At 35.0% G+C, this 72089-nt stretch overlaps 3 protein-coding genes across 9 annotated transcripts in view; 1 reads left to right on the top strand and 2 right to left on the bottom strand.

Annotated features, from left to right (window-relative positions):
- Nucleotides 1–756: 756 nt before the first annotated feature.
- Nucleotides 757–31819, bottom strand: LOC121374871. Of its 2 annotated transcripts, XM_041501981.1 has the most exons (5): nucleotides 30485–31819; nucleotides 17693–17927; nucleotides 11012–11182; nucleotides 9526–9541; nucleotides 5240–5663 (listed from the first exon to the last, which is right to left on the bottom strand). In XM_041501981.1, exons 1-5 carry the CDS (start codon nucleotides 31805–31807, stop codon nucleotides 5372–5374), a joined length of 2037 nt encoding a protein of 678 aa, XP_041357915.1. In that variant the 5' UTR covers nucleotides 31808–31819; the 3' UTR covers nucleotides 5240–5371. The 2 variants fall into 2 exon arrangements, with proteins under 2 accessions (XP_041357914.1, XP_041357915.1); XM_041501980.1 differs by lacking the exon at nucleotides 9526–9541 and having other exon boundaries at nucleotides 757–5663.
- Nucleotides 31820–36866: 5047 nt separating this feature from the next.
- On the top strand, nucleotides 36867–47105 carry LOC121375162 (homeobox-containing protein 1-like). 4 transcript variants are annotated; one of them, XM_041502437.1, is made up of 7 exons: nucleotides 36867–37001; nucleotides 40827–41269; nucleotides 41593–41642; nucleotides 42219–42551; nucleotides 43802–44020; nucleotides 45481–45579; nucleotides 46451–47105. In XM_041502437.1, the coding sequence occupies exons 2-7, from the start codon at nucleotides 40833–40835 to the stop codon at nucleotides 46858–46860; spliced, it is 1548 nt and encodes a 515-aa protein (XP_041358371.1). In that variant the 5' UTR covers nucleotides 36867–37001; nucleotides 40827–40832; the 3' UTR covers nucleotides 46861–47105. The 4 variants fall into 4 exon arrangements, with proteins under 4 accessions (XP_041358371.1, XP_041358372.1, XP_041358369.1 ...); XM_041502438.1 differs by having other exon boundaries at nucleotides 36955–37096; XM_041502435.1 differs by lacking the exon at nucleotides 36867–37001 and having other exon boundaries at nucleotides 40603–41269.
- Nucleotides 47106–49677: 2572 nt separating this feature from the next.
- Nucleotides 49678–72089, bottom strand: part of LOC121374205 (structural maintenance of chromosomes protein 6-like) — a 59849-nt gene continuing 37437 nt past the window's right edge. The window contains exons 24-27 of one of the 3 annotated variants that reach the window (XM_041501192.1): nucleotides 61785–61943; nucleotides 51840–51992; nucleotides 51051–51148; nucleotides 49678–50797 (exon numbers count right to left, since the gene is read on the bottom strand). In XM_041501192.1, the coding sequence (XP_041357126.1) occupies nucleotides 50683–50797; nucleotides 51051–51148; nucleotides 51840–51992; nucleotides 61785–61943 (525 nt within the window). In that variant the 3' untranslated portion in view covers nucleotides 49678–50682. Of the gene's footprint in view, nucleotides 50798–51050; nucleotides 51149–51839; nucleotides 51993–61784; nucleotides 61944–63933; nucleotides 64108–72089 lie in introns of all 3 variants that reach the window. The other 2 variants (XM_041501191.1, XM_041501193.1) reach the window with 2 other exon arrangements.

The raw sequence follows: 72089 nt of genomic DNA on the forward strand, positions 1-72089 counted from the left end.
CCTGTGATGGCAGCAGGTAACCATGTTCTTGTTGCTTTACCCCAAGGAGTAGCCTGTGATGGCAGGAGGTAACCATGTTCTTGTTGCTTTACCCCAAGGAGTAGCCTGTGATGGCAGCAGGTAACCATGATCTTGTTGCTTTACCCCAAGGAGTAGCCTGTGATGGCAGCAGGTGACCATGTTCTTGTTGCTTTACCCCAAGGAGTAGCCTATGATGGCAGCAGGTAACCATGTTAGACCCCAAATAGTTATGATTTAAATTGTTCACATGTTGTTAAACAGACATACCTTCCTGGCCATTTTCATTATTATTCATATTAATACTACTCCTGGCATTTCTAAGGCAGGCCTGCTAGATCACCATACATACTTTAATAATGGAGCACTCACTCAGGGTTTGGAGTTGGTATCTGGATTAAAAATCCCATGCCTCGACTGGGATCCGAACCCAGTACCTACCAGCCTGTAGACCGATGGCCTACCACGACGCCGGTTTGACATTGAGAGGAAGGGATCAATAGTGTAACATGTTTATTAACCACTATTTATTTTTCACACGCATCCACAACCTCCACCCCACACAGACACAGACACAGACAGACACACACACACACACACATGAAAATATCACAGTATAAACCAGTGATTAATAAACTGGGAAAAAAATTTGATGCTGGGAAAGGAGAGGGACTCAATAGTGTGTTTGGTTTCAACTGCGATTCTTATTATTAACAGTAATTAAAACCAAAACTTCACTTGAAAATGACACTTTATTTACGTAATGATTGCAGCAATAATAAAGTAAAATATGTCATACATAAAAAAGAACATAAATATATCACATAAGTGAGGTATTGAAAGATATGTGGTATTTTTATTTTGTACAATCTTAGCAGTGTGAACCATATACATCATAATATCGGATTCCTGGAAACCAAGCAGTATGGACATCTAAAACTACAATGCACATATAGGCCTACCTACTTTGATACTGAAATAAATACCAACAATTTGCACAGAATTGTATATTATACCTTTTTATGACTTAAGTTTTATTCAATTAGAAGTATCTATTGCTTTTTCTTTTGAAATCACCATTTTAAAGATCTGTTTATGAAATATTGTTCACTAATAAACCAAATTATCAACTACTTTATAAAGGTCACATCATTCACAATTTTAAGTTGAAGGTAATCACAAATGCTATATATATATATATATATATATATATATATATATATATATATATATATATATATACATGTATATATATCCATATTCAAATATGTTTACAATGGCCACCCTAGGGACCTATAAAAGTGAACTTTATGAGAAGATGGCATTTTAACAATGTAAGTGTTTTTTATAGTAACATTAACTAGTAGTACTAATACATGTTTTACCATGTAATGCCACACAATATTGCAGAGAAGACAAAACCAGTTTTATACAGTTTAGTACATTATGTAGCCTGATCTAAATGACTACATGTACCTTTTATTTAGCAGCTGACTAAAAATCTCATTTAATATTCTCCTAAAGTTTCAAACATATTATTCTTACAAAAAATGACCTTGGAAAAAATCTCAAAAACTTTGCAAGGTTTTGAAAGCAGGAGTACTAAAGTCCAGAATTCCAAAAAACTCAAATGGTCTCTTATCCCTACTGTGTACTGAATAATTTGTTGGAGATTATTTTTTGTCACCCCCTTAGATGGCTATTTAATACCTTTGGGATTCACTTTATGTGGATATTTATATGAAGTTAAAAATACCTTTTCTTTTTGAGTATTTTTTTTGGTGTAAATTTTGTGTAAAAATAAAAAAGGTTTTGACAATTCTATTGAAAATACTAACACAAATAGCATGTGTAATAAGATGAAAAACACACATGCCTTTAAAAAAGAAAACTAAAACAATAATTTACAAAATTTGGTAACTAGCTGTAACACAACATAATTATGCATTAAGAGAGGATGAAACTACAATTCAGGAACTGTTCTGAATAATTAGACACTCTTACAACATAAAATAATCTGATTTGCTTTACCTAGATATTGTTTCACAAAATATTTTTGGAAATTTATACCGGGTACATGTATTTGAATGTATTTATATATTTTCTTTATTAAAATATTATTATCTGCAACTTTAAAACTACATCATAAAATAATAATTATATTAAACAAAATAACTAAAGTCCACTTTATAAAGATATTTTTAGAGCGATGTGCGATTAAAGTACATTTTAATATTAACAGTGAACTGCAAGATATTCATCAAGTAATTAAGTAGGTTGTTCATAACCTACTGTACAATAAAGAATGTCATTAAGTTGGATTTATAATAGTACATAAATTTTAAGTATATATATCTAATATACATGTATATATATGAGAACATATGTTGTAGTACACTGTAGGTTGTTAATTTGTATATAAATAATAATATTGATGCAAAAAGAAACAAATTCTAAAATCGAACAAATTTCATTCATATGACTTCACTGATTAATAAAGAATGCTTCTAAATACAAACTAGTAAACAGAAACTATGAATGGTCAGGTTTTTATTTCATTATGTCTAAGTATCCATGCTTGTGTTATTAATTCAAGTAATACCAAAGATAACTTAACAGTAAATATTTGGAAAATGTCATGTACAAATGGTATGAACATCTATATTGTATTTTGGTTATGCATAAAATATTAAAAATAGTGGTTTTCAATGATGTCCATTGCAAAATGTAATGATGTAACATACTAACATTCTAAAGCAAACTGCAAGAACTGTGAAGTGGATGTAACATGTCGTAACTGTGTACATAAAACTGTTACTGAATGTGTGTTTCATACAATTTTAATTATTCTACATACGATATAGAAAATACTAAATAAGTTCCCTTGAGAGACCAGTTATATTACAAATATGTTTTCAATTAAAAAAGAGTGATGGATACCCAAGTTGTAATATAAATGGTCCTTTACAGGAACGAGTATAGTATTCTATTCATTACAAAGCACATTGAACACAAATCTGATGATTACTTCCAACATAACTGAAAGTGGCATGGGAATGCAGAGATTAGACCAGGGAAGATTACATCTCTTACTGAAATGCTGTCATTTAGCAAAATGACATCATGTTGTGGTCACACGATTTCAGTATTTATCAATGAAGCCACATATTTCTCAATGAATCCACAAATAAAAGTGTTTTTTTTCAGTTTATGAATTGAAAGGACTATGTGCACACTTTTTTAATAAAACCCTAACATAGTAACAAGAGTCATACAGATTGACACCATTAATCAGCTGATTTGAAGTCATAACCTCTCCCTGAAGGTGTACTTAACATTATTGTACAGTGAAACACCCTAAACTGGACACCAAGTAAAATGGAGTATCTGGTTTAGAGAGGTTCTCTTTTGCACTGATATTTGAAAGGGGACTGTGAAAAACATCTGGTGTTGACAAAATTGTGGTTAATTGAGGGTCCAGTTTTGAGAGGTTTCACTGGATATCTCTTTCATCATGGTTTAATAAACTACTGTACTAATCTATGCTGATCAAAATCCATATTTAGGAAATACACTGAAAAGTATTTATAAATTGAAGAACACACTAATCAATGAGTGGGTAGCCTATTAGTAATAACAAGTTTTCGATCTTGCAATATTACTGGTATTTTACTGGTATATTAATTAATTTTTGCCAAGAAAAACTCCAATTTCATATTTCATCACATCACATTTTATAAGGCTGATATCACGTTTCAGATCTCATTTTGTTAGCACAATATCACATTTTATAAGGCTGATATCACGTTTCATTCAGATCTCATTTTGTTAGCACAATATCACATTTTATAAGGCTGATATCACATTTTATCTTGTTTTCATTTCATCAGAATGACATCACATATTCTGGTTGGATGATATGATACTTTGTTACTATAATATATTTTATCATGGTGGTGCTACATTATAATAATATTTCACTTTGTCTCGTTATTGTCTTATGTCAAGATGAGGTAACAGTTTGTGAACATATCATGTTTTTCAGGATTTTATCACATGTTGTCATAATATTATTTGGTCATGTCATATTTTGATATGATTATACGATTTTGTCATAATAGTATACTTTGTCATGGCAATATCAGTTTGTCGTGATTGTCAGTTTTCTATTCATAATAATGTTTTATTAGGATGGTTTTATTTATTTTAATTTATATTAGGTTTATTTCATTTTGGAATGATAATATATCATTTTGTGATATCCTATCATTATATAATTTTATTTTGTCTTGATATTATATTTAATATATTCAGAATGACAGAAAAACTTGGGAGCACAAGATATGATTTTATCATACCCAAATCTCTATAAAAACTGATGCACATCCAAACTTATATTTAAAAAGGTTACCCAAGTGACCTACGAAAATTGACCTTTATGAGTCGGGGAATTTAATAAAAGGGTAAAAATATGTATTATTAACATGAGGTACATAATGTACATTCATATGTATTATAACATAAAAATTAATAATACATAAAATCTTCACATGAGACATGTTTGAATAAAATAAGAGACAAACAAGAAGGCAGTGGCACAGAGAATACACATTATACTGACAGATCACAGAATGAGCTTTGACAAGTAAATGTTTAATTTATATACACCAGATATAAATGTTTAATTTATATACACCATATATAAATGTTTAATTTATATACACCAGATATATACACCATACATACTTAATTATATCTCATTTACTGGACTACACATGCCAGAAAAAAAGCAAGGCTTAGAAATTAATTAGTACATGGTTAGATTCTTTATCTATCTAGACTTTCTGTAAATCATTCCTCCCTTTACACATGGTTAAATGTTTCTTTCATCTAAACTTTCCATGAGTCGCAGTTCCACAAGCAAAGGATTAAATGGTTTTTTATGGCTACACATTTCCCCAAGGCACTGCTCCATATGCACACACTGAATATGCATTTTTCACTATACTTGCTTTTAGAATATTAATTTTTTGTATATACATGATTAAATGCATGTATCCAAAAATACTTTTTCTTAGTCCTCAACTCCATCTGATTATGAATATACTGTTTCTCGAGCATCACTTGTCCCTAGTCAATGCTGAATCTGGGAGTCACAATCCGCTTGACTTTTTCAAGCAAAATATGCATGTTCTGCTTATAGAGCCTCTCGTTGCTGAGATCCACGTAGCTCTGTCGCGTGAGGATTCGCCGGACCTGACTTGGGGCACTCTCAATTGGCACGAATCTCAGCAGCAGAGGGATGATAGGTTTGTTCAGAGCATCTGCCAGTGTCAGGTCCTTGACACAGTTGTCACTTTGGAGGTACTTGGGAGTGATGCAGCACAAGACGACCGCCGATAACTTCATGTGTCGCTGTATCTGGCCTTGAAGAGTTTCGGAACCGTTGTCGAGATTGCTGAACGTTCCGCTGGAACGGGTAGATCGGGAGCTGTGACCGCGGGGAGCTTGACTCATGGAAATATCGGCCCAGCATACCAAGCCGGTGGCTTCTAGGACTAGTCGGATTTCCTCCACTTTGGACTGCATGTCCCACTGATAGCTGATGAATACTTGTGGGTCTTCTTCCGACGTCTCCAGTCCGCCTTAAATAATTAACAAGTCAAAATATAGAAGTTAGAGTTAAATGGTTCACTGTAAAAGTTATGAGAGTATGGTTCACAAATGGATGGATTTAACGAACAACGACTATTAAATGATAATAAAGGTTTTTATATACTCCTAGAGAATGTTTAAAAAAAAAAAAAAATGGCATATTTACTGTCTGGTTAAAGGTCATCTGAACAAATACATTTTGTATTTTTGAATTTTTTTCACCAATGTTAGATTCTACCCATTCCAGACTTGCAACCAAGGTACACTCCACCTCAACCATGACACTATACTAACAGTGGCAAGAGCATGAAGTGCAATGTTTTAGAAGTACGGGTAGCAAGTTTCTTCTTTAATATTCTAAAACAATTACAAAATATTTGACACCTGAAAAATGCCAAGTAAACAATGTTCTGAGGTGCCATCAAAGAATTTCTTTTATTTGCTGCTAATAACACAATGTTCAATGCAAAATAGACTTCAGATAAGCACAAAAGTATTTACCGGTAGCCGTTTTATTTCCCAATAATATACCGTATTTACTATTTCATCTGTGAAACTATGTAACATCAACAAAAACAAATACAAAAGAAATAAAACAAAGTCAATCTTTAAATGTTTTTATAATATAGCAAACTAATTAATATTGTTTAAAAACACTTAGTCATAACTTAATGACTAAAATGCATCTATTTGTGTTTAGTTTTAAACAAAACTATATAATGAAAAGCAAATACATATAAAAATGTAACACTATGGTAGAGCAAAATATATTTTGCTGGCAAATTCCACGCAAGCAACATATATTCTATCTGTTGACAAAGAAAAAGACATTTTAAAAATGAATCAAATGATAACAAAATGTTTAATTTATACAAGAATTCCCTACCCCAACAAACAAAACAAAACAATTTGTTAATAACCATCAACACAATAATGATAAGACGTGTTGGTAAAAAATACATGTATAAGCATTTTCTAACCCACCTGTGTCATCCATGTATGAAAATGTGAGCAGAAACAATTAAATAGTTTTGATAAGAATATGGAATAAATTAAAAAAATTAATAACTATACTTATATCACTGATAATCAAAGTTCCCAGTATTAGACTGCTTTAATAATATACAAGTCTGTATAGAGCACTATTATTTGCATTATAAGAAGGTGAAGTATTTAGCCTTGGCATAGCATCTGGCCCTAAGGTACAAAAACATTTAAATCTGTAACTTTACAACTACTACATTAAAAACCATGGTATGTGCTGTCCAGTCTTGGCACTAATTAAAAAATAATATCTTATGTAGTGTTATGTTTGGACTCTGGACTAAGTGTCACAAAATTTACAGTCAATGACTGAGCAATATGTGTTCAATAAAAGTTCAATTAATTTCTAAGGATTTTTAAATGCCACTTAATGCTACACTGAAATTTAAATGCTTAAAATGTACGTCAAATAGAAGGATTTAAAATAACACAATAATATCTTTATACTGTTGTACAGTACAAAATGTTAAATTAGAAATAAAAATGTAGAAATGTTAAATTAATATGGTGAACATGCTTATTAAGGGTGCACCAGTAAAATGGATGGATATAAAATCATCTTTCTTTTACATCTCATTAATGGAATGTACTGCATGCAAGCTGAAACCAGATTTTCTGCTTGTTTACTGACAGCATACAAACAGTAACATGCAAAGCAGGTATTTCTTATTTGTAAATATTATTATATATTCTAATATAGTGAAACAAAGGTACATGCACATGCATACGGTATTTGACATATACAACTCTTGGTGGCAACATGCATATTTATATTAAGCAGACAGAATTATCTTGGATTAACAACTTACGAGTGCACAAACAGCTCCAGTACATGAAACTTAAAATTGCCTTTTTTTTCCACCATGATTTGTTTTTCAAAGCTAAGATGATCCACTATAATATAAATCTATAAATCACCAAGTTGTGTACTAGAGCTATACTCCAAACCACATATTCCAGTTCTGTGAGACTTAATAACAATATGGGGCAGGGCGTAGCTCAGTGGTAAAGTGCCTGTTTGATGCATGGTTGGTTTGGGATGGATGCCCGTCGATAGGCCCATTAGACTATTTCTCATTCCAGCTAGTGTACAGTACCACGACTGGTATACCAAAGGCTGTGATATGTGCTATCCTGTCTGTGAGATGGTGCATATAAAATATTCCTTGCTACTAATAGAAAAATGTAGCAGGTTTCCTCTCTAAGACTATATGTTAAAATTACCAAATGCTTGACATCCAATAGCCAATGATTAATTAAGCAATGTGCTCCAGTGGTGTCATTAAACAAAACAAACTTTTTTAATAGCAATATGTGCTGGAGATATAATTAAACAAATATTCCTTTCATTTCCACCACCAAAGTTACTTCAGTTCTACCTCTTCACATGAACTGCTCACCAATGACCAGTAGTTAGTATGACATTAGTATGACATGGTCAGTTTAAAAATTACAGGTATGTGGCATAATTTCATTTACATTATTATATTCAAATAACATTAAATACTCTTCTGTTATTCTGTTTCAATGGAACACTCCATCTTAATACATTTGGGATATTAGTATGATTTCTTTCTTCCAGTGAACAAAAAATTAAATCATATATATATTTTTGACAAAGCAGCACTTTTTGACCAGATTAGTAGAGAGAGAGAGTACCCTTTTAACATGCCACTAAAGTTTGGGCATGTCCATCCCGGACCCGACCTCTGGATAGCCAGTGGTCTGGTCCAGGACAAAATAAAGATGGACATTTTTGAATTATTAAACCAAAATTGGAAATGGGACTTCAACACTATAAAAATTATTTTAGAAAGTGCAGGCCAAAAATAATTTTATTTAAATTTTTTTTTAAAATACTAATTTTTAAATATTATTTATTTTTGACGCTAATAATTTCAGTCAGACAATTCAAAAATAAATAAATATAATAATATTTGATAAAAATTTTTTTTTAGCCCTAGGGAGGTAAAGTGGGAGGTTAGTAGAAGCATTGATAATAAAATACTGACACCAAATATACTCACTAACCATTTTATATTATATTAAAAGACATAGTAACTACAACTTTAATAATAACATTCACCATTTCAGTATGAAAAATCCCAGAAACCAATATAGGAAGCAACCTAATTAATACCTAATTAAAAACAAAGTAATTAATTATTTTTAAATTTTATAACTTTTACTATTTTTGCATGCATTAATTTTTTTTCTTGTACTTGTGTATACTTGTATTTATTTACAAATTAATAATAAAACTATATAAATTCATTTATACAGTAATGTATACTATCACAGTGCTGTTATTAGTTTTTGGGTTGATATTTATTAAAATTATATTGAAGAATATGAGTGAATAATGAATAGAATTCCTAGATGACCAAAGTAGATTTTTTTTACAAATAATAAAACTGATTTCATTCCAGTGGTTTTTAATGAAAGGTATGGAGTTCATGAGAAAGGATCCTACAGTTTCTAAGAGGCCTGGATTTCAAAAGGACAACACAAATGGAAGACATCTAATACATTGAAATCACACTAGTTTTATTTAGAATTTCTAACAGTACACAAGCTATATTATTTGGCTATTCCTTCTACAAACATAATTTATCTATTAACATTGTAATGAATGTTATTTTATCAAATGAAGTTGCAACCAATAAATTGAAAGAAAAATGCATTTACCTAGATTACATTACAACAAAATTACAAAAAGCTTTAATATGACAGGAAATTTTAAAATGAGATTTTATTAAACAGAAACTGAAATAAACAAAAATCTTAATAACTTTCATTACCTCCTACCTTTGTGTTTTAATGTCTGAAATAAAGAAATAAACTTAAAATATATGACATTATGTTAGTAATTTTATGGACAAGTTAGAGTGTACATTGTGTGTCTTGTGATAATACCATAAAATTAGTTTCACTCAAATCCACTCAGTTATTAAGCTTCAAAAAAGCATACATTGTCTGATGTGTTAAACATTATATCAGTATAACATTACTTTAAAAGCTACAATTCAGCCACAAAAAGATACTATCTATGCAAAGAAAAAAAAAAAGGTAAGAAGAATTTTATTAAGTCTAAATGTAAACTTAGTAGATCAAAATGAATAACTGTAAAATTTAGGTTAGACACTAAGAAATGTAACAAAACACCTAAATTAAGCTACTTTGATAAAACACCCAATAAATGTAAAGTTTAAATTAAACATAACATAAATTTTAGATTAAAAACTAGGTACATGTAACTTATAAAACTTAATTACTTTTAAACAAAAGTAGTCTAATACAAGAGAACAAAATAAAAACAATGATAATTATGATACTGAAAATATTACTAGTATGTACAATATGTATACTATTAACATTCCTATATTGTATATTATACTGAACTGATGAAATTCAAAACTGAAACTACATCACTTTACTACAGGTTTCTGTAATGTGAATGTACCGTACTATATATTTACATTTTCATGAACCTGTTCCAATACTGTACAGTGTACTAAACTGAAAAAAAATGTATTAAACATTACATATAGATTTTCCTTTCTAGGCTGAATATATAGCTCTAGATTGCTTTAGCAAACAAATAACAATAACAAGCTTGAAATCAATTAATTAATTATTATTACATGTAATCAGGACTATATAACTTTATTAATTACATATTTTATACAACACCACCACCACCATTAGTAAATTTAACTACTGTAATCAACAAGAAAAGCTTGGTCAGCTTGCTGCCCTGTTTGTGGATATTTTAATTCTGATGACTCACAATCAATGATATATTACCAAATATACATTGCTGTAAATATAATGATTAAGTTATATGCAGAGTTACTCCCCCCCCAAAAAAACCCAAACAAAAACAAACCCCCCCCCAAAAAAAAAAAAAAAACCCAACCTGGTGATGAAAAAAAAAGGAATGAGCACCATATTTAGGTTTTTTTCTTTTTCTATAAATCATATTTTTTTGAGTGAAAATGTTTAACAAACAAACAATGTAGTTTAAAACAACAAAATAAATGTCAGTATGTGCAGTAAACATAATTTTTAACACACCAGAAAATCTCATCAAAAGTTTATTAAATTCAGAAATCCAAACTGCAAAAAGTGTTAAAAACTTTGCCTGCCATTATCAGTGCTTGTCTATGGCACAATTTAGTTACTTTTTAAGTATAAGTTTTATTAGTAATTTTAAATATATTTCAGTTAAAAAATATCACTTGCTGAATGTAAGATTAAAACACAATGACCACTGTGTTACGTATATACATACTTCGAGTGGTAGCCAGCAGTTCCAGTGGTTTCAGGCCGTCAGCCATCTTGTTTAAGTAGGCCTGCTCCAGAACGACACCTGGAACACGGCGGAGCGGTTTGATGTGGTGTTCCAGGACATCAAGACTTTCGGTGTACATCTTTGTCTCAAAATCTATGGCTGGACAATCTCCTACAACAGTATCACAACATGTCTCAAAATTTATATCTGGACAATCTCTTACAACAGTATCACAACGTGACAATATCCTACAACAGTATCACAACATGTCTCAAAATCTATATCTGGACAATCTCCTACAACAGTATCACATTGTGACAATCTCCTACAACAGTATCACAACGTCTCAAAATCTATATCTAGACAATCTCCTACAACAGTATCACAACGTCTCAAAATCTATAGCTGGACAATCTCCTACAACAGTATCACAACACGTCTCAAAATCTATAACTGCACAATCTCCTACAACAGTATCACAATGTTTCAAAATCTATAGCTGCATAATCTCCTACAACAGTATCACAACGTCTCAAAATCTTTATCTGGACAATCTCCTACAACAGTATCACAACATTGTGACAATCTCCTACAACAGTATCACAACATGTCTCAAAATCTATATCTGAACAATCTCCTACACCAGTATCACAACACATCTCAAAATCTATAGCTGGACAATCTCCTACAACAGTATCACAACACGTCTCAAAACCTATAACTGCACAATCTCCTATAACAGTATCACAACGTTTCAAAATCTATAGCTGCATAACAGTATCACAACATTGTGACAATCTCCTACAACAGTATCACAACTTCTCAAAATCTATATCTATACAATCTCCTACAACAGTATAACAACACGTCTCAAAATCTATAGATGCATAATCTCCTACAACAGTATAACAACGTCTCAAAATCTATATCTAGACAATTTCCTACAACAGTATCACAACGTTTCAAAATCTATAACTGCACAATCTCCTACAACAGTATCACAACACGTCTCAAAATCTATAGCTGCATAATCTCCTACAACAGTATCACAACACGTCTCAAAATCTATATCTAGACAATCTCCTATAACAGTATCACATTGTGACAATCTCCTACAACAGTATCACAACACATCTGAAAATCTATAGCTGGACAATCTCTAACAACAGTATCACAACACATCTGAAAATCTGTAGCTGGACAATCTCCTACAACAGTATCACAACACATCTGAAAATCTACAGCTGGACAATCTCCTACAACAGTATCACAACACATCTGAAAATCTATAGCTGGACAATCTCCTACAACAGTATCACAACACGTCTCAAAACCTATAACTGCACAATCTCCTATAACAGTATCACAACGTTTCAAAATCTATAGCTGCATAACAGTATCACAACATTGTGACAATCTCCTACAACAGTATCACAACTTCTCAAAATCTATATCTAGACAATCTCCTACAACAGTATAACAACACGTCTCAAAATCTATAGATGCATAATCTCCTACAACAGTATAACAACGTCTCAAAATCTATATCTAGACAATTTCCTACAACAGTATCACAACGTTTCAAAATCTATAACTGCACAATCTCCTACAACAGTATCACAACACGTCTCAAAATCTATAGCTGCATAATCTCCTACAACAGTATCACAACACGTCTCAAAATCTATATCTAGACAATCTCCTATAACAGTATCACATTGTGACAATCTCCTACAACAGTATCACAACACATCTGAAAATCTATAGCTGGACAATCTCTAACAACAGTATCACAACACATCTGAAAATCTACAGCTGGACAATCTCCTACAACAGTATCACAACACATCTGAAAATCTATAGCTGGACAATCTCCTACAACAGTATCACAACACGTCTCAAAATCTATAACTGCACAATCTCCTATAACAGTATCACAACATTTCAAAATCTATAGCTGCATAATCTCCTACAACAGTATCACAACATTGTGACAATCTCCTACAACAGTATCACAACACGTCTCAAAATCTATAGCTGCATAATCTCCTACAACAGTATCACAACGTCTCAAAATCTATATCTAGACAATCTCCTACAACAGTATCACAACACGTCTCAAAATCTATAGCTGCACAATCTCGTACAACAGTATCACAACGTCTCAAAATCTATATCTAGACAATCTCTTACAACAGTATCACAACGTCTCAAAATCTATAACTGCATAATCTCCTACAACAGTATCACAACACGTCTCAGAATCTATAGCTGCATAATCTCCTACAACAGCATCACAACGTCTCAAAATCTATATCTAGACAATCTCTTACAACAGTATCACAACGTCTCAGAATCTATAACTGCATAATCTCCTACAACAGTATCACAACACGTCTCAAAATCTATAGCTGCATAATCTCCTACAACAGTATCACAATATTGTGACAATCTCCTACAACAGTATCACAACACGTCTCAAAATCTATATCTAGACAATCTCCTACAACAGTATCACAACATGTCTCAAAATCTATAGCTGCACAATCTCCTACAACAGTAACACAACATGTCTCAAAATCTATAGCTGCACAATCTCCTACAACAGTATCACAACATGTCTCAAAGTCTATAGCTGCACAATCTCCTACAACAGTATCACAACATCGTGACAATCTCCTACAATAGTATCACAACATGTCTCAAAATCTATAGCTGGACAATCTCCTACAACAGTAACACAACATGTCTCAAAATCTATAGCTGCACAATCTCCTACAACAGTATCACAACATCGTGACAATCTCCTACAATAGTATCACAACATGTCTCAAAATCTATAGCTGGACAATCTCCTACAACAGTAACACAACATGTCTCAAATCTATAGCTGGACAATCTCCTACAACAGTAACACAACATGTCTCAAAATCTATAGCTGCACAATCTCCTACAACAGTATCACAACATGTCTCAACATTATCACAACATGTTTCAAAGTCTATAGCTGCACAATCTCCTACAACAGTATCACAACATGTCTCAAAGTCTATAGCTGCACAATCTCCTACAACAGTATCACAACATGTCTCAAAGTCTATAGCTGCACAATCTCCTACAACAGTATCACAACATCGTGACAATCTCCTACAATAGTATCACAACATGTCTCAAAATCTATAGCTGGACAATCTCCTACAACAGTAACACAACATGTCTCAAATCTATAGCTGGACAATCTCCTACAACAGTAACACAACATGTCTCAAAATCTATAGCTGCACAATCTCCTACAACAGTATCACAACATGTCTCAACATTATCACAACATGTTTCAAAGTCTATAGCTGCACAATCTCCTACAACAGTATCACAACATGTCTCAAAGTCTATAGCTGCACAATCTCCTACAACAGTATCACAACATCGTGACAATCTCCTACAATAGTATCACAACATGTCTCAAGATCTATAGCTGGACAATCTCCTACAACAGTAACACAACATGTCTCAAAATCTATAGCTGCACAATCTCCTACAACAGTATCACAACATGTCTCAACATTATCACAACATGTTTCAAAGTCTATAGCTGCACAATCTCCTACAACAGTATCACAACATGTCTCAAAGTCTATAGCTGCACAATCTCCTACAACAGTATCACAACATCGTGACAATCTCCTACAATAGTATCACAACACGTCTCAAAATCTATAGCTGCATAATCTCCTACAACAGTATCACAACGTCTCAAAATCTATATCTAGACAATCTCCTACAACAGTATCACAACAGTATCACAACACGTCTCAAAATCTATAGCTGCACAATCTCGTACAACAGTATCACAACGTCTCAAAATCTATATCTAGACAATCTCTTACAACAGTATCACAACGTCTCAAAATCTATAACTGCATAATCTCCTACAACAGTATCACAACACGTCTCAGAATCTATAGCTGCATAATCTCCTACAACAGCATCACAACGTCTCAAAATCTATATCTAGACAATCTCTTACAACAGTATCACAACGTCTCAAAATCTATAACTGCATAATCTCCTACAACAGTATCACAACACGTCTCAGAATCTATAGCTGCATAATCTCCTACAACAGCATCACAACGTCTCAAAATCTATATCTAGACAATCTCTTACAACAGTATCACAACGTCTCAGAATCTATAACTGCATAATCTCCTACAACAGTATCACAACACGTCTCAAAATCTATAGCTGCATAATCTCCTACAACAGTATCACAATATTGTGACAATCTCCTACAACAGTATCACAACACGTCTCAAAATCTATATCTAGACAATCTCCTACAACAGTATCACAACATGTCTCAAAATCTATAGCTGCACAATCTCCTACAACAGTAACACAACATGTCTCAAAATCTATAGCTGCACAATCTCCTACAACAGTATCACAACATGTCTCAACATTATCACAACATATTTCAAAGTCTATAGCTGCACAATCTCCTACAACAGTATCACAACATGTCTCAAAGTCTATAGCTGCACAATCTCCTACAACAGTATCACAACATCGTGACAATCTCCTACAATAGTATCACAACATGTCTCAAAATCTATAGCTGGACAATCTCCTACAACAGTAACACAACATGTCTCAAAATCTATAGCTGCACAATCTCCTACAACAGTATCACAACATGTCTCAACATTATCACAACATGTTTCAAAGTCTATAGCTGCACAATCTCCTACAACAGTATCACAACATGTCTCAAAGTCTATAGCTGCACAATCTCCTACAACAGTATCACAACATCGTGACAATCTCCTACAATAGTATCACAACATGTCTCAAAATCTATAGCTGGACAATCTCCTACAACAGTAACACAACATGTCTCAAAATCTATAGCTGCACAATCTCCTACAACAGTATCACAACATGTCTCAACATTATCACAACATGTTTCAAAGTCTATAGCTGCACAATCTCCTACAACAGTATCACAACATGTCTCAAAGTCTATAGCTGCACAATCTCCTACAACAGTATCACAACATCGTGACAATCTCCTACAATAGTATCACAACATGTCTCAAAATCTATAGCTGGACAATCTCCTACACCAGTATCACAACACGTCTCAAAATCTATATCTAGACAATCTCCTACAACAGTAACACAACATCGTGACAATCTCCTACAATAGTATCACAACATGGTTACAGACATAGATTCTAGGGGTTGGTGCTGAGGATACACAACCAAATAATTTCAAAGTATCCCAAAATTCAGTGTTGCCGTCTCAATTTATTTCTTATCAGTGGGAGAAATGTATGATCTTGGTTAGCTGGGTAAGATTGCCATATATAATGCTTGTCAGTGTACTTTAGTATAAAGAAGCTGTTCGTTTTCAAAGTTGCACCTCCTCCATAGAAAAAGTCAGCATTCTAGATCAATTAAATCTTTTACAACTGTACATATTATTTCTGAAATGAATGTCTAAGAAAATAAAATATTAGTATTCACAAATGTGTATAAAGCTTTGGTCCCAGAATTATATTTTGTAAACAAAAGAATTGTTGTTTACTTTGTTTCATTTGATATAAAGCAGTTAAAGAGCTGTCAGTTTTGAAGTATATCTTGACATAATTATATATTTAATATCTACTGACAAAGATTAATGCCAGTTGGTAAAGCTAATAGCCTATCCTGCTTATAAAAACCTATGAGTGTTGGTAAAGATTGATGGTAATTACATACACAACTATGATGTTTCCTTTGTCAAGTTCTAAATCCTGTGTCCACATAGTTCATCAGGAACAAACAAATCCTGATCTAAATTAAGAGCCATAACCAACAGTATTTGAATGCAGAAGAAGAAGAAGAAGAAGAAGAAGAAGAAGAAGAAGAAGAAGAAGAAAGAAAGAAAGAAATGTTTTATTTAACGACGCACTCAACACATTTTATTTACGGTTATATGGCATCAGACATATGGTTAAGGACCACACAGATTTTGAGAGGAAACCCGCTGTCACCACTATATGGGCTACTCTTCCGATTAGCAGCAAGGGATCTTTTATTTGCGCTTTCCACAGGCAGAATAGCACAAACCATGGCCTTTGTTGAACCAGTAATGGATCACTGGTCGGTGCAAGTGGTTTACACCTACCCATTGAGCCTTGCGGAGCACTCACTCAGGGTTTGGAGTCGGTATCTGAATTAAAAATCCCATGCCTCGACTGGGATCCGAACCCAGTACCTACCAGCCTGTAGACCGATGGCCTACCACGACGCCACCGAGGCCGGTCTAAGAAGAAAAAGAAAATCCTCAAATGTGCAATAATTCATGAAATATTAAATTCTAATCAAATATTTAAAGAAAATACTGACTATTTATTTGAGTGAAATAATAAAAAAAATCTTATTTAATGAAAAACTAACGTTTTAAAGCTTAAATGCATCAATTTAACAATTATCAACATAAGTTAATATCAACTTTCTGGCTGTTACTAGCTTGAAAGTAATTCATGTAACCCACCCCTCCATTAACAGTCATTTAAAATCTTATTCTACACCACTGCATTTAATATAAGAACTAAAAACACCATCAAAACTGAGTTTTTATATTAGTTAACACAAAGAACTAAACCTTAACAAGAATATTAAACCAATAATTACCTAAAACAGCTTTCAGTGACACTCTGAGACTAGTCCAAATATTTTTAAACATGGCTGTCACTAGTTTCTTGCCCAGCCAATCGGCGAAGAGGACCTCGTGGAAGACGAAGGGTGATACCGCTGCTGCCTCTGTGAAGATGACGATCACGTGGGTGGCAGACGCAACCTGTGGACCATTGATCTGCAGAAACTCTTCCTTCGACCGACCCAGTTTCTGAGCATCGTGGTGGATAACCTAAATAAAAACATCCAAATAAATATCTACACACCAATATTCTCTGAGCATCATGGTGGATAACCTGAACAAAAACATCACACAATATTCTCTGAGCATCATGGTGGATAACCTGAACGAAAACATCACAATAAATATCTACACACCAATATTCTCTGAGCATCATGGTGGATAACCTGAACGAAAACATCACAATAAATATCTACACACCAATATTCTCTGAGCATCATGGTGGATAACCTGAACGAAAACATCACAATAAATATCTACACACCAATATTCTCTGAGCATCATGGTGGATAACCTGAATGGAAACATCTGCAAATGAGTTGCTGTAGGTCAAATGAACATTATGCTTGTCAGTTGTAGTTTATTTATAGGAAGGAGCAGAAGGAATATGCCCTGAAATTGCCTCTATTTTAGCACAATCACTCAGTGTAGCATGAAATAATACAAAAGTTTGATAAACCAGTCAATACTTGTAAATCTATTTCACACTCTGACTAACTCATCAAAAATATTAACTACATAAGTAGTATACCAGTAACCTACCTGAAACAATATATAGTCAGTGCTTCTTGATTATGGTAGTCCCATCCCATGGCTAGTAATATTCAATGTTGGGCTAGTAAATAACTACTATTGCCATGCCTGACGGCTAGTAAATTATTTTTTTCACGTTGCAGTTAAGTCTATTTTGTAAATATGAATATCCTCCCCAACACCCCCCACCCCACCCCCCAATGTCAGTTTTTTTAAGCTCTATCGCCTTCTTTGGGTAACACATCTAATTATTGCTAAAATTGTATTAACTTAAAAGTAAAATTGGACTAGTGAAGTTTTAATCGTGGCTAGTAAATTTTTTAAATTACTGATCCCATGGCTAGAGGATTTTATAAAATGTTTAGAAGCCCTGATATAGTATAACCTTCCTCAAACAATAACACCCTATATCTTTCCCTGATAGAAGGGGGCCTATTACACTCTTATCTCAATGACCTATGTACTACCCCATAATATATACTGCAACCTATTATTATTTAACATACACAATAGATGTATGCACTTTCTAAGCAAGACTGTTATAATACATGCAAAGTACTGGTATATATGAAAAAGAAAAATATTCAGGCATACGGTATGATTAAAAACATAAAATTCTACAACATTCTGCAAACATTATGGTTGCTAGCATAAACATTTGTTCTTTAATGAAAGTAGCACTATGAACATTAAATCTAAGGTTAAGCATAATACTGGTATGTATGGTTTTCAAGGATTAATATGATGCATGTGATATATTAGTTTAACAGTATTACATTTTTAATGTCACCAATAGAGATTTATTTTTTGTTACACAACCATCAGGTAGAGCCTGTTCACTGTATTGTATAACAAAGATTGTAATGTACAAATGTATGCCATCACTGGATTATATTTACATTGAAAGGTAGGGCAATATGGAAACAGAACACAAAACCCTGGTTAATCTGGAAATTAGGTGCACTGACACTTGTTTGACCCTGATTGTTATTCAGTATAAAGTCTCATGCTATATTGGTATTAAGTACAGTCAAACCTTCTAAAGTGGACACCTGTATCAGACCTTGACATGAAAAAAAAGAAAGAAGAGGAATGTTTTATTGCTTCCCTAACTTTGATTATGAAATGCCATTTGAAATACATGTTATTACCATGCTGAGCACTGATATTTAATCATTTTCTAAAAATAAATTTACATGCTAAAGGGAGCTAAAAATGACTCTCTTTGAAATGGTCTTAGGGGAGTGATGGTGAGCAAGTGCTAGCACACCTCAGGGCATAAAATTATAATTTTTCAGACAACAAATATGTCATTCATGTGGTTTTAGTGTTTACACAAACGATTTTCTTTAGTAGTTCAGAACTTGAGATATAAATGAAAAGGTTAATGGGCAACAATAATTAAACAATGATTTAAGATAAGTGATTTTCATAGCTTTTCTCCATCAAAAATATACCTTTTGTGTGCTAGGACTAACTTGAAAGTTGCCAGGTGAAAATAAAAATTAAGTTTGTTCGTTCTAATCCAACCGACATTGTTTTGTGTTTTTAAAAATATTTCACCAATTTTAATTTAAGCTTAAACTAGTATAATATTGATCTGTAGATGATATCTGTCAAACATTTTAAACCCTCGATATAATTTAACAAAACTTTAATAAATGTCAGTTTTGATTCGTTGGAAATTAGAAATTCAATGCTATTCATAACAATGGAGAAAAAGCTGATTAGAACATTACCATCATGCACATATGACATACATCTAGGTCAGGGATTTCCAACTGTACAGCAGTTTTCCAAAACACTGATGACGGCCAACAGACATCTGTTTGGATTTTCTGACAAGCGATTACAGCTTTTGCACACACAATCTGTCATTTATGCTGATGTTCATTTTGCATAACTGACAGACAAACAACAAAATCATTCGTGCCAAATTTTATGCACTGTCACCTTAAATGACAAGGTCTACAGTATTAACCAGCCAATTGTCTCATGTTAGCCAGTTTGAAGTTGTACCAAATCATCTAATACATGATATATTAACCTGGATTAAGCTGTCACCTACCTATAAAGAGATTACATTTTGATACTTTGAATCCCGATTCTTTAAGTGGCCACTTATTACAGGTTTCACTGTATTATGTAATCATTGGTTTAGTGGGGTTCTACAGCTTCTACACAATTAGACCATACAGATCATTATTTCTTTCAAAAGCATAATGATGGTGATCCTTCTAGGATTTATTTTCATGCTTAATATCAGCTGGGGTTTAAGGATGCTTTCCGATATATGTATTCCAAGGACCACTGCAACATTTTCTAGGGGTGGGTATGCAACTTTATAACAAAAGTATTAAAAAGTAACCACAGTATTCCAAAGTACACTAGCATGCATTATACACAGGCAATCTTACCTGGAAACACCAATCAAGATCTCACCCACTAAAAGGAAATAAATTCATTATATTTATCTGATAAAACACTGGAAATAAATTCATTATATTTATCTGTTAAGTAACAGATTTTTTTATGTTACATCAAAGTTCAGGGAAGGGTACACAAACCCAGCACCCCCTTTAGACATGCAGTTGCATTGAGCTCTTTTATTTTAGCAGCTAAACGTCTGAAGTTATTCATTCTTTATCTCTGTTGGTGGGCCCAATGGGCTATTTCTTGTTCCAGCCAGTGCACCATGACTGGCATATCAAAGGCTGTGGTATGTACTACCATGTTTGTGGGATGGTGCATATAAAAGATCCCTTACTGCTAATCGAAAAGAGTAGCCCATGAAGTGGTGACAGCGGGTTTCCTCTCCCAATATCTGTGTGGTCCATAACCATATGTCTGATGCCATATTATAACAGTAAATAAAATGTGTTGAGTGTGTCGTTAAATAAAACATTTCCTTCCTTCCTTCCTTCTTTATCATAATAACAGCACAAAGATCTTTGTCAATACTGGTGCACTGATTGAAAGACAAAAAATCTCACAATGGATTAACACTGTAACATAAGTGTTTTCAGTATTATAATTTACATTTGTTAGCTGACATAGTCTAAATTACAAGGAGCTTGTGACTTGCTGTATGCTGAATCTACTTTATAGTTTGTCAGCAATATACTAGTATGAGACACTTGGGCACAAGAAGAAGAACATTTTAAAATACTGTAGTACACATTGCAATTGCTAAGTTAACAGAACACATAACTTAATCTTCCTGACACAAATGAGTGAGTAGGTCAGACAACGAATGTAAACTTGTTTCAGTATTGACTGTGTAAAATACTTCTACACTGGAAGTGAGAACATCTTTCTTTTACAGATTGGGCCAGGACAGTATAAACTATGTTGCAACTACATGTACACAAATACAACAAAAAATTATAATTAGACAACTGACATGAAACTGTATAACATTTATGGCATACATTAAATTGACAAAGTTTTGCCAAATTACTTTAATCAAAATGGAACAAAATAAAAAGTAACTAAACATGCATTTAAACTTTAAAAAAAAAGTTATTTGTAATCTGAATGAATAAATAGGCCTATATGAATGAATGTTTAATGACATCCTAGCACAATAAAAATACATCGGCTATTGGGTTTGAAGCTTGTAATCTGAAGTGGAATGACTATAAAGTCCAATACTCTGAAAAACAACTGATTCTCAATATTTAAAATAAGCCATTCTGCAATGGCTTGTACACAACTAAAAAAAACCCAAACAACTACCATGAAATGATGTAACACTTATGCCCAGCATTACACATTGTCGCCAAATTCATACTGTCTTAGTCAAACAAAATTTAAAAAAAGAGAGAGAGAGAGAGAGAGAGAGAGAGAGAGAGAGAGAGAGAGAGAGAGAGAGAGAGAGAGAGAGAGAGAGAGAGACAGAGAGACAGAGAGAGAGAAGAGAATTTGTTAAACATACTAATTCTCACATTAACTTAATAAATAACTAAAAGTATTATGAAATATAGCTATCAGATTTAATTTCAGTGTGCATTTGCAAATCTGACAAAGAACCCTTAGAACAATTTAGCTTGAGAAACCCAACAGATTGCACCAGACTAATACTTTTCAGACTCAGATGGATTACAGATCATTTGTACAAAAATCTATTCAACAAATTTGCTTTGGAAATGAACTTATGTTTACATCATCAAACTTTAATAATCACTGGCAATTAGGTGTCAAATATATGGTAAATTTGACAGGTGGTCTATTTGCTGCAATAATACCGGCAAAGTGTTCTGCTCAGTGCAAAACCATAGTTTTTATGTCTAATACTGTTTATCTCACCTATAAAAGACAACAATGTCATTTATTACCATACAGAAAACTGGCTGGAATAGGAAATCCTACTGATTTGGATATCATTAATATTTCTCATGCTGAAACATACAGAGGATTAATGACGGTTATTATGGTCTCTTTTTGTGGCTCAAACTCAAATACTCTTAGTTATACAATATCTACTTCATACTTGAATGCAGCTGTTAGTTAATGACTGTTGAAAAGCTGTCTACTTTATTCTCAGGAGCATATAATTGATTTGTGCAGCCATGGAATTCTAGAAAATGTTTTATACATGAAGGTCTGCAGACCTTTCAACCCTCGCTCTCCCAGAACCAATCTCTCTTAATGTCTATATCATTCTCTCCAGACTTCCCTTCCCTTTTTCATTTTAAAAATAATGCAAAACAGCAAACTGTATTTCTAAACTGCACTTTAATTGCAATGAACAGTGTTTTACAAACACTTACACAATTTACTCTCTTTTGCAAAATCAATCACAGTTTTTACAGGTTTTTGACATAATGCATGAACTGTTTATGGAAATTATACCAATAATAAATCTAAACTATTTTATAATACATAATGTACATTAGTTATCTTACAACTGTATCACCATAAATCTATGACTTGTTCTTGTCAAATGACACTAAGCATGTTATAAAGCATACCAAAAGTGTATGTCAAATAGTTACACAAGTCAAAAGGTGAAAACTCTTGTGGAAATATGAATTTAATCACTTTGCTCGGTAAACTAAAGTGCCCTACAAAAGCTGTAAGATATGCTTTGCCAATTGTGGGAAATGAATATAAAAGATCAGTTGCTGCTATTCAGTAAGTGTAGTTCATGTGACAGCAGCAGATTTGCAATCTCGGTATTTAAAAAAGTCACAATTTAACAATGTTACACACTATATCCATGGTTTAAAATATTCTATCATTAAAGATTTGGCTTTGTTTTTAATACTTTCCAAAAAGTTAAATACAGTCATACTTGTCCAAAATTAAAACTTCTGTTAAGAAACCACCTGTCTATTATCTCTGCCATTAAGAATTGTTTTAATTAAATCTTGTTAATGTTGTTGTTTTGGGTTTTTGGAGGGTTTTTTTTTTTTGGGGGGGGGGGGTTGTGGGGGTTTTTTTTGGGGGGGGAGGGGGGGGGGGTCATTTATACAAAAATATTCCAGATAGCTTAACTTATAATTAATTTTCTCATTCTGTTTGTAGCAGATAAAAAACATTATTTGAAATACCTACGGCTATTTTACAAATGTCAAACTTCTCACAAGTTTTGACTTCTGTTTCATATATATTTCATATAATATATATTTATTTTATACTTTCTTTATTCCTGAATTTTTTTTCTTAAAATGAGGTTGTTCAGATAACTTCTGATACCCATAAAATGTTTTATTAAGCTAAGACAGTGACTAATTCAACACTGTTTTACATTAAACATTTTCAGGTAAGAAATTTATTTTCAAAATGGGGTGAAGTAAAATTTTATGTTATATTTAGAGGACACTGGAAATACTGGACATCTAGCCATTTTTTTTTTTTTTAAATGGTCCGTTATCCTTGGGGTGTGCAGAGATGACAATTTAGGATATATATTATAATTATTAGGGTCCAAGGGAGGATGTGCATGGTGGTTTCACCCCCATTGCATCTACCAATAAATAACATAAATTAAAGCCACAGTTCTCTCACCAACAACAAAATTACCTACACGTATGGCCCTGAGGTCTGTAGTGCTTAACCAACCTCCATTAAATCTATCTATTTAAAGAGAGCAATAACAGTCATGCATTCTTTCCTGTCCTGGACAGAGAAGCCAGCCGAGGCCAGCACCTGTGCCCAGGACAGGCGTGTGCTACAACAGCTTGCTCTGAATGTGCACATTAAACACTCTGACCTGGCCTGACCTACTCATGCATTACACACAAACTATCAGAGATTTCACTAACAATAACTGCAAAGGGGAAATAAACTTGTAAATAGCCCAGCCTGTTTACTCAGTGACTGCTATGTTGACTACAGTTACTACACGGTTATAACCTGGTTTATGCCAACTTGACAGGAAAGTGTACTTCAGCTCTTATTAATCCTATCATATTATCAGGTAATATGATTATTAAAGCCGTGAAGGTGATCAAAATGTATGGCTCACTTATTTGAGAGGAAGATAACATATGGAATGATTTTTTGGTGACAAATGAAAGGAAAGAAATCTTTAATGACATCTCACCACATCGGTAAACAAGTGGCCGTTGTGTTTTTCACATATGGTAAATAAAATGATATCAAGTATAATATTTGATCTGGAGAATGTAATAAGGAAAGTACTACTTCCACATGGCTACTCTTATTATTTGCAGTAAGAGTCTTTTATCTTTTATAGCCACTTTCCCATCAAGAGAAGAGCAAATATCGCAGCCTTTGATGGAAAGAAAAAAAAGTTCAAGGTGAAGGAATGTTTTATTTAACAATGCACTCTAGAGTTATATGGTTAAGGACCACACAGATAATGAGATCTAGGAAACCTGCTGCTGTCACAACACAATGGGCTACTCTTTCCGATTAGCAGCAAAGGATCTTTTTCTTTACCCATATATGGTTATAAATATCTTTGTTCATAACAAAGTGTTATGTCCCACTAAAACACAAAGTAGGATGTAACACCTCGATGTCATCAGTCAAACGAGTTCAGTGACAAAATTAAAATTAAATATGGGTAATAAATTGATTAGGGTATGAAACTTGCTACCTTTTGTATCATGTTTATGTCCCTAAAGCGTGTGACATCTGAAAATTACAGGATTGGACAATACCACATCCTTTGTTAGCCCAGTAGTGGAGCACTGGCTGAAATGAGAAATAGCCCAATGGGCCCATCAAAGGGTCGACTCTAGACTGACTGCGCATTAGATGAGTGCATTACGACTGGGTTACATCCTGCCCCCTTCACACAAGCTGAATATTCTACCATCTCGCTGGCCCTAGTTGACACCTGTTTAACAGTGACCCCCCCCCAAAAAAAACAAAAAAACAAAAAAAACATGCTCAGATAAAGTGAAATGCCAATCCTCAGATGACCAACACTGGAGACAATATTTTTGTTTATGTACTTTGTTTCTATTAAACTACAATGTATATATTCAAATATCTGAAGTGTGACTAAATAAAGATTAATTGATTCACATTATTGCTTTGTGCGACTATTTTTGGCAAGCTTTGTCTGCATTGAAAATCAGTATGGTCGAATCCTCTTGAGTTTGCTTGAGGTCATATTTTGTTCCTACAACGCCGATCCTTTAGTAAACGACCATGTCTATATTTGGTCTATAACCACAGGAAATGTATTTAGCATCGCTACAATGAGAAATCTATACAGATGGATTTGCTCGAACAAGTTGTAGTAAATATAGATTTTACCTGCTATTGCCATCTTTAGTGTTGGGAATTTAATGAAAGTTTGTAATCGATGACTGGTTTGCACCAAGTGATCAATAATCAGTTAATAATTGATTAAATGCGCATTGTGCTTTTGGGCGTTTGTCACTGTTCACTGCCTCAATGAGCTGTAATGATACTGTGGTGCAGTGGTTAAGCCATCGGACTACAGAGTGGTATGTACAGGGTTCGCAGCCTGGTACCAGCTCCAACCCAGAGTGAGTTCTTATGGGCTCATGTACTAACCAACTAACAACTAACCCACTGTCCTCGACAGACAGCCCAGATAGCTGAAATGTGTACCTAGGACAGTGTGCTTGAACCATAATTGGATATAAGCATGAAAATAAGTTTAAATGAAATTAACGTAAAGGTTTTAAAGGAAAGGAAAGGAATATTTGTGTAATGAAACCTCAGCACATTTAAAGTATGGTGGTGCGGTCAGTCTAGATCGATCCCTGTTGGGGCCTGTTGACCAATGTATGTATATAAGAGAGGGCCTAGAAAGTTGGCAAACTTGTGCCCAATCCTTTTGCTTATGCAATAGTGCACCATGACTGGTATAGCAAAGGCTGTGGTATGAGCTATCCAGTCTGTGGGTTGGTACATATAAAAGAACCCTTGCTACAAATGGAAAAATGTACCGGGTTTCCTCTCTAGACTATATGTAAAAATGATCAAATGTTTGACATCCAACGATTAATATATGAATGTGCTCTAGTGGTGTTGTTAACTGAAACAAGCTAACTTTCTCAAACTATGGCTGTTTAATGTCTAACATGGTTATTTCAACAGTTTGTCGAGAGAAAGAGAAGAAGAAGAATTTTGTTTGTTTAACGATACCACTTAAGCACATTGATTTATGCACGACCGCTCTCGACTTATTTCAATGTCTGGACAGCTGATTGTCCCCAAAATGCAGCCACCTGTTGTCAAGGACAGGACTTAGCCCATGGTAAAGTGCTCACATGACTGGTACATCAAAGGCCCTGGTATATGCTGTCATGTCTGTAGGGTGATGAATATAAAAGATCCCTTGTTACTAATGGAAATATGTAGCGTGTTTCCTCTCTAAGACTATAGTATATGTAAAAAATTACCAATGTTTGACATACAATAGCCGATAAATCAATGTGCTTTAGTGGTGTCGTTAAACAAAACAAACTTTAATTTACTCCTGATGTAATCAAGACATCAAAAATGTGCAAATAACCATACACACTGTGAGTAAGTTAATGCGGTATCTGGCTTGTACCATGTTGAATGACGTGATAAGTGTGGCTATGTGAGAGGTGAAGTTTAAGATGTGATTTACCACACACTTTTGTCAATGAAAAAACAGCCTAAGAATGGTACAAAGAGAACTACTGCAGTGCACACTCTTTGTCAATGGGAAAACAGTCTAAGAATGGTACAAAGAGAACTACTGCATACTCTTCATCAATGGGAAAGCAACCTTAGCTCATATATAACCTTGGTATAAGAAAAAATAACTGAATTAAATTGATTTTGTATGACTAGATGTATTCTGGTACACAATATTCAACCCACAAATTGTATACAGGGGTTAGAGTTATTGGATGTTTTATAGCAACCTTACATGATAACAATAACAACTAAAATTTGGGTGATGTGTTTCCAATAGAGTTAGTATAGTTTACCCAATGATTATCGGATGGCATACATACAAGTAGTACAGGAAGGAAGGAAATATTTTATTTAACGATGCACTCAACACATTTTATTTACGGTTATATGGCATCAGACATACGGTTAAGGACCACACAGATATTGAGAGAGGAAACCCACTATCGCCACTTAATGGGCTACTCTTGTTGATTAGCAGCAAGTGATCTTTTATATGGACAATCCCACAGACAGGATAGCACATACCGCAGCCTTTGATGTTACAAGTAGTACAGAGCCTGCCATAAAGGTGATACCAGGCATTGATGGGTGGTTTAAAGATTTTGTAAAAATCTAAAAAAATTATGTAGTCTAGATATTTTGTGACTCCATCTCATAATCTTAAACTTCTGACCAAAAATCTGGAATTCGCAGTAACATGGAATCCTGATGAATTCTCAGCTTGGATATAACCTGGCATTGATCTTTCTCATATTCAATTATGCACAGAATTGAGTCACACTATCCTGAATTTGTTACATTTGTAACATGTAATTATGTTTGTGACTAACAGATCCTTTTTGAAGACTAAAATAATTTTGTAGGTACAAAACAATATATATATTACAAAGTAAAATGAAAAGTGAATGCTACAGACATTAGAACACACAAGCAAACATCCTGGATATACATTGGTATTCTAAACAAGGAAATGTTTTGAATATGTAATTCTAGTTGCCAAAAAGGCTCTGCTAGATTGAACAATCTTACAATGGCTTCAAACTCAGGACAGTCCCTTTAAGGACCACACAAAAGAACCACACAGATGAGAAGAAACCTGCAACTGCCACTCCATGGGTTACTCTTTGATTAGCAACACAGGATCTTTTATATCCACCACTCCACAGACATGATAGTACATTTTGTGCATTATGTTCCAATTGTGTGAAAGTCCATATAAAAGATCCCATCAAGACAAACAGCAGCAGGTTTCTTCCATAACATTAGTCATTAGTCACAAGTGTCAAGCCTGATTTAACCCTTATTTTCCTTTTCTATACCTTGGACTAGTCAAACTTGTATGAATAAGTCTGTGGAAATCATTTGATTCTGTGGGAGTAAATGGCCATATCTAGGTTTAATCTAGAATATGAAACCAATTTACATGCCATTTCTTTGACTAGAAAAAGATTGTTGTGATAGTTTGTACCTGGCTTCATAAATACCCAATAGAAGGTAGTTTGGTTTATCTCAAACACAAGTCTTCAATGCTACATGGTGCGAGACATAGCCCAGTGGTAAAGTGCTCGCTCGATGTGCGGTCGGTCTGGGATCGATCCGCGCGGTGGGCCCATTGGGCTATTTCTCGTTCCAGCCAGTGCACCACGACTGGTATATCAAAGGCTGTGGTATGTATTACCCTGTCTCTGGGATGGTGCATATAAAAGAACCCTTGTTGCTAATCGAAAAGAGTAGCCCATGAAGTGGCGACAGTGGGTTTCCTCTCTCAATATTTGTGTGGTCTTTAACCATATGTCTGACGCTATATAACCGTAAATAAAATGTGTTGAGTGCGTTGTTAAATAAAACATTTCCTTTCAATGCTACAGGTCAGCTTGAACCAGTTTGTATTAATAGTTTGCATCAGCTAAGATTGTGTTAAACGTGGCCAGTTAAAACATCAGAATGAGCCAAATTTGTAATGCTGAACAAAAGAAAGATTCCAAAGTAATACTTTGAACATAATAAATAAATTGTTAATATGTTTATGAATGCCTTCAACAATAGTGTTGACACTGGGTGTCAGCAAAAACTGGGTACATCCTGTGCTACCAAGATTTAAATTGTTTACCAATGCAATAAAAGCAAAGAAAAAAAAAGGATAATTTTGTTTCACTCTATGATACGTCAGTGATTGTTAGAATTCATTCAGATTTTTTCTTAAATTTTCATTTATTTGTGCTTACCAGTATTTATAAACAATTAAGCTTCAAACCAATTTGCCTCACCCTCCCCCCACCAAAAAAATATATAGCTGGAGACATCCCTAAATTATTCGATCCTCGAAATTTGTGGTGATGCAAAAGCAATTGCATAAAAAATTTGCAACAGCATTTTAATCCCGTCGTAAAATTGAAGAAATAAAATAATGTCTCCACTTGGCACTTGTTGGCCGATTAGAAGTATTTATTTGAATGAAATGTGCACCACTACGGGTATATCAAAGACCGTGGTATATGATATCCTCTCTGTGGGATGGTGCATATATAAGATCACTTGCTACTAATAGAAAAATGTAATGGGTTTCTTCTTTAAGATTATATGTCAAAAATTACCCAATGTTTCACAGCCTATGATTAATAAATCATTGTGCTCTAGAGGTGTCATTAAACAAAACAAACTTTAACTTTTAATTCTTTACAGTATGTACCCATTTTTAATTGCCGTCACAATGCTGTAGTAAATTTAGTTTACTTGACCATTCCCCAGTCATAGTTTTTCCTGCCCCAGTCATAGTTTTTCCTGCCCCATTCTTAGTTTTTCCTGCCCCAGTCATAGTTTTTCCTGCCCCACTAGTTATTTTATGCTAGGCCATACCATTTTCACCAAACCTTAGTTGTTATAAGACTTACTTGAAGACCTTTCTTCTTGAGATCAGCTTTGAGATTCTGAGAGAGCCGGACATCGGCAGGGTCGTAGATCAAGTACACAATGTCCGGCTTTGCCCTGTGGCCGCGAGCTCGGAGGTGCCAGTTGTCCGACTGTTTGTGCTCCTTGTCCAGTGTGTGCAGAATCTGCTGCATGATTTTCTTACGAACCGCACGACTGTCGATTCCCAGATAATTAACCATATCATTGTCTGTTAGTGACATCAGCAGAAAACCATCAACCATATTTTCAGCCAGGCTTTGGCGATAGAATTCTTTAATTCCCAGCTTAAAGAGCCATTCCTGCAAGTCATTGACATTCCACTGACAGATCTTTTTGTTCTTATACTCTCCAGTGAATTCCATGTCTGGAGCATTTGCCATTGTTGGGGGAGCATTCATTGTGGCAAATTTCTCAAGGTCTTCCATGATTTCTCCAATAACTATGGAAGTCTTTTCTGCCAAACTAAGTTTAATCTGACTGGGACCTGTTAAGTTTACAGATTGTTTTATTAACGTGTTAAACTGTTTGGGAATATCGGTCATGTCAATGGTGCTGAAATGAATAGGAAAAAGTTTCACAGAATTGGGATCAGTCTTTTGTCTCTCAATCAGAGCTTTTCCTTCGTATACAGAAACCGGACAACTAAAATAACTTTCCGACAAAAATAAAATTGCTGCTCGGCATCTTTCAACGGCCTCCATACGAAAAGAAAACCAACATGGACTGTCAGTATTTTTTTCATCCTTGTCAAACCAAATATCTTCCGCTAAGTTATTTTCTTTCAATTGTCTTGTTGTTTCAACTACAAACTTCCTTTCAAGAAACCCTGCATCTGGTGAATATGACACAAAAATTCCTTTTTTCATCTTCTTTAACTTGGACAGAGTTTGTGGTAATGGATTTGCATTTAAACTTTTACCTGTAGCCGCATTTACCGTAACTTTTGGTTTAGTTTCTTTGGCAAGTTCCTTGTTGGACCCCGGCTCTAAAGGGTTAACGTTATTCCCTGTTTCTCCTTTGTTTTTGACTTCGCCAGACATGTTCCCGTTTTTCACCTCCTCGTTTTTACTGTTGTTGTTGACAGTCTCGCTGCTGTCCTGCACCACGTCTTGTTTCGATTCCGTGACCACGTCGTCGCCGTCTGTTCCCTTCCCCATGTTGCGAACCACTTCCCCACAAGTGTTATCGTCGTTGGCGTCTGTCCCGTTATTCACTGCGACGTTGTCAGCCGCGATACTGTCGTTCTGGCACCCACCACTGCGTTGTTTGACGACTTCTACATCGCCTGCCTTGTCCTCGCTCATGGTACGGGTTCATTGAAAACATGTCATAGTTCTGTCCCGTCACTTACCGCCACACGCTTAAGCTTCGTTAGCAACCAAACAGTGTAGTTTCCGTCTGATCGATTCCTGATCGGCTGTTCCGTTCAACACCCTCGGTTAACAGACTCGCTTACTAAGGATAAACTTCGACTAATATAGTCATGATTGCTGTATATCTTACCGATTCTTAAGCTACGTTTTATTACATAACAACTCAAAACTTTGTTGGGACCATTTCAGAAATTATCATAGGGCAGGAAGGAATCAAAATTAATAGATGAATGATGCCTGGAGTTACGTTTATGTAGGCCTAACGTACAATACCCTTCCAGGCGGCCACCTCTGTTAAACAGTCATCTGTTTTAAAATTAATTTTATTTATAGGCTAGTTATTTCTATGCTTATATCCAATCCAATTAAGGTTCAAACACGCTGTCGAGGGGCATACACCTCGGCTACCTGGTCTGTCTATATAGGACAGTGTTGTCTTGGTGGTTAGTTATTAGTGATTAGTGGGAGAGAAGTCGGTGTAGGCTACTGGCTTTAGGTGTAAATTCCATTTGTCCGTAATCCATATGCGTATACGTGTACGCAATTAATGATGCATAGATAGGCACACGCGTAGGCCTACGGAGACACATACATGGGATATACTCAACCTATTTGCACTGAAAGTGAATGAAAACGGATTACGCATTGCAGACTACGTACACGCATACGGTTTACGGGCAAATGTAATTTGCGTCCCATTGATATGCCCATAGGAATGATATCTGAAGCTTGAAAGGGGGCACAATCTCTAATGGACGCGGCAAAGTCTCTAGTGGGGTTAAATCCATATTTTAAACCTTATTTATATAGAGTTGGAAAAACACAACCCAAACATTTTCGCCCTCACGTGTGTGTGTGTGGGGAGGGGGGGGGGGGCAATCCCCCTGTTCCTACGGACCTGAGCCGGTACCGGGATGCGAAACCAGATTTTATCAGACTTAAGTCCTCACTATACGACAAAGGCCGATGGACTGTATAAAGTTAATATAGAGCTTTTATCTCCTCCAAAACCATAATACATTTTGACTTAATTTTTTATTTTTGTTTAACATTAGAATAAAGATTTATATAAGATGTTTTGGAAAAAATCTTCAAATTCGGGCAAAAACAAGAGAAATTCAAGGGAAATGAGCTGGTCTGAAAAAATTTCACAATGTATTTTCAATATTCTATCCACAGTATTACTTGTAATCCATGTAAAAATGCATAGTGTTTCGTTAAAGTTTTGTTTTGTTTAACGACTCCACCAGAGCACATTGATTTATTAATTATCGGCTATTGGATGTTAAATATGTAGTAATTTTGACACAGTTTTCCATTAGTAGCAAGGAATCTTTTTTTATGCATCATCCCACAGAAAGGAGACGGATCTGGCTTCTCAAGATCTGTATTTCAGCACAGCACTACACCTTCAACGTCTATCGACTGTCAATATAGGGGTTTTCTTAACGGGATGCAACCCATCTCGTCCCTTTAAGCTGTGCACCCAAACGGCCTTAACAAGGCCACTCGCGTGGACATATCGATCGGACTTTAAACTTTTAGATCTGCGTTCAAAATTTTATGTCGAAATTAGTTCTTTTTTTTTAAATATTATTATATAGTCCGATCCTCTCTTCTTTCTCTTATTTAATTTTGAACTATCCTTCTAAAATGCTCCAAATTATATAAATATTCGGCCGAGCAGTCAATTCTTTTTTATTTTTGGCTTGTAACCTTTTTTATTTTTTTTTATTTAATCTATTAACTTTTTTACTAATTACTATTTTCAAAATTATGCTCATTTTCAGCCCCCCCCCCCCCCCCCCCCCTCATCCCGAGTCAGGCCACCGATCTTATCGGAGGTCGGACTCGGGATGGGCGTGTTCGAAACCCTAGTGGTATATGGGCACGTTAAACTAGTTATCATCATCATCATCACAGAAAGGATAGCACATGCCACGGCCTTTGATATATACCAGTCGTGGTGTAACCCTATATATAGCTGGTTTGGCAGTAATGCTAATATGAATAAACGTGTATAATCCAGATCTTAATTCTTGCAAAAATCAGAGGTGAAAAAAAAAAAAAGTCATAGAAAAAAACACAAAAACAAAAAGACAACCCAGGAAAAAACGGAAACGCATACATGGTATATACTCAACCTATTTGCATTGAAAGTGAATGAAATTTTGTTATATAAAAATTGTTACTTTTTTCCTGTGATTTGTTTTCGTATAATAAATTGTGATTTTTTTTTCTGTTACTTTTTTCCAGTCACCGCAACGCCATATCCTTCTCTTTTTTTTTTTGTAGGAACGCTTGCCGCAAGGGACTATTAAAGGGACATTCCTGACTGCTGCAATTTTAAAGGGACATTCCTGACTTTGCTGCAATTTTAAAGATAATATCGACTAACAAAGACTTTTTAACGATTGTAATTACATATCAAATATATTTTTCAGCATAAAATACTAGTGGCTGTATATTAAACGTGTTTCTGATCGTTCTAATATTTTCACTAGGTTAAATTTCATTTTATTTTGCTAAAAAAAAATAAAAAAATCGTACGTACGAAAAATTTTGAAGACAAAATCCAGTTTGGGCTTCTTACAAATATTAAGAGGACCAGAAACACATTGAATATACAGACACTGATATTCTAAACAAGAAAATATATTTAAAGTTACATTCTCTGGTTACCATATTATAACATCATGTACAAATGTGAAATACAAGCTCAAATGCACTTTTAAAAAAGTCGTGTGTGTTCGCTATGAACGGATATCGTCGCCTGTGCCGCCATAGTTCGGCAAAGCACAAACGACAGCCTGTTGTCAGTTAACACGAGCGTTTGCCGATTTCAAATTGTAGGGTTCGTCTCAAAAAATTAAAAGAGAAATCTTGCGCTGTACAAAGAACGTTCGGTTGAGGATACGGTACTAGTCTTTCGTTAAAACCGGTTTGATCTTGACAAAGTATTATCGACAGTCGTACCTTCCTATTTCAGAATTGCTATTTTATAAAGTGTTAGTAGAACTTTCAAAGTTTAGTTTGTATACTAGTAACACATTAATCATGTATATATTTTTAAAATAAAATATACTAAAGTAGACAATTTACGTTTTCACTTCTTAATTTTACGTGTTAAAATCGACAAATTCAAATAAATATTATTTCGTTTGGAAAGGTTAAAGTTGGGGGGGGGGGGTTGTTTAACGACATCAGCGTTAAAGCATATTGATTTAATAATCATCCGACCCCATACAACCGTAAATAAAATGTGTTGAGTGCGTCGTTAAATAAAACATATCCTATCTTCCATCTGCTGTTGGATGTCTAACATTTGGTAATTTTGACATATAATCTTAGAGAGGAATCGGGTGTATGTGCAGGGGGAGGGTATTGGAGGACGAAACCCTTACTTGACCAAGCTTAAAAAAAACTGAAATGTATTTTCTGGGGGAGCATGGCCCCATATAAATTTCGCTCATCAGTCTATAACCCCAACCCCGCTGAAATCCCTGCACACGCGCCTTGGAAACCCGCTACATTTTTTTTTAGCAAGGGATCGTTTATATGTACCATCCCACAGACAGGATATCACATACCATGGTCTTTTATATACCCGCCGATGGGGATCGATCCTAGACTGACAGCGCATTTCCAAAAACCACCTTTTTAGGTCTAAAGTAATGAATAAAAATAACATATAATCTTGAAAAAGGTTACGTAAATCGAACACAGTACCCTCTTCCTCTACTCCTAGAGCGTTACGTAATTAGTAACACCCCCCTTACATGTAAGGCGTATGCCAACAGCTGGCCACTGTCAAAATTTCATGGCAAATCCCCCACCCACCGACCCCTGGAAAGGCGTTGTACCATACCTCTATGGATATAAATATGTTTTGGAGATATGAGACGACCCCTCAATCAAGACAGTTAAATTTGTTCAAAAATTACGAAATCTCACGTGATCTCTTGTTGGGGAATTCTATACTTGTGATAAGCCAATGAAAACCGAGATCGGTAAGAGCCCGTCAAAAGTGTCCAACTTTCTAAATACTGGCTTTGTTTTTGTCCTGGATAAGCCAGCGTAGTGAAACCAATGCGGAGTGCAGCGTCACAGGTAGATGGACACGAATACCCCTACATGATAGAATATGTCCCCTCTGCAACAGTAACGACATCGGAGACGAGTTCCATTATATACTTAAATGTCCATTTTTTAAAGAACCCAGAATTATTTACTTACCACAATACTGTCAATCAAAACCTAATACATATACATTTTATAATATCTTCAACAGCAAGAAAACCGGTGTCCTTCGTAAATTGTCAATTTTCTGTAAATTTATTATGAATACCTTTAAGTCCCCCAGCTAAAATACCTATTTGGATATGTATTTTATGTATGTATGTATATATAAATATATATATATTTGTTTATTTATTTATTTATTGGAAATACTTATACGTTTGCCATCTTGTCAAAATATATGTATAATTGTATTATGTACCTCATATGCCGTGGTTTACGGCCTGAGAGTAAATAAAGTTCTGTTCTGTTCTGTTCTGTTCTGTCATATATGCACCAAACGTAATTGGATTTTCTGTTCTATATGCTTAAATAATAATAATATTTTGGATACTGCCGCTTTAATGTGTAAGTTTAATCGTAGAAATATTTTATTAGTCGGAAACATCTTACAATGCAGCAAACTCGGGAATGTCCCTTTAACGAAACTCTAGATAAGAAAGTTAAAAGTTTGTCTTTCCCTAATATGTAATGCTGATATTATGGACAAAATCATGAAAATGGTTATAGGAGAAACAAAACACAAACTATAATGTGCTCACTCTAAAACATCTTACAATGCAGCAAACTCAGGAATGTCCCTTTAACTATAAACCAGCCCCAGCCACTATCCACTTTGTCGCTTGGCGATGAACAGTTTCTGTTAGGTTGGCTGTTAACCGAGTTGTACACAAAATATGCTAAACGCAAACCAGGCTAACCAGCATCTAACTGATTTGGTTGGATGGTTTACTCGGTTAACTAAAATGGCTACGAGGTAGCTGCTGCTATTCCGAGACTTTGTTCCATTTCAACCGCTGATGCTGGAAGTCAGAGAAAACCTGTGGTAACAGTTTTATGGTTTGGTTAATGCAAACACACCATGCTTGCTATTACACGGTAACAGTGCTCTAACAAAGCAGTGCCTACACCACAGTACCGGTTAGTGATTTAATACGATAACGTGACCCGCTAGTTATTTGAGGCCCATTTGAGGTTCCTTAAACAATACTTTAAATGGGATGGATCATGCAGTTTAAAATTATATTGTTAATCAGATGTCATTATTTTTATTAACATTACATTTACTAAGAATAACAGTATTGAAAACGTTAATAATGCCAAAGTTAACTCACCTATTAATAGCTTTACCGAATCCAAATGAAATTCTGATAAAACATAAATACATTATTTTTTAAATTTATCTGGCAGAGTAAAACTGAAAAATTTAAACAAAATTTAATAACGCAAGGTTATGAAAGGGGTGGTATTAAAATGATAAACATAAATAATTTTATAACAGCATTGAAATGTACATGGATTCGAAGAATGTTTTTAAATAACTCAAAGTGGATCACTTTGTTTAAGTCAATTACAAACATATCGTTAACAGACATGATTAAACAAGGTGATTATTTCCTAACGTGCAAAATAGAACATATTCGCAATAGGTTTTGGAGAGAAACACTGTCCAGCTGGATAAATATACAAAAAGTTCAAAACCCACAAAGTGTGGATGATATATTAAGTATTAATATCTGGAATAACAGCAAAATATGTATAGGTAACAAACCATTTATATACAAACATAATATCAATAATGGTATCACATTTATTAATGATTTATTAAACGAACAAGGTGATGTTTTAACATACGAACAGTTTATAACAAAATATCATATAAATACAAATTTCTTGGAATATGCGTCAGTAACAAATGCTGTTAAATCATTTATAAACAAATTAGAAAACATAAACGATGACACTTTCACAAGTCTTAAAAATCCTGTTTTCCCGTTCAAGATAAAACATTCATTAAAAGACAAAAGCGGTTGTAAACATATGTATGATATGTTAAATTCACAAACTGTCATTCCAAAAGCACAATTGAAATATGCAAATGAAGGATACATGTATGATACAAAGAAATGGGAAAAGTATTATGATATTCCTTTTCGATGTGTAAAAGACACGACATTATCATGGTTTCAGTATAGAGTAGTATACAGAATCTTATCTACTAATACATTTTTGTATATGATACATTACGTGGATTCTAATGCTTGCGACTTCTGCAAAGCTTCATGTGAAACGTTACAACATCTTTTCTTTGACTGTAACAAGGTTAACCACATTTGGGAATCAATACAAGAATGGATATTGACTGAAACAGGAATTGACATTATTTTTAGTCAAGATATTGTTATGTTTGGTATGATCAATAACGAAAATAGTAACTTTATAAATTGGTTGATTATCAACATTAAATATTATATCTACTGTATGAAAGTACAGAAAAAACTATTAAATATCAGTGGAGTTAAAAACATTTTGCAAAACAAGTTTGAAATAGAAAGATTTATTTTATATAAGAATTGCAATTACGAAATTTTTAATCAACAATGGACACCATGGCTTAATCTCTTTGATTGATACGTATTTCCTAACAATAGCTTGTTTCGAATTCCAGGTCTTTTTCGTTTCGCGCTAATATAGATTTATGCCCCCCCCCCCCATGTATTTCTTTATTTTATTTCTTTATCTATTTATTTGTTTTGTTTTGTTTTGTTTTGTTTGTTTGTTTGTTTGCTTATTTATTTATTTATCAATTTATTATTATGTGTTTTAACCATTATATCTTCTTTCTTCTTCTCCTATATTTCCCAGTCCTTTCCATTATATGCGTCATAGCAATTTGTTTTGTTTTTTACCAATCTTAAATTATACAGAAACATTACAAATGCATTTATGTATCAAATTGTTATATATGACTATATAACATTATTATACAACAAATTAGATATATGTACTTGTATATAAATTATATTACATTGATGTAAGGCCATGAATTCAAGGCTCTCCAACATTGACATGGTCAGAATGGACTGGGGAAAATAAATATAAAAAACCCAACAAACCCCCCCCCCCCAAAAAAAAAACCCCAACAACATTACATTTACTATTTATTTTTAAATCATTAACCATATGTCTGATGCCATATAACCGTGAATGAAATGTGTTGATCGTGTCTTTAAATAAAACATTTCCTTCCTTCCTTGGGGGTGGTGGAATGCATTATCTTCAGTTAATAGATGCCAGTGCCACATACACCCCATCCCTCTCTAATGTATAATATATGGACTTGGTAAATATATCTAGCCAGTGCACCATGGCTGGTATATCAAAGGCCGTGGTATGTGCTATCCTGTCTGTGAAATAGTACATATAAAAGATCCCTTGCTACTAATGGAAAATGTAGGTTTCCTCTCTAAAACTATGTCAAAATGACGAAATGGTTGACATTCAATAGCTGATGATTCATAAATCAATGTGCTCTAATGGTGTTGTGAAAACTTTTTAATAAATATATTATTAAAAGCAAGTGATTTAAGATTATCGAAGTCATATTAAAATATTAAGTTTTAAACAATTACAGCAGGGCTTGTATCTATAAAAATTTAGGATCTAACTCAAATCTTTAATTACATGCATTAATTTGACCATGACTCTAAAAGTTTTATAAGCATGCTGCCTGGTCTTTATATACAAGTTAGTTTGATTTAATTTTAAGGTTGAATAAATATATGGTGTTATCACTTATTTTGGTTAATTTGGTTGTCTGGTTTTACATATACACATGTATATAATTAAATTAGGAGTGAATATATGTCAGTAGTAAATTAATTGCCCAAGGTGTGATGAGTTGCAGGATGTTTGCCCATCAATGTCAAAGAAAGTTCTTGCAAAATGTATTGTGATGCATATTACCAAGTAGGAGTGGTGCTAATAATTTTTTGGGAGAAGGGTTGGATATCATTGACCGGAAGAATGATTTTAATGGTGTGCTTCTTCTTTGAACACCCCAGTAGCTCTACTAAATGCTGCAGGTTCTATATGGGCCGGATAGTTTCTGCTTCAGAGGTTCGTCTTAAGGCCAAACTGCTTTCCTCTTGTCCAGCATCTCCCACTCAGAATTTATGTTGGTTACATGTGGTAATTGAGTTTAGCCATGTCATCATCACCTGGTCTGTTTGGGATCGATCCCTGTCAGTGGGCCCATTGCACTATTTCTCGCTCCAGCCTGGTACATCAAAGGCCATGGTATGTGCTATCCTGTCTATGGGATGGTGCATATAAAAGATCCCTTGCTACTAATCGAAAAGAGTAGCCCATGAAGTGGGGACAGCAGGTTTTCTCTCCAGTATCTGTGTGGTCCTTAATCATATGTCTGACGCCATATAACTGTAAATAAAATGTGTTGAGTACGTCGTTAAATAAAACATTAACATTGGGGCTTGGGTGGGGGCAGGATATTCATATTTACAAAATAGACTTAACCGCAACATTTTACCTCACTAGCCGTCGGGCATGGCAATAATAGTTATTTACTAGCCCAACATTGAATATCACTAGCCATGGGAATGGGGTTACCATAATATAGAAGCCCTGTCAAAAGTCATAGTATGTGCTATCCTGTCTGTAGGTGAGGTACATATAAAATATTTCCTTGGGCACAGATAATTGATATTAAGAGAAGAATATGTGGGAGAAGTGGGTTTTGTTCCTCATTATTACTTACTTTATGTTACTGATTAAAGATTATGCTGGGGAGTCATTAATTTCTTTTTATTTAATTTTTTTTTTTTTTAAATTATATCTTGTGTATTTTCAGGATGCAATGCCATTCCCTACAATTTCTGGTTCACAACCCGAGATGCAGCCTCTGTTCTCAATCGAACAAGCTGAGCTGATTCGACGTCTTCGAAACAGTGGAATCACCAAAGAACAGGTCGTCCAGGCTTTTGAATCGTTCGAGAGAATCGATGAAGACTTGGGGATGTTGTATACCATCCCGAAATCTTTGGCTCAGGTCTGTACCTCTCCCTCCTTGTACACGTGTCAAACTACAACAGCTTCCAGCTCCACAGTGGAGCGAGCATTACACAGTGAACATGGCCGTAAACGTCGCCATAGCAACAGCACAGAAGTGAGTGACTCTGTGACATCTGAAGAAGGAAATGATGTCATAGCAGCAAATTGTGTCAGCAGAAGGAACAGCATTGCTGGGGTTGATGGAGATGTGAATAATGATGCTGAAGACTTTGAGTATATTAGGTAAGAAATGTTAAAGAAGTCATGCCATAGTTGAAATAATATTTGTTCTGGCATTACATTATTAGCTTAAATTAGGTTGTGTGGCAATCAGTCAGAAGGGCCTCTGGAAATTTCTTTTCTAAGAGTAGAAGCTTTTATTACAGTTTGCAGTACTTATTAAAAATTGTGCTGGAGTGTCATTAAATTGTATATCAAAATTCAAGGGAGATAACACAATATTATATAAAATATTTAAACTGTGAAAACAGAAAATTAAATTATTTCCATTTAAATTAAAACTTATCACCACACAAAATTGTAATATTTTTTTTTTGTATTCACAGACAAAACAAGAGATTAAGAGATGAGATGCTGAATGATGCAACGAAATCAGGTTGGTATCCGGTTAAGAGAATAACAGGTTAATGATGTAGGTTATCGGTTTTATCCTGTAAAGGTAAGAATGAGTAACCGAGTAAGACTAGTCAATTAAAAAAAAAAGAAGAAAAAAAGTTGGAGGAAACCTTTTATAACTAATGATGAAAGTGTAACCGGATCCCAACACTATTTTAATTAGATTTGAATATACATGGATTTTCAAATGTAGTTTATGTTACAAAGGTAAGGAATATGATATTATCATACATTCAGTACCCCAGCTTTCATTTCTTTTTTATTGTTTAATCCTGGCTTCTCTGAGCAAAATTTTCTTTAGAAATATGTTTATTATAATACTATTGTTACCACGGTTTCTGATAAAAATTAAAGGGAAAGGCATTAATATAAGCGATTGCCTGTTTGCCAATCCTATTTCAAAACTTGGAAATAAATATAGTTTTTAAAAAAAAAAAGGAATATGGAAAGGACACTGAAGGACATTTGTAATTCTGGCTATTTGGTGTCAGGACATGTTTAAAATACTAGTCTTGCTTTGATAAACAATTTAATCTCATCCTTTCTGTTTCACCAGGCACAACCCTTTTTAACACCTTTCGTGGAAACCACAGCAAGCTGCCAGAGAAACTACAACAGCAGATGTACATTTGGTATTTAAAACAGCAGGGGATGTCGTCCGATTTCTTCCACCTACAGAGCACCGAGTCGAGAAAAGACCAGGATGAGCCAATCGACATGTGTTCTGTACAGCTGAGCGAGAGCCAAAACTGTCGAACAGAATCTCAGTTTTCATACGGCCCAGCCAGCAGTCGCCTGCATCAGCTTGGCTCAGCCAGTCAGGTCACGCACTCCATGCTGTCACCTGGTGTTTCTACGGATACTACTGAACATCCACGAGATGTCGCTGGTAGAGTGGAGTATTTATAGGATATTAAACAAGCTTCCGTTTCGTATCAGGTTTAGTTCCCCAAGTGAAATATTTTTCAGTTGTCAAGAGCTTTAGCGAGTGACATTGAAAATTATTTCACAAGAGCCATAAACATGATATGAAATGGTAGCGAGTTTAACATTGTATTTATTACCCATAATTGATCTTAATTTGTATCACTCAACTCGTTTAGTCGACGTTCCTGTAAGGTTGTAGTGCGTCAGTCGATGACGTCATTATGTGACATCGAAGTGTCAAGTCCCACTTGATGTTCTAGTGGGACATATCATGTACCAAGGTATTATTAACCGTATTGGTAATAGACAGATTTATTATACAGGAGCATAAATACTGATAGGAAGAAATAAGGGATCAAACAAACAGTGGCAGCAATAGTGAATGCAACCAAAACCCTCAATCCAGGGTTGGAAATTTATAAAATTAATTTATTGTTCAGAATAATAGTTTACATTATGGATAATAAATTTCATTATATATCACTTAATAATTTATTTAGGATAAGCACTTGATGTGTAAAATACCTTTAGATACTTTACATGCATGTTATAGAATAATACTATAGGAGTGTAATGGCACATTACTGCACAAGATCATTATAACCCATATTTACAACACTATTATTGTAGACTATGTGGGTCATAAATTATCTAATGTAAAGTTAGTTTGTTTTGTTTAACGACACCACTAGAGCATATTGATTTATTAATCATCGGCTATTGGATGTCAAACATTTGGTAATTCTAACTTGTAGTCATTAGAGGAAACCCGCTAAAATTTTTAATGCAGAAGGGTATATTTTATATGCACCATCCCACAGACAGGATAGCACATACCACACCCTTTGATATACCAGTCATGGTGCACTGGCTGGAACGAGAACTAGCCCAATGGGCCCACTGACAGGGATTGATCCTAAACCAACCGCGCATCGAGCGAACGCTTTACCACTGGGCTACATCCTGTCCCCTGGTGAAAATGTATGACTGAATACTCCTCGTAGGAATCACCACATCTTACACATTTTAATTTAAAAAAAAAACAAAAACCCCAGAAATATTTGTCTTTATTAATACAATCTTTGTAATGTATTTGAACCAGTTTGTAGACATTAAAAACACCTGAACTTTCTAGTTAGCAGCCGTGTCACAAATTTGTACCACAAAAATTCTTTATTAATATTTTTTTAACTGATGTTATTATTGATTCAGCAGATGAGCAGAAACAGGCGTTCATGCGGGAGAACCCAATGTTAATCAAGCCGGATGACTACATCATGGAAATGCAGTATGCACCTCGCAGAGAACGCTTCACTTTCCGTGAAAAACACCTAGAAATTCTTGAAGCCTACTTCAAAATCAACCAGTATCCAATAAATGATGAGCGTGAAATGATTGCAAACAAGTGCAACACTGCTATGACTATATCAAGTAAGTAGTCCTTTTTGTTTTGCATTTCCCCAACAGCATTGTTGTTTTGTTTGTTTTGTGTTATGACATCTCTAGAGCACATTGATTTATTAATCATTGGCTATTGGATGTCAAACATTTGATAATTCTGACACGTAGTCCATCAGAGGAAACCCTCTTCAAGGGATCTTTTATAAGCACTTTCCCACAGACAGGAAACTTCATACCACAGCCTTTGACCAGTTGTGGTGCACTCATTGGAATAAGAGAAAAACAATCAGTTAATGGAACCATGGAGGTGGTTTGATCCTGCGACAGCATTGTAGTCAAATTTGGCAATTAGATCAGTTTCTCACAAACTGTAAGTCCTACGTCAGTGAAATTTGGTTTATCACAGTTTATCAGTTTATCGAAAACGTTTATGGTAGGCGAGACATTTAATTCAGCAGAATTCTTGTTTTGATACTGGAATGCTTTAATAGTTACTTGATAAAAAAACATTTTACTTTCAAAACCTGCATGATTTGATAGAAATCAAGATGGGGAAAAAGAATTTGGAAAATTTGTTTAACAATACCCCAACTCATTTCAAACTACAGCTATCTAGTGTCTAATAACATATTTTGATACTTGGTTGATAAAGAAAACCTACTGCAATCACATAGGTTACACCTACCAATAAGGCAGCAAGGGATCTTTTATATGTATTTTCCCATAGGCAAAACAGTAAATACAAACAGCTTTTGATGTTCATGTTGTTGGGAAGGTGAGAGAAAAAAGTTCTTAGAAAATTATCAATCCCTAACCTAACACACATCAGGCAAGTACTCTATCTGATCTGTGAAAACTGATTACTCAGTTTACTGCCTGAAGATATCTGCATTATAATATGAAGATTAAAAAACCCACTAGAAATTCAGAATGCACACCAGGGCCATAGCGAGGAGTTTTTGTTTGGGGGGTGGGGGGGGGGGGGGGGGGGGGGGGGGTGGGGGCACGCGGCAGGGCAGCGGAGTAGATAATAGTCTTAAATGGTTAAGAAGAGAATTTTCTTTAAGTTTCTATTTCCATTAATTGCAAAGGAATCTTTTATATGCACCATCCCACAGACAGGATAGCACATACAGCATTTGATATACCAGTCATGGTGCACTGGCTGGGCCCACTGATGGGGATCGATCCTAGACTGACTGCACATCAGGCAAGTGCTTTACTACTGGGTTACATCTTGCTCCCCTCCCTATAAAAATAAATCCATTACCAGCTATGTACAATACATTTCATGTCCGACACATATAGAAGTTTCTATTTACTGATTTATATACTTTGATGCATGCACATCTGTTAACCTATAGTACTGGGCTTTTTTTACTCTTATTTTTCACATTGTTGGGTCAGGTCAAAGTTTTGTTTATTTACTTGGCAACTTAAGATGATAAAAATTATCACTTTGTGGAAAATAAAATGTACAATACTTACAGCTGGTCGTGAACTAGATGAAAAGGAAAGAGTGACCAATCAAAATGTACAGAACTGGTTCAATAATCGACGGAAAGAAATCAAGAAACTCGCAAGAGCAGGTAAATTTGTTTTCTGAAAATGGCAGGTGGACTCCACCCCAAAAATATATATTGGTAGGAAAATATAGCCCACAGTACATGAATATGTGTTTCTAATTTTTATTATTATTCATACTTACCTAGTGCTAGCACAATCAAAATGCTATACAACCAGTCATCTCCTCCACTGCAGAATTGTCTTCCCTTGCTGGATGTCTATCCATTTCTGTGTATGGGCAGACCATCACCCTCATCATTCAAAGTCCCCCATTGTCAGGGTTTTATTTCTCAAATTTGACTGGACGCCCATGGCTTTGCTTTTGGGAATTTGAGCATCATTTTACCAAAAATTGTGAATTTTCAGTTTCATTTCAAAAACATCTCATTAAAGCCAAGTCAAATTAATACATCTATTTTGCATCATGAAACGTTATAGGGGTGTTTGTCAAGAATTACAAATCTTTTTCAAAATAGATCTTTATATAATAATAAAAATGACAATTATTTACATTCAGATTGGGAATGTTTTACTCTAAAATGGGAAATATAAAATGACATAGCCTTAGAGGAATGGTTCCAGTTATCGAAGTCTAGAAACTAGCTGATAAAACCCTGATTGTAGAATAAGTCTAAAGGATTTACTTATTGAATAAATACGGACATACAAGCCTGTAGCCCCATTATGTAAAATAGTTTTATTAAAATCAACCATTAATGTTTTATTAACAAACCCACAAGATACAATAATCGAGTTATCACTTATTCATTAGACTAGACTTCTCAGTAAAAACAAGAATTAAATTGTTTCAAAAACATTTTGGAAGTAAAATGAAATGATTTTACTGTCAATCCTTTAAACGTTTTTTTGTTTATTGTTTTGCATATTTTTCAGAAGGGATAAATTGTTCTGAAGTTTCTCTGCCTAGTCGCCTGAAGCCACGATTGGATTTTGCTGAACATTTTAACGCTATTGGTCATCCATGGTCATTTGAGGATAAATTTGAAAAAGAAACAAATTTCTCTTCTTGTGGTGTGACAAACACACAGAACATAAAATCTGAACCTTGTTTATCGCCAAATGACTTAAACAAACCACAAAACAGGACAGTTACATCCCCCGTTTCTTCCAACCAGAAATCTGCCAATAGACAGTCAGATTCTGTTAATTTCAGCCAATCAGAGGCAGGTTCTGTTAGCCAATCACAGACAAATCCTCCTACAGTTAACCATTCACCACAGACTTCAGCAATGCTCAGGGAAACAGAACACAAAATAAAGCAAGAAATATTTGAAAACAAGTAAAATAATGCTGAAACATCCACATGATGTGATTTTAAAAGAAAATGTTTTCAAACGGGACAAAACCTATCGCATTTAACCAGAAATGTTGGTACAGTGATACTTATTAACCATTAGAGACAGTATTGGATTGTACCTAAAACTGGACAGCTGTTGCTTTAAAAGGCAACTGTATTACCATTCTCAGGGCAGAAAAACCTAGCATTAACAATAAATTAAACACAAATTAAAAAAAATATATTAATAGATATGAATGAATTGTTGATTTTTCAGTTGCACTTTATTTTATTTTTTTAAATTCTTTATTATCCCCAGAAAATAGGTCATGTCAGGGTTGTGGGACCCTGAATCATCAAATTTCCCTATTAACAGTTTGAAATCTGTGAAGGTTGAGTTCTCTCTTAATCTTTAATATTAAATAACCTGAAATTAAAAAAGGAACGTTTGTTTACCATAGGCATATTTAAGGGGGTGGAAGAATCAAGGCACACGACTCTCCACTTTTGGTTGGTGGTGAACTGCACACCACTTTGATACAAGATGAGCCACAAATTACATTAGTGATGTCTACTATAAAAGTACAAGACACAATGGTTCCAACCACACACAGACCATAACAGCAGAGATGGCAACTCCTGCAATTAAACAAATATTCACACAAAAAACAGAAGAAGAAAAAAAGAAGAAGAGAAATCCATAGCCAAAAAGTACCGTGGAAAACCAAAACTGCGGAAATATCCATGGCATTGCCAATTGCAGAGGTTGATTGGCAACTACAAACTTTTAAGAGAATACAAGGTGATGATGACACTGTCAACTCAATTACCACATGTAACCAAACTTCTAATTGAGCATGTGATTGTGGCACAGCCCCCATGACTTGGTCATTTCCTGGAGCATTGTCCAGCACCAGATGAACCTGTGAAAGAGAAACTATATGGACCCATGATGAACATGCAGCACAGCATTTGTTCAAGCTACTGGGGTTTTCGAGGAAAAACCACACCATTATCATGGTCTCTGATGTCTGTCACATTAATATAATTTTTTCAGTTAATGTTCATCACCCCTCTCCCCACAAATTCTTTCCTCCACACTTACTTAGTGATACCCATCACAATGAATTTTTGCAAGTCTGTTGTTTGACAAATGATGGTAAAATGGGTGTCCCCTAATACAAATATATTTCAAATAACAATCTTGCCCACTATTTCTACAAACCAATTATGATATGCGTAATACTCTTCTTTTTTCACAACACAAAATATATATACTTAAACAACATTTATTGTTTATATTGTCCATCATTGGGTAACAAAAGTTTTAACAAATAATGTACTGCTGTGTTTGACAAAACATTAAGGCACATGCAACAAATGTAGAACAAATGATACAAGTCTGCAATGCAACAGGGAAGTAATGTGTATGTATTCATTCAATCAATTCATTTTAAACAAATACATTTCTAATGCTACTGTACTACCTCAATTATACATCTTATAAAAAAGTAACATTGTATTCTGTTATATTTATTTAAAAGCATACTGTATTTAGTAAATATGGATCCTACCAGTCCCAAGTTCAGCCAAACAATGTTCACAAACTATTTGATCGGTTCACAAGGTGGCCATTTGGTTTACTGTGAAGTGCATAAATCAGTGTCGCTGATGTTTTTTCTGCTCAGTTTGGCTGAATTCTGCCTTTTTTATTTATTATAGAAAATAAAGCTTAAGATAACATAACACACTTCATTCTATTTAGAAATGGTTAAAATAGTGTTACAACAAAACCATTTGACTTTGTGAGATATAGTTTCAAAAGTGTCTATAAAATATTTATAATCTTAGTTACTTTGATTTTATTTGTAAATGATAGCATTTCATTTCAATTTATTTTCATGCTTATATCCAATTAAGGTTTCAGCATGCTGTCCTAGGCACATGCCTCAGCTATCTGTGCTGTCTGTCCAGGACAGTGGGTTAGTGGTTAGTGAGAGAGAAGAGGGTCTTACATCTACCTATTGAGTTATTAAAACTCGCTCTGGGTGGGAGCCGGTACCGGGTTGTGAACCTTATACCTACTAGTCTTATGTCCGATGGCTTAACCACACCACCACCGAGGCCGGTTAGCAATAAGTGTTGATTAACAACTATGGCTGCATCCATGTAGAACCATACATCAAACATGTTTCAAAAACTGGGTACAAAACTATCAAATGGCAACAGGCTGCGAAAGCCTTTGGAATTAAATAGTCTTAACATGTTTTGATTCACTGGACCATCACATGAAGTGAAGTTTGTATTAGAACAGTATTAACTATTGTTTGATTAGTAAATACGATTGGTATTGGTCAAACAAAATAGTGAGACATGTTCAATTTGCTAACACAAGTTGGTGAAATAAATTTAACATAGAGCTATAAAGTCAAATTAAGACCTGTTTAAAGGTTGGAATTAGTAGGTGAAATTGGCTGTTAGTGTCTTTAAAATAGGGTCGAGAAAAATGGAAAGGAATCAGTGTTGCCGCCATATACTCTTGTTTTGAAAAAATAGAAAGGGATAATTTACATATACTTTTTCAAAAGCAGGACAGTATATACCATGGGCTTTGATGTACAAGTCAAGGGGAAGGTGGAACCCCCACCAATGAGAGGGATTGATCCTCCGATACATCACACCTGAGACAAGCATTCTACTAACAAACAACATCCTGCCCCAGCAATAAATGAAACAAAATTATGAAACCCCTCCCACCTAAAACAAACAGGTTGAATTATAATGGTAAATGGCACCAATTACAAAAAAACAACAAACACAAATCTAGTCATCTAATAATGTTCCTATAAACTTAAAAACTACTCTACACTTCTGAAATGGGCAATATGTATCACAGTACTTTGCTACAAATGGGCAAAACGTTAACTAGAGCAACAATTGACACCTTTTGATTCTAAAACCAGCTATCCTTGGAGAAAATTCACAAACATCTTGCCTTCTTAGACTTAATCCCATGACCTATGTAGGCCTATATTGGTGCACATACAAATTCTCTATTTCTTGTGTTTCGTTGATTATCAATAGATATTTTCACCTTCATGTCCATACTGAAGCATAATGTTAACTCAGCAGCACTTATACTTCGATTCCCTTGGAACCCATTCCACTTCTCTATATGGAAGTTCTGTTTGATTTTAATTCTTGGCATCAATGACAATATGCTGTTCTGTTCAGTTCCAGTTATGACGTCATATTAGTTTGCTTTGATGCTATTTCAGCAGCTAGTGTGTCAACGATTAATGTCATAACATGCACTTCCAGTTCAAAGCACATTATGAAAACCACACTTGGTGCATCATGAGCATTGCTCTAAAATCACTTTAATTGCATCGTTCATCACAAAGAAAATATCTCGTATTTTTGTGAAATTGAAAAAAATTGCACAGGAATGATAGAAAGGTTTGTTGCACGAGACTCAAATCAGTACAACACACAACACACAACACAGCCAAAATGATGTCCGAGTTCTACACACATCATCACCTTCAATGTGAGGATCTTCCATGAGCTATTATAGAAATGATTATGTAATGGGTGGAGGGAATGTGATAGAATGAGAGTCCATTTGTTTTAATACCACCAGGAACCTTTATGCATTCAAACTGTCCTTAGAGTTCATTTCATGAGCCAAAACCTCAAGCATGTTTAGCACTAAACGATGTGTGTCCTCACTTCCTTTCTGAAATTGCAGGTATTGATAGCATGACAATTCAATCAGGCCGGCACGCAAACTCAGTCTTTCTAGCATTTTTTATCACAAGTAATTATGCTATTCTTGATTTGTTTCTTCCTCCTCTCCTTCTGGTCTAAATGGCAGTGTTGCTTGACCTCTATCTGGGTCAGGCATTCGGAAAATTCTGAAGTTTTTACAAATATTCAGCTGACTGAAAGGTAAAAATAACAATTAAAATAAAATTGTATTGTGAACTAGCATGACGTGTGTGTGTGTGTGTGTGTGTGGTGTAAATATGTCTGTGTCTACATGCATCTGCACCTTTTCTTACGTTAATATTGGCTGCTACAAATTCTTCACTGAAACTGCAGCAGTGATTAATACAAAAACTACTTCACAGCTATCAATGCATGATGGTTGATGAGGTCACTGCAAGCTATTCAGACTGATCACTGATATTTTACCTCATGTCTTGTGGTGTTAAGAAGATGAACTGGCGTCCTGTCTGCACTTTAGCCACCTCCATCATCATGTCCATGGAGATTCTTCGGTTCACCATGTCCTGTAACAACAAACACACTGCAAAATCTCTTGTCAGAGAGTGAAGTAACTCGATACATAACACTCATATGCAATATTTTGCTTCTTATTATTCCACTTATTTACTGTACAAAAGAATGTATATTCTTGTGGAATAAAACAATATAAACAAGTTCTATGTTTTAGTGATACTACCACAGATTCCAAACACCTAAGTGTTATAAAGTTACTTATTGCCGACTTTTGTTTATATTATTAGATGCAAAATATCATATTGAATATCTATTATAAACTTTCGCACAAATTTGATAGAATGTATCATGTTAAAAAAAATATCAGTTAAGGAGCAGTAGTAATTTAAGAAAAAGTACCTATCTCACAACTAAACCCAAACACTCTACCAAATGGAATTGATCCTACCTCCTGGACATCAAGCAGACATAAATCACTAAGGCCTAAAAAAACAAAAACCTGTTTGTATCCAGGAACATGCCTCACAAACTTTAGGTAACTGCATTTTTACTCTTTTCACCAACATTAAAAACCCCCACTGAATTTTTAAAATTAAAACAAAAGTTTAGGGTCAGCCTTTTTTTCTAAGTAGTGTCAGGTTCCTAGAACCACATGATTACAAAACAAACAAAAACACTTAAGCACAATTTCACTTGTTACTACTTCATTTTATTGCATTTTTCTGAACTAGCAACACTTACCATAAACACATCAAACTCGTCAAGACATCTGAATGGAGATTCCATTGCGTCCCACAGAGCGAGAATAAAACAAACGGTGGAGAAGGATCGCTCCCCACCAGACAACGACTTCAGATCTTTGGGCCCATCACCCGCAGACTTTGTGGGCTGAACCTAAAAATCAACAAAAGAACCGTCATAAAACACATTTACTTACATTGGCAATAATCAAAGTGGCTATTATTTGTATCAATTACCATATTATTTTATATGTTAGTTAACTTTAGTGATGTTCCAATGATTGATTATAACTGAAAATTTATTGGTTGTGATGATCGCTTATAAATATTCATAATCAATTGTCACAGAAAATACTGGCCTTGGCGCAGTCGTACACAGATTTCTTGCTCACTAACCACTAACCCTCTGTCCTGGACAGACAGCCCAGATAGCCGAGGTGTGTGCCCAGGACAGCATGCTTGAACTTTTGGATTTAAGCACGAAAGTAAATTGAAATGAATGAATGAATGTCGCATAAACTATAACTAATTGTTCCTGCAGTTTAGATGATGAAATATACTGGGCTTCAGGTTTAAAAAAAAAAAAAAAAAAAAAAAAAAAAAAAAAAAAAAAAAAATACTGAATAGCTATTAAAGTTAAATTTAATGATTTGGAGGATTTTATCCAGGGAACATAATAATAAGTACACAGTACTAATAATTCAAATTCTTTTTAAGTTCAGATAATGCTAACTGATTGAATAATCTAAAGTTAATTGGTTGGCACAAATTGATTATAACTGATGATCGATCATGAAATTCCAACGGATTTCCAACACTAGATAATTTTTATCAGCATGCTTAAGAAGCATGTAAAAATATCATCAAGTACTAACCAGTAAGCAGGGTTAAACACACCAAGCAAATTAGTTTTAAAGGATGACCTACAGGGCTTTAGACAGCACCAAAGTCAAGGCGATAAACATTATTCCCTAAATATGTATGGTATGACCAAAATAAGTACAAACACACTGACTTCAAAACCACTGAAACATTAAAGCGACAGACCCTAGTTTCTAAACACTACAAAGTATTTTTTTATTTATTATTAAAGTGTTTGTGATTATTTAACTTAGAAGTACTTAAATTTTATTATTTAAACACATTTTATTTATGGTTATATGGCGCCAGACATATGGTTAAGGACCACACAGATATTGAGAGAGGAAACCCGCTGTCGCCACTTCATCGGCTATTGGATGTCAAACATTTGTTAATTCGGACTTGTTCATTCATTCTTTAGACGAAACCCGCTACATTTTTCTAATGCAGCAAGGGATCTTTTATATGCACCATCCCATAGACAGGATAGCACATACCACAGCCTTTGATGTACCAGTCGTGGTGTACTGGCTGGAGTGAGAAGTAGCGCAAAGGTCACAGACTTTAGCTTCTCACTGCTATAACTGTATCCAAATGTGTGTTGCATGTTTGTAACTAAACTTAGTGTCCATTTTCACAGGCTTAAACTAGGGTCTGCACCGTAAAGCTTTAATTAAGATTAAATTAACTTGAATGCATTTCTGAATATCTACAGCTGTTAATAACATTAGTGCATTAAAAAAAGACTTCAGTGTGCTCAGAACAGGCCAAAAAAACCCAACCCCGGCTGAGTTCAAATTAGTGAAATCTAAAGCCCTGTTCCAACTCGACAAAAATGAAAAATATTAATAACATTAATAAATTACATGTACTTTTTTAAATGCAATGAAATCAAACCAGTTTAGAACATTGTTTATCAACCTCATATCTAAGAAAATAAGAAACCGTAATGTTGGCAAGAAAGAGAAGCAGGCATACATCACAGACACTAGGGAGGCAAGCAAGAGAAGCAAGCATATGCTGTACACGCTATTAAAACAGTCTACATGCTGACCTTCAATGTTAGCACTTTATTCATTTAAAAATAAAATTTCAATTAAAAACCCCAAAACCCAAACTGTTTAATAATTAAAAAAAAGTTTGTTTTGTTTAACTACACCACTAGAGGACATTAATTTATTAATTATAGGGCTATTGGATGTCAAACATTTGGACATTGTGACATATAGTCTTGGAAAGGTAACCTGCTAGATTTTTTCCATTAGTAGCATTTGATCTTTTATATGCACCATCCCAGACAGGATAGCACATACCACTCAGCTATTGGATGTCAAACATTTGGTCATTGTGACATTTAGTCTTGGAAAGGTAAACTGCTAGATTTTTTCCATTAGTAGCATGGGATCTTTTATATGCACCATCCCACAGACAGGATAGCACATACCACAGCCTTTGATACACCAGTCGTGGTGTACTGGCTAGAACGAGAAATAGCCCAATGGGCCCATCGACGGGTATCGATCCTAAACAGACTGCAAATCAAACGAGTGCTTTACCACTGGGCTACATCCCACTCTCAACTGTTTAATAATTCCACCTATTAGTCGTCTATCATTTGGTCCGAGAACGAGACAAGATAGTAGAATACTGCAAAGTTAACAACATTCTCATGGGTTTTCTTGAGAGTGGCTAATACAGCACTTATTCGGTATCTCTTAGAAATTAAAAAAATAAGTCCTATAATAATGGTTTTAAATATGTTTTTTGTTTTGTGCAATATTGGTTTGTTTACCACATGTCCAGCTACTGTTTCTATAATCTAACCATAGCGGTGTGTTTTTTTGTTGTCTTTTTAAAGATTTCATTTTTGATATGTTGTATTGATCTTACGCAGCTATTTACTTTCAAATCGGTTATGGTTTGATTTGATAATTCAGTTCAGTACTGGTTTGTTTACCATAACTCCATATATTGGTCGGACCATAATTTATTTTTGTCTTTTTGAAGATTTAATTTTTGTGTATGTAATGTTAATACACTTCATTGTGTCTTTCAAAAATATGACTCTTTCATTGATGTCTACACTATTTTTATTAGTAATTTTAGAATTTTACACTGATGTTGATCATCATATAACTTAGTTTGACACCCAATAGCCGATGCTTTTTTTTAGTGTGCTGAGATGTCATTAAACATTTGTTCATTCACTCATAATTTTATAACATGATCTTATGAACTACAACAAATTTTGTATTAAGTACAAATGATTTTACTTAAGGGGAAATGATACTATCGCACACAGCGCCACTATATTTGGCAACAGTAGACTTGTTAACTAAAAGAACGACAGTGGCATGACGTCACTAAGGATAGCTTTAGCGCTAAAACATACACAATGACATAACAAAATACCGTCTGTCTTAGGCTATAGCCATAGTCTGCTTTTAGTTTTCAAAACATGTTTTTCATATACAATTTTTGCAGATCATTTTATGACATTAGAATCAGTACACAGATATGTGGGAATAACAACCCCTCCCCCAGAGCCATCATAGTGATTCATACACCTATTCACTTTATTGCCCATGGAACAAAATTTTGTAGTGACCTATGATTTAAAAAAAAAAACATTCCAGTAATATAAGAATATCTTTATATGTGAACATTTCAAGAAGGTTTAATGACATTTACATTTTGACCGAAAAGTATCATTTCTCCTTAACGACATAACTGATTTGAGATTTAAACATTTAAAAACATTAAAATCTCTGCTTAAAAGAATTTAAATATATTATTTGAAACAAACCTGTATGTCCTACATCTACGCAATATGCAACAAGATTAAAATTTGATGATTCTAATGGAATAATTATTACTAATTGACAGAATGAATGAGATATCTGGTGTTCTTTCAACCAAATGGGCCCACCGACGGTGATCGATCCGAGACCAACCACGTTCCAAGCGAGCACTCTACCACTGGCCTAAAATTTATCCCGGAACTCCAACTATGTTTTTTGTTCAAACATTTGTAAACACTCATGAACAGTAATTACAACAGCTGTGTTTCTTGGCAATGAAACTACAATAACAAGGAGATTCGGGCTCAAAATGACACTCATTGTCACTGCTTAAAGGACCTATCCAGAGTTTGCTGCCACTATAACGTGTACAGCATTCACAGGGCTAGCTCTGGCACTTTCCAAATTTGCCAATTGCGAATGTAATAATTATTTCATGTAATAATTGACATATGCTAGAAAATAACTGTTGATTTTTGCATTTTTAAAAATTTAATAGACAATTTGGCATTATATTTTACTCACCCAGAGCTAGCCCTGATTCGGAGCCCTTCCGATGACTACATATTAAAGATATTTTCATGTTTAGAATATCAGTGTCTGAATAAACAAAGGATTTATTGTCGTTCTAATGTTTGTAGTAACTGAAACTGGATTTTATCTTTTAATAAGTTTGTATGTTCAAAACAAAATATATTACAGAGTAAAAGTAAAAATGACTGCTACAAACATTAGCACACAACTGCAAACACACTGGGTATACAGACACTGGTATTCTAAACAAGAAAATGTTTTAAATATGTAATTATTGTTGCAAAAAAAAGCTGTTAGCCAGAAATATCTTACAATAGCTATAAACTTGGGATAGTCCCTTTAACTAAATATAAATACATATCTTTCTTCGACAGACTTTGTAATCTAAATCTTTGCTTATGATGTTTGAATGCACATGGATGTAAACAGCAAATTAAAAAAAAAAAAATCTACATATATTTTACAGAAATATTACTCAGATTATTTTCAGAAATACCTTTAAGCTGGAATTCTTTTCAAAAGAATTTTTAGACTGAATAATTATGTTATAATAAATTAATCAGATAATCTATCAAATTATCTTTGTTAAATTTATTATGATTTTTTTTTTGTCATATTCATTCAAATTTAACCAAACAATAAAACATTTTTTACATTAAGCATTAAGCATAAATAGTTACTCGCCAAATTTGATAATTATATTTCATATCAAATATGCAAAAAAGAAAGAGAAGAGAATACACCTTTTAAAATTTTGTTTAGCTTAATCAATGAGAATTTAATGCACCACATTTATATAGATCACTGATTTGCTTGAAGATGTATTTAATATAGTTATGAAATGCAAATGTACCAATAAGCAGATGACAACGAGTATTCTGGCTAACATAGCTAAGAATGGTTGACATTCCCAAAGTTTTACTTAGATTTCAGAATACAGGGATAGTTTATGCCTCATTTTACCAGGGCACCAAATTTCAGTAACACAATACAATCAGTTGTAAATATAGGGAATATCATTATTCTATTTCTAACATATCCTCAATAACCAGGTTTCAAACAAAGTTAAATGTCTTTTCCAACTAAAACATATTCATGGCACTTGCTCACATGTGTCACAGAGTATTGGGTTCAGATTAACTTGAAAAGCACAAAGCTATCAATTTCGGTTGTGCCCATTTTGTTAAAAGGCATAGATATGGCGACCAGGTCATCACCTAAGAGCAACTATAGTGCATGCCATCATTCTATAAAAATGTTTTTTGTAAATAATTTCAGTTTGGTTTAACGTAAGAAGAACAGTAAAAGTGTTTTGGAAATAACAAAAAAATACTATTTTTGTGTGCAATTTACCAATCAATCGCCTCAGAAATAAATAACGTGTAGTAAATTCCATAGTATGAAAAAAAAAAAAAGCCATTCCTGTGGGACGAACTATAGCAGTGGTTGCAAAACAAGGCATCACGCGTCGCATGCGACGTTTACTACCCTCATTTCCGACGTCTATTTTCGCCACAATTGCTCAGACTCCAGTTCATATTTTCTTGGTTCTTGTCTGAATGTAGCTCAGCTTCTATGAGTTAATTTCTTCAGGAAAACTTTGAGTTTCCCACGAATACAGCGTCCATCACTGCTCATTACCTATGTTTTTAAAATATATTTTGTTTTGATTCATGAGCACACTAGACCCAGTGGTTTCTCCACTTGGAAACAGAATTACGATTTTCCGCAAAGTTAAAAAATTTAATACTATTTTACTATTGCCACACGCTGTAAAACTGACGATTGACCCTTGCGCAGTACTACTGGCAAACGCTAGACTGGATTATGCGCTTCACGGTAAACCAAATGGTCACATTGGGAAACAATCAAATACTACGCGAACGTTAGCGAAACGTTTGCTGGCTGAACTTGGGGCTGGTTTACTGCTTAGTCTGTTGCGCATGCGCAGATGGGACAGGTTTTTTCCCTCAGGAGTAAGTTTAACCAGCGCTTTGTCGCTAACGCTTGTCTTGGAAGAGAGTTTTATGCTACACATTAAACCGAGTGACCATTTCGGGAATCACTAGTCAAAATATGTTTGCAATCGTTTAGCAAAAATCGGTTGGCTGAACGTTGCAATGTTACTTTATTTCCGCTGTGTCATGCGCATATTTCAATATGCAGACGACGTTAGACTGTCAAAGTGATGATAAAATAAATGTTTACATTTTGTGAACCCTAAGCCCCGTTGAATAAGCAGTGCACTTAATTGTTGGACAACCATGCTTTATGTAGTTATTATAATTGTAGCCTTTGCTCCTAATGTGATTTATCACTACTAATATGTAGGCTTACTTTGATTTGATGACAAATAGCGACACCAGTCAATTTTTGGACCCTTTAATTTGTCACAAACTTGTGTTAGTTCAACTGTTAATTACATATTGTAGTCAAACGGAAATGAAACGGAAATGACAAAAACATGAAACAAAATAGCTTCTTTTTTTAAAACGGAAAACCACAGAGTCATACTTCTTCTATTCTTGGGCCAACAATTTCACCAACTATATGCATTACAAGTGGACTACATTGCACACTTCTGTGGTAACAGACTCCGGCCCATAGAGCCCCAATTACTGAGTGTCTGTAGCTCTCGATAACCCCCCCAACTCCTACTCTGTCAGTTCCAAAGCCTACCAGTACTTCGTTTTGCAACCGCTGTATAGTTGTATGTCTTTAAATAGATAATACATGTATGAGGGTTACCATTAATAACAAATGATGTTCTCCTTTGTGGACAATATAAAATACTACTAAAAATATGGAAAACGAGGATGTAAAGATGGATACACAATTTGATGTATTACATTGTATATATACTCTTCAAAAGAAGAAACGCAAAACCACATTGTCGTAACATTTGGAGAATTGATTTAATTATTGAATGGTGAGTCCGATAATTACCAAATGTTGCAGGATTGTTCACAATTCACTCTAGTCCATTGTGAGTAAGTGATAGGACACACCACCAAGGTCAAGGTCATCTGGAGTCAATACCGGGTGTGGCCTCCGCGTGTGTTGACAACTGCCTGGCACCGCCTGCCCATTGAAGCAACCAGAGTACGGATGACGTCCCGGGGGATGGTGGCCCACTCGGCCTGCAAGGCTGCTGCCAGCTCGGGCAGGGTCTGGGGCTGTGGATGTCGCTGTTGGAGGCGTCGGTCCAACTCGTCCCATAGATGCTCAATTGGGTTCAAATCCGGTGATATGCATGGCCAAGGAAGGACATTAATGTTGTTGTTCTGTAGGAAAGCCGTTGTGAGACGTGCTGTGTGAGGCCTGGCGTTGTCATGTTGGAACACTGCGTTGGCGTTGGCCATAACTGGAACGATGTGTTGCCGGAGGATCTGGTCAATGTAGCCCCGTGCATTCAGGTTGCCCTGCACGTGGACCAGGTCAGTTCTGCCAGTGTGTAAGATGGCTGCCCACACCATGACACTACCCCCGCCGAATCTGTTCACTTCCTGCACGCAGTTTGCCGCATAACGTTCACCACGACGCCTATACACGCGACATCTTCCATCATGACGTCGGAGCAGAAATCGGGACTCGTCACTGAACCACACCTGTCACCATCGCAGTTGAGGCCATTGTCGATGAATCTGGCACCACTGCAGTCGGAGTCGACGGTGTTGTGGTGTTAAGATGACACCTCGAACTGGACGTCTGGCACGAATTCCTACCTCACGTAGGCGGTTCCGTACGGTCTGGTCGGATATCCTGCGCAAACCTGGTATTGCTGCGGCTGTGGAGGTGGCAGTAGTCAATCGTTCCCGAAGCTGGCGTACCCGGATGTAGCGGTCCTGCCCGGGGGTAGTGACCCGTGGTCGACCGGATCTAGGGAGGTCACGTGTTGATCCATGTTGCTGGTAACGGTCCCACAGTCTGGAGATGGTGCTTGGGGACACATGGAATGCCCTGGCAACGGCCGTTCTGGATTCGCCTGCGTCTAGTCGGCCGATGGCATTGTTTCTCTGCGGTTCACTGAGACGTGGCATGTCCTGGATTGTCAACTGTCGGCCAGATACAGAGGCCAGGCAAGCGAACACCCTGCACTTTTATACTGTCGGTGTTCATGTTGCACGTGCAGACAACGCACGTGCAGTGGTGACATGGTTTGCACGTGGCTGCGTTTTTGCGAATATTCACATTTTGGAACTTTATTGTACAGTAGCTGCGTTTTATCGAATGTAACCGTGGGAATGTGTTTGGGACATGCAATGACCTTATATTCACAAAGCATGAACCGGTAGGAAACATAAAATCGGAGTTATAACCCATTTGTACCCTTTTGCGTTTCTTTTTTTGAAGAGTATATAAGCAATGACCAAACCAACAAATCAGTCCCATTAGTAGTGTCCAACATTATATTACCAAAAAAAAAACCAACAAGAAGAAAACCCCTAATTACAACCATAAAAAAACAAACAACCCAAAACAATCTATATGGTGCTAAAAATATTGATATGAGAATAATTTACCATGCTCCAACCTATTTCTTACTATCTTACAAAAAAATAACTCATTTCTGCTCTAACAAATGGCTGCCTAAGAAGACATAATTCTACAAATTAACATGACAATTATGGATGTTTTATGATTAGAAATATAAACTTCAAACAAGTTGGTAGTATGAATAGTCCATTAATTTTAGACATTTGCAATATTTTCCTTAAATTCGTCAATATTTATGTAGAAATGTTCAGGTTTCAGAAAGCATGCGGCAGAGAATAGTAAAGCAGCATGTCAGTGTAAATAACACACAACAGTGATGCATGGAGAATACTACAGCAGTGGCTGCTAGATACCAGTTTTCTTACAAGTTGTTGTTAAATGTACCTAATAAGTGAAAGCGAGTTCGATAAGTTTTTAAACATGTTTTAACATAAATAGTACCTAACACATGAATGACCGTATTCTATTTCTTACCATCTCAAAAACCAGGTTTAAAATATATTTGTGTTTTTTCCCCAGCTAAAACTTATTTATAGCTATTGCATTTGCACCAACCTGATTGTCACAAATCAATCAATTTCAGGTTAACTTATATGTTACAAAGCAATTTTGATTGGGCTTTCTTTCATTGGATGATATGGTTGTGGTGACCAGGTACATCACATAGGAGCAGCCAGTCTTATGTCTTTAAACTGTTATAACACATATGTATGTTATTGGTTTGTGTTATCATTAATAATGAATGTTTTCACTAACAGGTGTGTAAGAAAGATATTTTAACCATATACAGGAAGCTGTCCTGGATGTGGAAAGCAAGCAAATGAAACATATGTTTACTCATGCGTTAGTACATTTTAAACTGTCTAGAGTTCTAAAAACAAAAACCTGCTGGCACGTCATTCCTACCTAACACAGCAAAAGATCTGTTATATCATTTTCCGAATGACAGGAGAGCCCATACCCTGGCCTTTAATATATTGAATGGGATGGGATAAAAACCCTATGGGTCATCCGAAGGTGATCGATCCTAATAACCATTGCACCTCAGGTGTACACTCCACCATTTACTATAGCTACATCCCATCTGATTAGAGCAAGGGTACACAATTTTGTTTATTTTATGCTTGACTAAAATGGGTAAGACATTTCATCAAATCCCCAAAAAGATATATTGGCTCAACTTTTTAGATGTTGCCAGTTTAACAATATAAAAATATTAGGACTGTCAACCATTGGCTTCGTATCTGACTTACAGACATCTCAAGGGTCCCTTTGCTATGATTGAAACTCATCTTGCCATTGTAGTTCCTGTTACTAAGAAGCACAATAAAGAAATACTTGGCTCTCAGCCCAATCAACCGTCTAAACTCGTTATATTGATGTTGACGATGGACCATCACTTTTTCCAGATGCTGCAAAATATGAATCAAAATTTTTATGCTGTAAAAAGTAATAATAATGGATTGTCATGAAATAAAACAAGTTAAGGTGGCAAGCATATTGCCAGTGCAGTAGCGCGCAGATTTGTGAAAGCATTTGCCAGACCAACTCCAGCATGAGTTAGAAAGCCAGACAAAATCAGCGATGAAGTTTTTCATCATGATTTTCATTAAAGACAGAGGAACCCAAAAGCAGTGTCTGAATGTGACTTGAGGCTGTTCCAGAAGCTAAAATATGGGTGAGATCTAAAATATATGAAAGACAAAAGTTTTTAATTTGCATGACCAAAAAGTTTTTTTTATCTGCATTACAATTTTACCAATGTTTCTGCTTCATCTAAAAAAATGTTTGTATATTTGTGAATCTGGCAGACACAGATATGGCACTTCAACTTTATTTTTTTAAATGCCCTTTGTATGGAAATCAATACAGCAGATTTTGAATTATCTGTTTTGTAAACAGGCCCTACTCTATAATTGAAAAAGTAGAGAAATGGGGAGAAGTTTACTAAAAATAATGAAGGGAACATTTATTGGTACATTCTATAATGTTTTGTTATATTGTGTTAAATAAGAAAGATTCCAATATATACACTTGGTTCAAGTCATAATATTTCATCATCAAATACTATTACTTTCAGTAATAAAATTTAAGCAAAACAATTGAAGATTTTCATAAAAGACGCGATAGTATTAAATAACTGAAATTAATGTGTCATTTGTATGCTATAATAAAAGTAATAATTAGTCATTTGTGCATTACTGAAATGAATCTGGCAATGCTTTACAGATTAACTGCATATGGCATGTTATGTGATGATGTATAATTCGGGAGTTAATGTAAAACAATGGACTGACAAGGTGTTCAGTGAGCGATGACAATAAACAAGTTGATGTCTTGACGTCTGTTATTTTGTTTTTGAAATTGAATTAGGTCCAAAATATTACTGCATCTTCAGCTTTTCACTACAGCTAATAACTGAGCCACTTCAACTTACATTCAGCAAAAAACCCTGCTATATTAGAGCCTGGTAAAGTCTATTCCCATGTTCTTCTTTTGCCCATTTTTTTTTATATAAATATAATTCAACTGTGTCTATTTCACATTTTGATATTTATGTACCAATTATCGTAGCTGTTTATTAATCATCTAATTAGAAATTTTAATCAAAAATGTCAAAAAGCAAAGAAAGAAAAAACAGAAGACCACAATTAGTCCAATCTGCAATGTACATTAAAAACATTATTCTTAAAACTGGGTCACATAAATTAGAATTGTCTGCAATTGAACAAAAATGTTGAAATGTAATACATGTCCAAATACTTTGCCAATGAACATATTTTAGTTACGGGAACAGCCCTAATGTTATAAGAAAATTGCAGACAATGATGAAATTCCATCACCACTGCCACTGGGAATATCCTGATGTTAACACAAAGTGTGTACAGCACTTTAAAAAGCAGCAACAAGTCAATCCATGCCAAATTGATTTAACAATTTGCTTATTTTAATTATGTCTACAAGTTCCCATTGCTGATAAAAATTTATTTCTTAGTTATCAACCAAACCAAAGAACCAAGGGAGAAAATTTTGTGAGATTTTCTTTTTTTTAAAATCCTTAACAAATGTGACATTTATCTAATTTTGCAAGTGAAATTTACATGTGATTGGTTAAATTGCAAAGTAGAGGGCTACTTAACTGAAGTAGCCTAGGTGACTAAGTTAGTGAGAACATGCCCACAAAAACAATGTAATACATCAGAACATTTTATTGTAAAAAAGAAAAAAAAAGAAAAAAGGAAGCCAATACCCTATTTTAATATACACCAATGGGAAGCAGTCATGACATAATTATTTATTTGCAAGCAAAATTTAAACACTTGGGATGGAATAACAATGCAATATACACTGATGCCATTTTAATCTGAACATGCAAAATGTTTCACCACATTAAAGACTTACTTTCAAAATAATTTCTTGACGATCATGGTCTATTGACATTTTTAAACCAGGAGATTTAGCACTGTGTCTAGCGCTGAAATCAAACTGGCAAAAAGCAGTCTTTGTTCGTAAAGAGTAACTCTTTCGAATAAATTTATAGCCATTCTCTCGAATTTGAAGAGAATTTAGAAGTAGCTGAAAAAACAAATTTGACGTCAACACAATTAAAAAACACCAAGATACCTAAGGTGGCGAGGAATGGAATGTCTGTTTTATGACACTCTACCATGGTTTAATCAGCAACAATCAGGTTAGATATAACAATTGTGGCTCATGGTCTCAAAGCTTTAGATAGCATTAAAGTCAAGGTATTGTGCCCAAAATACGTATATCACGCCAGTGTTTCCCCTAGGGGCTGGAGGACCCCGAGAATTTCTTTACTGGGACCATAAAAATTGTAACCATTAAAAAAAGGGACGAGTTCACTTCTGTAATTAATTCGCCGATATTATAAAAAAATAATAAAATGCAAATGCTAGTAGTCATAAATATACTAGTATTTCACAAATATGTACATTGTTAGAGTCCGGTGGTCAGTGAGGGGAAAACAAATAAACCATCATGATGATGATCGAATGAAGAAAAAAATAATAATAAAAAAATCAACCAACATCGATCATATTAGAGACCGCACCGGAAGACTGATAGTGCCACCGGCATCCGTTACGCCATTGCTGTATGCAATTTTTTAAAAGCACATGTTAGTCAACGTCTATAAAACATTTATGGTTTAATATTGGAAGAATACCAGTACTTGTAACAGGTATAAAATACATTGATAAAACTTTATAACAAATATAGAACTCATGTTACTTGCCACTTTACGTTATATTCAGTGGCAAAGTGAAAAAGTAACGATACCGCATTTAATTATTGAAAAATAGTGTTGTTGTCATTATTGCAAGTATTTATTTTTGTGAGGTAATTATATTTAATTTATTACTCTTGCAGTACATGACAAAATTTAGATGTTTTGATTTAATGTATAATTGTGATCGCCCGTTATCAACATCATTCTGTTTGTGTCTTTACTACAATCCAAGATGGTGGATATTTGTTTACATTTTGAATGATTTGTTATTTAACTTATTATGAATACATTTATTGTGGCCCTGACACATCTGTTGTTAGGGAATCACATAAAAATAACCACTATTAACCACATCTTTATTATTAACGGATGTAGGACAAAATGTCACTGGAAAAAAAGTCAACTATAAAAGTGGAAAGAAGGAAATGTTTTATTTAACAACGCACTCAACACATTTTATTTACGGTCAGACATATGGTTAAGAACCACACATGGGCTACTCTTTTCGATTAGCAGCAAGGGATCTTTTATATGCACCATCCCACAGACAGGATAGTACACACCACAGCCTTTGTTACACCAGTTGTGGAGCACTGGCTGTAATTTATTAAAGTGGTACCCAGGTAAAATGTCAACTTTGACATTATACTTAATATGTAAAAAACCCTCCAAAAAATCCTAATCATGTATTCTATGACTTTTCGTTTCACCAATTAAACCACTGTTTAACTTTGACAGCACTAAATGTGTATATAATTGTCTCAGTAACACAGCAAAGGTGATGTAATTTTGTTTTTTAATACCACTAACTTATTTTTAAAATCAAAGACAGGCTGGCTAATAAGCCATACAACCAACAATGAAGCAGTATCTAATTATTCCAAATTTTGTAATTATGAAGAAACTGAATTTCCCAAAACCTAACACATACATCCATTATCTCTCTTGCTCTGTCCTTCTCCCCCCCCCCCCCTCCCATATCACTATCTCTCTGTCTCACTTCTCTCTCTCTCATATAAAACACACACACAAGTTGACATTTTGACAGAGATACAACATTAATGGTACACATTTTGTCCTCTTACATATTGACATTGACCTGTATACTACTTTTTCCAAGGTCGACTGATGCTCTTTACTCTGTACAATTGAGCATGCTATGATAATGTGGGCAACGATTGAGGAGTTGCTGATTACTACATGTAGCATACGACGATGATGGTAATGTTCATTTGTAATGCACAAATGAAAGAAAGAAAGACGTGTTTTATTTAACGACGCACTCAACACATTTTATTTACGGTTATATGGCGTCAGACATATGGTTAAGGACCACACAGATTTTGAGAGGAAACCTGCCGTCGCCACTACATGGGCTACTCTTCCGATTGGCAGCAAGGGATCTTTTATTTGCGCTTCCTACAGGCAGGATAGCACAAACCATGGCCTTTGTTGAACCAGTTATGGATCACTGGTCGGTGCAAGTGGTTTACACCTACCCATTGAGCCTTGCGGAGCACTCACTCAGGGTTTGGAGTCGGTATCTGGATTAAAAATCCCATGGCTCGACCGGGATCCAAACCCAGTACCTACCAGCCTGTAGACCGATGGCCTGCCACGACGCCACCGAGGCCGGTATGCACAAATGAGTGTTATTACATTCCACATGTTGTATGATATATGATTATGCGACAAAAATGGCCGTTTTGTTATGTTCAACCCTTTTTGGGCGTGAATGGGTTTTATAATGACCAATTACTCGATTATACTGATTATAATAATGGTATTGAAGGTCTTTTATTTGAAAATAATGAATACATTCCTAAAATTACAAATTTTTTTTTTAGGGGTCGGAGCCAATTAAATTAAAAAAAATTTAAAAATTAATTATCCTTTTAAAGGTATTTCTTCAGTATAACAAACAATCAATATCATTCTTGTCATATTTAAAAACGTGTCCACGGTCCTTAATCATATGTAAAAAGGAAAATGGATCTACAAGTCAATACTTTCGATTTTCTTTCACATGCAACAGTTCACTAATGAATATATGGTCACCAGTAATCTATGCCCCATCCCTGAAATGAATATACTTACAGATGTAATTTTATTGAAGTCCAAGTTAACAAAATGTTGCAGTAATTTTGGGGCAATTTTCTTTTAACTACTAAGTGACTGGTACCCAAACAGTTGTTATTCTAACACAGTGCAGGCGTAAAAAAAATAAACGGTGACCAGTCTCGTCAGATCAGGGTGTTTTTTTTAAAGGTTGCACGTAACCATATTGTTTTACAAACTTCCAAAAAAAATTTGTGTTTGGTCTGTTTTTGCTTTTGTGGGTTTTTTTTTTTAATTATATTTAAACATTACATGACGCCCAAATTAAGTACAAACATACTTACCTCAAAAACACCGAATTGTTCAACTTTAATCAGACTTTTATAAAATAACTTGAAATTAATTTCTCAGTATCCACAACTCTTCAGCAGCTGTTAATAACATTATATAAGACCTCACTGTGCTCAAAACAAAAAGAAAAACCTGAAGCACCCATTTTGTTTTTGCATAAGCTGTTATAACAATGTAAATGATGTCATAAATTTAATGCATGACTGAGAAATTGGTGATGCAAAATTAGATTTGGGAAAGCAATGAGCAAACTAAATTGCCATTCTCACAATTTGCAGAGACCTGAACAAGGTCTCTTATTTGTACTTTCCAGAAAGGACATCACATACCACACCCTTTGATATAGTTCTTGTGTTCCACTGGATAGAAATGTCAGAATTCAGTTAGTTTCTCCATTCAGACATAAGCATAGGTGAGGTCTGTACCACTGAGCTACAACCTGCTTCAACTTGATCATACGCTAGAAATAGCACTTCAGCCAAAAAACAAGTGGCTGCTATTAAATGTTTGTATTTATTTGGCATTATTTTATTTATATACTGTTAAAAAACGAAACGCACAGGTGATAGGGAAAGAAGAAAAGTGTTTGATTTTACAAAATATTGTTTTTTGTACAATGTTGCTGAATGATCATGTTTGTTAATGTTCCTGGAATGGGACAGCATGCCCCAATGCACCCTAAAACAAATTTAATGCACGTTGTGCGACAATTGCAGGAAATCGGCGTGAAATGGTCAGATTTTGGTGAATGCACATAAACTCAGGGAAAACATTGGGGTAGTGATGGGTATTTAAAGCTGCAATGCTCGCAATGATGCCTCATTTCCATTTCGAACGTAGATGAGTTACAAGATGCCAAGACTAAGCCTGCCGAATCGAAATATTGCAATAGGCCGCCTCCAGTTAGGTCAATCACAGTCAGCAGTCGAACGCCACATGAACGTCCATCAGAGCACCATTTCACATCTCTGGGACAGGTACCAGCAGTTTCAATCAGCTGAAGACCGGCCCAGAAGTGGAAGACCTCGCATAACAACTGCAGCACAAGATCGCTACATCCGGGTTCTGCACTTGTGACATTGAACTGCCACAACAATGAACACTGCTGGCCGCATACCTGGTTTGAGAAGGGTGTCTGCACAAACCATTTGGAACAGACTTCGAGAAGCTGGTTTACGGGCTAAGAGACCGTATGTTGGCCCCGTCCTGCGACGTCAACATCAACATTTACGTGTTTGCTGGTGCACGGATGTACAGGGGTGGAACTTGGAAAACTGGCGGCGAGTATGGTTCAGCGACGAGTCAAGTTTCTTTCCACAGCGACATGATGGACGACAACACGTTTACAGACGCTGCAATGAACGTTTTGCCAACAACTGTGTCGCCCAAGACGACAGATTCGGTGGAGGGAGTGTCATGATGTGGGGAGACATCTCATACACCGACAGAAGTGAAACTGTGTTCGTATAAGACAACCTGACAGCTGTATACTACAGGGATGAAATTCTTCGCCATCACATACTTCCCATTTTGGATCAGACAGAACTCTTTCAGCAGGACAATGCCAGGCTGCATACGGCATGTGTAACAATGGATTTCCTACAGAACGAGAACATTAATGTGCTGCCATGGCCATCAAGATCGCCAGATCTCAACCCCATTGAACATCAGACACTTCCACAACTGTCACATGCACTGCAGGAAGAATGGGCTAGGATTCCACGTGCCCGGATTCAGAGACTCATTCAGTATATGCCAAGGAGATGTCGCGCAGTGATTGCTGCTGCTGGTGTGGCCACACACAGTACCTATTTTAGTGCCCTCGTGCGATGCTGTTTGGTGACGAAAACGCCTCCACTGCCGTCAGTCCATAGCAAGAACAGTGTCACATATTCATGTCAAATTTGACTGCGATACGATCATAAATAACAAAATTATGCCACTTTGTATTAAAGAGATAATTTCATGAATATTTCGCCTATGCGTTTCTTTTTTGACAGAGTATATGTAGCTACCAATCACAGAAAGTAAAAGTTTATTTTGACATTATTTTTCTTAAAGGAGGGGACAATTAAGGCATTTGGCCTGGTATGCATATTCAACAATATATAACGCACATTATTGCTTAATATCAACAAGTATAATCGTATAGTTAATTAATACAACGGTTAAATGCGACGGCTATTATATATAACGGGCGCAACCATTTTGTACCATCCCAGTGAATACGCCCTCTGGCGAGCTGGTGGTTACGTCAGGAATTGGTCTTCGAACTGATGAAACAAAACATACCCGATTTTTGCGGATGCATCACAATGTTCTGTAATAATAGCCATCCCAGTAAGCCAGCAACAATTATATATCATTTTTCAATACAAAATAAACCACCATTGTTAAAGTGTTGAAATAACTATTATGTTTTACACATAAATTAACCCATGTACTGAAATAATCGGAGTGTTTTCTTGGTTAATTGGTATTTTCTTTCCGTTGCCTGTACCTGTGGTTCCTGATTGGCAGGTGTATATTTAGACGGTCCCCAGATACTGTGTCTAGACACACTAAAAAGACGTGCCTCTTTTATTAAGATCACAGGGTATTGTGCACTGAACCCCTCAAATTGTAATGGACATTATCAGCCATCCTGCTTTATTACTGTAAGTAATTCTGTAAAACCCTTGATTAAGTAGACTTTCCCATCTAATATCACAAAACTGACCAATCACATCGTCCCAAAGAAAAGAAAATTATCACTTAGTGAGTGGTCATTTTTGCTCGAATGTGAATAGACCAATAGACCTAATAATATGCATTTTTTTTTTTTGGATTTTTTCAAAAAGAAAAATACTATAACTCCATTTCATTCTATTGATGCAAACTGAAATATATTTAGTTAAATACTTTATTATACTATCAAGTCATTTATGTTGTTTGACAAGTCAGGTTGATAAAAGCAAAGCGCCTTGTTGTAAATTAGAGCGTTAGTTTACACCGTGCATAGAGGCGATGGATGGAGCCGACGTCACTTCGCCCCAAGCTATACCACCGGATGTCACAAAAATGAAACAAAATGGCTGCCCCCAGTTAGCAGGAATAATCATGGTTTTTTATTAACTCTAAAATTACCTGTTTTTCATTTGTTAAAGTGTCAGTATGTGTTGGTGGTCCGGGTATGCATCTTTCCAACACATACGACTCTTGTTTGAGTTGACCCTACCTTTAAAGAGTCATCATCCTAAGTCAGAGGTATGAAAACCACAAAGCTTAACAGAATCTGCCATGTTGCTACAAATTCTTTTAACTAGACCCATGTTTACCACGAAAATGTTGAGATGGGTTGTGGTTGGCCAACACCGAGCTTTCTTCAAAAAAATATGACTGCCATATAATTAGCCGAGGCTACATATATATATGGCTGCTATGTATATAGCCACTTCTTGATAAGCGAAAAAGAGGGTGGTGACCATAGCCATTTTATTTATGGAATTCACCTTTGTACACAATATCTAGTTGACTGAGAGCAAAGAGATCTTTGTGAAGTGCGGCATTGGTAAGTACAAAGAATGTGATCAGCAGTGCAGATAAGACGATCAGAAGCATCGGACACTGTCACCATGGCCTTGCATATATTGTAAATGATGCCCTCTCTGCTCCCATTCAAGTGCCACCGTTTTAGGATCACTAACTATTTTGGCTGCCTTTCAGGTGTCAGTAACAGAATGTTCTATGAACACTAGCAAGGCTATTTTACAAGTCTAGATGTGCCCCATTCAGCTGCATCTTCATCTTCATAACAGTAACATTTTAATTCATAATTATGTCATCGTCAGTTGTACTTAGAGGTCTTTAATGTTGGGGGTGGGTGGGTTTATCAAGATTAAATTTTGAAATATTTATCTTTATTACTGAATAGATTGTCCTATGTTGTACAAAGAAACAAGATTGTTCATTTATATATCAGGGCTTCTAGATTATGGTAGCCCCACTCCTAGTGAGTGATATTCAGTGTTGGGCTGGTAAATAACTGCTATTACCATGCCCGATGGCTAGTGAAAAAAAAAAGAAGTCAAATGCTGCAGTTAAGTCTATTTTGTAAATATGAATATTCCACTCCCCCCTCCCACCACCACCCCAATGTTGAGTGGGTACAAGTTTATAATTTTTACTAACATATATTCACTTAAATGTTTTATAAATACATGAAATAAAGTTCACATATGAATCGGTAAGTATTATTTTCGTGTCTTTTTTTGTAATTTTTATTATTTTAGATCGGCTAATGGTGATTAAAATTAGGCAAAAAATAGAAAAAGTTGTGTTTACTTACGGGCATTTGTGGCCAGCTGTCCAGTATTTATGTCCATTATTCCTGATAACAGTGTTTTTCTGACCAAATTTTTTTTTAAACCCGAACTACGATTCATATTGCAATATTTGGTAATTTTCGTTGTTGGTAAAACGATCAAATTTATTATCAAATTAGCTGTCACAATCAGCTATCAATCCCTGAAAAAATCAAAACGAAAGCCACCATTTTGAAAAAAAATCTTTTTCTTTAATTATATTTCCGTTTCCGGTGAGTGTCATGTGCAAAACGGCGAGAAATATGAATTGGGGAATGCACTGTATACAGTGTACAGTATATCGACTGACGTGACGTCGGGCGAGATATCTCGCCTGCAGTACTCAGAAGGTTAAGCTCTATCTCCCTTTTTAGGTGACATATCCGATTATTACTATTAATGAGTAAAATTGTATTAACTTAAAGTAAAGTAGGTCCAGTGAATTTTTAAATGTGGCTAGTAAATTGTTAAAATCACTTATCCCATGGCTAGTGGATTTTATAAACGTTCTAGAAGCCCTGGATATATTCTGGCAGCATAGATTATAAATGCTT

Source organism: Gigantopelta aegis, chromosome 6 (genome assembly GCF_016097555.1).
Source record: "Gigantopelta aegis isolate Gae_Host chromosome 6, Gae_host_genome, whole genome shotgun sequence".
Classification (NCBI taxonomy): Eukaryota; Metazoa; Mollusca; class Gastropoda; order Neomphalida; family Peltospiridae; genus Gigantopelta; species Gigantopelta aegis.

What these genes read in the sequence shown, in the direction of transcription:
- LOC121374871 (XM_041501980.1), bottom strand. Translation starts at nt 31,807, where the DNA reads ATGAGCGAGGACAAGGCAGGCGATGTAGAAGTCGTCAAACAACGCAGT. An exon ending in TCAAGAAGAAAGGTCTTCAA is followed by an intron (nt 17,928 to 30,484) that starts GTAAGTCTTATA and finishes GTTTTTATTTAG; the next exon opens with GTTATCCACCACGATGCTCA. An exon ending in ACTGCTGGCTACCACTCGAA is followed by an intron (nt 5,664 to 11,011) that starts GTATGTATATAC and finishes TAATTATTTAAG; the next exon opens with GCGGACTGGAGACGTCGGAA.
- LOC121375162 (XM_041502435.1), top strand. Translation starts at nt 40,695, where the DNA reads ATGTGGGAGAAGTGGGTTTTGTTCCTCATTATTACTTACTTTATGTTA. An exon ending in GAATGATGCAACGAAATCAG is followed by an intron (nt 41,643 to 42,218) that starts GTTGGTATCCGG and finishes CTGTTTCACCAG; the next exon opens with GCACAACCCTTTTTAACACC. An exon ending in ACATCCACGAGATGTCGCTG is followed by an intron (nt 42,552 to 43,801) that starts GTAGAGTGGAGT and finishes TTATTGATTCAG; the next exon opens with CAGATGAGCAGAAACAGGCG.